Below are 69,979 nucleotides of genomic sequence, written 5' to 3'. Positions count from 1 at the left end.
AGCTGGGCACCAACCACTGAGTATACTGTGTCCCATACAGTGTGCAAGCCCCAGTCCTGGAAACCGTAGCCTGCTTCTGGGACGTCCACCCTGCACCAAGCTGTATTGTCTGGTCAACAAAACCCTGTGGAAGCACTGTGCAGAGGAAGGCGGGAAGCTCCAGTTAGCGGGCAAAGGGACCAAGAGGAGGGAGACTTCTTGCCCCTCACTTGTGTGGCTGCATGTCATACCAAAGTCACAAGGCACACGACATTAGGTTGGGAACAGAACAGGGGTTCCTCCTGGTCTGATGCTCTGTCCTCCCATGTGGGCCCAGCCCCAGAGCAAGGACAGGCTCCCAGGACTCCAGAGCTCCCAGGACTGATGGTCACTGAGCTCTCTTCTCCAGCTGGGCTGGATCTGTGTGGAGCCTGTGTCTGCCTCCAGTACAGCAGGACCTCAGGGTTACCAGTCAGCAGAGGGTGGCTCCTGGAGGGCCTGGCCAGGGAAGGGGTCCTGCCTGGCCTGGAGACATATGGCCCCAGTCCTCCACTGCAGGCATGGCCGAGAGCATGGGTCAACCTTCCTTGGCCTTGGCTGGCTTGTTGTGTTGACGCAGCCTGAAGCAGCTTGGCGTAGGTGTAACCCTGCTTCTCTCATGTCCCAGCTGGGCATGGGCTGGTCAAGGGCTCCCCAAAGCCACAGTGACACACAAGGAGGCCAGCGGGGCCAGGCTTAAGGGAGCCGAAGAAGGTCAAGCCTGGTCCTGCCTCCACCGAGCACAGGGGACACCAGGTACACACAGCCCTGTCCTGGCTTTTTCCAGACCCTGGCTGGGCTCAGGTCGGGGTGACTGAGGAAAAGCCTGGACTCAGGTCCAGTAGAATCAGATCTGTGCCCAGGCCAGGGGCCCTGGAGCCCAGTGTCCTGAGGTGGGAGGAACAGCACCTGCCCTCCCCACCCACATGGTTGGCACAGCCTTGTTTCCCTCCCTGAAGGATGGCAGCATGAAGCCAAGCGATCAGGTCTTGGGTGGCTTAGAGTCATGGGGTGGCGGTTTAGATGCAGCTTCCTGGGCTCTGAGTGGGGCAGCACAGGGGGTGGCCAGCAGACTCCCTGTACCCATGAAGGTGGGGGCAGCAAGGACCCCTGTGGTCCTGATTCTTTTCACAGCCAGGCATGGGGGAATGCTGTTAGGGAAGTGACAGTCTCAAGACCCCACCTTGGGAAGGATACTGCCACCCTGGAAAGGAAGGGGCAATCCCCAACTTCTTCCATCTGAGGACCCTTCATTAGGGTCAATGTACCCCCTCTCACTCCCGTCTGTGTGTATCTCTCCTGGCCTCTTCCCTCTCTCCCTGTCTATCCAGTTTGTTTGTTTGTTTGTTTTTGTTTTGTTTTTCAATTTTTTGCGGTAGGGTTTCACTCTAGCCCAGTATATTAGTCAGGGTTCTCTAGAGAAACTGAACCGATAGAATGAATTGTATTAAAAGGGAACTTATTGGATTAGTTTACGGCAGTCCAACAGTAGTAGAGTATAGGCCTGAGTGTCAAGGAGCCCCGTAGCTGCTCAGTCCACCAGGCTGGACGCCTCAGCCATCCCAATGGAGCTCTGAAGGCCTGGAGGCATCCTGGGGAGTCACTGCTCTTCAATCCACACTGGAAAACAGCACTGCAGGCCGGTGGGAGGAGGGGGCCTTTCCTTCCCAGAGCTTCTTTAGATAAGGCCCCCCCACCCCAAGAAGGGCTGCCCACTCTGGGAGAAGGATTCCTCCTTTAGTTAATCCTTCCTGGAAGCAACCTCAGAGACCCACTTATGAGGAATGTCTGTGGATTCCTAAACAGATCAAGTTGACACAAACTTAACCATCACACCCAGGCTGACCTGGAATTCACTCTCAAACTCATGGTGATCCTTCTACCTCTGCCTCCCAAGTGCTGGGATTAAAGGTGTGTGCCACCATGTCCTGCCACATCCAGATTTAATAGGCTAACTAACATTTTCAGAGAATGTCTTTGCCAACTCTTTTGGGAAATCCTCCCCGTGGTCTACCCCAAACCTGTCCTCCAAGGGGAGAGTGTATCCCTTGACCCCTCCTTCTGAGGCAAGGAAGAGGGTCATAAGCATCTTCTGCGTTACCAGCTCGTCCTGGCGCCCACCAACTTTCCTCTCTCCTTTCCTGTTTTCCTCTCTCCCACTACCAGGTTAATATATATATTATATTTTACTCCATATATATATGTATGTATGTATATATATATGTGTGTGTGTGTGTGTGTGTGTGTGTGTGTGTAAAGAGGGGGGAGGGAGAGTATGGGAACACACCAGGGTCTTTTGCTGCTGTAGGTTCATGCAACTCTGAGCATCTGGCTTTATGTGGGTACTGGGGAGTTGAACTCAGGCCACCAGGCCTTGTAAAGTAAGCACCGCCTTTAGCCATTGAGCCATCTCCCCAGCCCTACTGCCAGTATCCCTCCTCCTTTCTCTTCAGGGTTTTGGAATTGTGTCTTTATAACAGGTCAGAAGCCAGAATGATCCCAACATTGGAAACCCTCAATTCCAACAGGAAGAACTGAGCTCGTATGCCTGGAAAATCTTCCACATAGCCCAGGAGAGCAGTGTGGGTCTAGAGGAGATGTCTCTCTCCAGGTTTAGGGCCCTTTCCTCTCTTGAGTCCTCCTTGCCCCACACCCCAATCTGCCACAGGCCTGCTTCTTAATCCCATGGCCTACCCACAAGGGGACAGAGCTCCCAGGCTCTCAGGGCCCCACTGATACTGCATTCTACCTTCCCCTACCCCCTGCCCCTGCTTCAGGTCCCACACCCTCTCCATCTGCTCAGACCCACTCAGGATGGGCCCATGGGAGACCCAGGGCAGTGGTGTACGTGGGGAGCTGCGAGCGAGCATGGGTCATCCCTGGGTGCTGGCATCCACCCTCCAACTGAGACGCTAAGCTGGCCTTTGCTGGAGGGAGGGTCACCAGAACCCCTCTGCTTTCCCTTCTAAGGGCTTCTAGGGTCCCAGGAGATTCCAGCCTCAGGTGGGAAACACCTGCCACCTTCCTGCAGCCCATGCCAACTGCTGAAATCTTAAAACCTGTTCACAGTGAGGAGAGTGTGGTGGTGCACACGTGGAATGCTGCACTGAGGAGGCGAGGAGGGTGCGAGCAAGCTCCTGTGAGGCGAGCCCGGCTTCCAGGGTGAGTGAGATCCCAGCAGCATTGTTCACAGTCACCCTTGTCACTGGTAGGCCATGCTAGCCTTGAACTCCAACCCTCCTGCTTCATCCCCCAGTGCTCAGATCACAGACTTCAGAACAGCATTGCCTCTGGCTCCCCCTATCCTACGAAGGGCAGGCAAGGAGATGGTGCTTGTTTTGAGATAGGTATTACCCTGAATCCTTGGCAGGCTTGGAACTTGCTTTGTTGAAATTCTCCTGCTTCAGTTTCCCAGGGGTAGGGTCACACATGTGCTCCAATGAGCATGAGTAAGGAGTAGGTTTGTTTGTTTTGAGAATAGGGTCTTATAGAGCCAGGCTGTCCCGCTACTGGCTTTGTAGCAGAGGACAACCTTGAACTAAGTCAGGAGCAGTTGTGATCTTTGTTTATTATTACTATTTTTTTTTTTTTTTTGTTTTTGAGGTAGGGTTTCACTCTAGTCTAGGCTGACCTGGAATTCACTATGCAGTCTCAGGGTGGCCTCAAACTCATGGCAATCCTCCTACCTCTGCCTCTCAAGTGCTGGGATTAAAGGCATGTGCCACCACACCCAGCTCTATTACTATTTTTTAAAATGATTTATTTATTAAGTTATTAGAGAGAGAGAGAGGGATGGAGATAGAGGCAGAGAGAATAGCCAAGTATGGTGGCACATGCCTTTAATTCCAGCACTTGTGAGGCAGAGATAGGAGGATCAACATGAGTTCGAGGCCATCCTGAGAATACACAGTGAATTCCGGGTTATCCTGAGCTAGAGTGAGACTCTGCCTTGAAAAACTAGACAGAGAAAGTGAGTGAGAAAGAGATAGACAGACAATAGGCACGCCAGGGCCTCTAGCCACTGCAAATGAACTCCAGACACATGTACCACCTTATGCACCTGGCTTTACATGGATACTGGGGAATTGAACCTGGATTCTTTGACTTTGCCAGTAAGCACCTTAACTGCTAAGCCATCTCTCCAGCTTTATTATATTTTTATTTGCACTGTGTGTGTGTGTGTGTGTGTGTGTGTGCGCGCGCGTGCGCGGGGCACGCATGTGCATGCCAGGGTCCCTTGTCCCTGCTAATGAATGCCAGATGCTTGCACCACTTTTTTAAAAAACAAAATATGCTTTCCTTCTGTTTTAAATATATATCTTTATTTGCAAGGGGTGGGGGAGAGAGAGAGAGAGAGAGAGAGAGAGAGAGAGAGAGAGAGAGAGCGAGCGCACCAGGGCACACCAGGGCCTCTACTTGCTACAGATGAGCTCTAGGCTGTAGATTCATGTGCCACTTTGTGCTCTGACTTTTCGTGGGTACTGGGGACTTGAACCCACACCATTAGGCCTTCCAAGCAAGTGCCTTTGACCGCTGCCTCATCTTTCTAGCCCCACTCTTCCCCCTTTTTGTTTCGAAGTAAGGTTTTGCTCTAGCCTAGGCTGACCTGGAATTCACTCTAGTCTCAGGGTGGTCTCACCCATGTCCATCTTCCTACCTTGGCCTCTCAAGGGCTGGAATTAAAGGTGTTCGCCACCACGTCAGGTTCCTTGATCCCTTTTTAACAATGAGGAAACTGAGGCCAGGCGGGAGTGGAGGGCCCCCTGGCTGCTCCTGAGCAGCCCGCAGGCAGGGCTACAGTGCCCACTAGGACTCAGCCTGTGGTGGGCTGGGCGGGTGCAGGCAGCGCAGCGTGTGCTGCCCCTGCGTGGCCACAAGAGGGCTCTGGGCTCAGGTTTTTCTCTTTTCAGTTGGATTCCCAGTGCAGCACACAGAGCTTTTTTTCTTTTTTGGTTTTTCGAGGTAGGGTCTCATGCTAGCTCAGGTTGACCTGGAATTCACTATGTTGTCTCAGGGTGGCCTCGAATTCTCCGCGATTCTCCTACCTCTGCCTCCCGAGTGCTGTACACTGAGCTTTTTTCTGGAAGCACAGGTCACCCTCCCGCGGAAGATGCCTGATGGGGGGCAGACTCTCACGTAATCTTCCTCCCTTCTCAGTCAGGAAGTCCTTCCAGTTGTCTATCATCCGTTTCCACTACCGCTGTGGGGGGCCATGGAGGACTTTCTCCCTTCACCCCCTTCTTCCCTCCCGCCCCCTCCTTCTCTCCTTCCCATCACCATTCCCCCACGCACGGCTTGAAGTAAAGCGTTTGTTCTCTTCCCCATCCTCAGATCACAAGATCTCAGACTGCTATTAGCTCTGCAGAGCCCTAGAGTAGCATGAAAGATGAAAGCTAGACACTAGGAAGGACTTCCTCAGAGAGGGCCATGAGCTGCTACTAAAACTGGGTTTGGGTAACTGAAGGAGCCTAAGTACAGGCCAGCTGTCGCTTGGGAGGAGACTGTCTCCTGTGGGTTTGGATCTACAGGTCCACTATATATCCCCTGAGGCCGGGGGAGGGCCATGGCGCATCCCTGAGCCTCGGAGAAGTATGAATATTGGGCCTACTGGGGTTTGGGGCTTCCAGGGAGATCCACGTAGGGTGGAGGGAAGAGCCTGAGCCAGATGCCAGGGCTGGAGGAAGAGCCCGGAGGGAAGAGCCTCTTCAATGGCGCTGAGGCGCCGCCGGCACGGGAGGGTACAGGCCACCGCTCCACGCGGGCATCGAGGCGCCCGTGGCCGCCTGTAGCGATCTGGGGCGGGGGAGCCCGGAGCCCCTCGGGTGGGAAGGGGACCAGCTCCGCTCTGTCGTGCGGGAAGCAGCTGCGGCCAACCAAGTTCCACCCGGAAAAGCAGGGGAAGAGCATCATCGCCAGCTCCAGGCCAGCCCAAGTCACAAGGGAGTTCGAGGACAGCCAGGGCCACACCCGAAGGTCCAGCTTTAAAAAAATGCAAAGGAGCCAGACGTGGTGGCGCGCGCCTTTAATTCCAGCACTTGGGAGGCAGAGGTGGGAGGATCGCTGTGATTTCGAGGCCACCCTGAGACTACATAGTGAATTCCAGGTCAGCCTGAGCCAGAGAAAGACCCTACCTCGAAGCACCCCTCACCAAAGAAAAATCCAAAGGACAAAAAGAGCAGGAGTGATGTTGAGGCCAAGAGGCCTGGGTCCCTGACGGATCAGCGCTGCCTGGGGTCCCAGCGCCCTCCCCACTCAGGACCCCGCCCCGCTTACGTCCCCTCTTTTCTTCTCCCCGCCCTTACCCAGGACCCCTCAGCGACCCCGCCACTCTCTGACCACGCCCCATCCTTCCAGGGGCCCTCCTGCAGCCAGGCCCCATCCCTCTCCTTGACCACGCCCCTTCTGCCCGCGGCCGCACCCCTACCAGCCCCGCCCTCCCCGCCCGGATGGGCACTTGTCCCTCATAGCCGGATTTCCTATTTCCGGTCTCCTTTCCTCTCGTCATCCTTCATTTCCTTCGGGCAAAGTCATCCTTAGACGTAGGAAGCCTAGCTGGGTGTGGGTACGCCTGTAATTCATGGGTTCGAGGCTGGCCTGGATTACAGTGTGACTTCGAGGCCAGCCTGCTTCGAACACCGCCCTCCCACCGCGCCCTCACCCAGCCTGGGTCCTGCTCCCTCCTCGGCCACCCAGGTCTCTTGGGGTGCTCTGGCTGGGGCCTGGGAGGGAGGGAAGCCGCCGCTCCTCGTGCTGGTTCTGAGACCGCTGAGCAAGGCGTGGGGACCTTCCTGCGAGAGGTGCTGGGAGGTGGACGGGGCGTGAGTTGTCCTCGCGTGACAGGTCGGGAGGGCCACGTCTTCTCATGGAGAGGGGCAGTGCGGTCACTTGGGAACGGCTGCGCGGAAGAGGCGGGCTTGGCGCCCTGCTTCTCCAGGGTGGTGATGACCGAGCTAAACAGAGGGCTACGGACCGAAGTCCGAGGAGACCGCGAGGCCACGGCCAGGCTCCTGGCCCGCGGATTCAAGACTTGAGCGTCATGACCCCACCGCGGCACAGCGGGGCGTCCTCCCACCCCAGGCTTGGGCCGACGCGCGGGGGTCCCAGGAAAGGGTCAGAACCCCGGACATGCAAATCAGATGCAAACGAGGCAATGACCACGCCCTGATACAAACAGACAAGTACATCGGATGCAAATAAGGCACCGGCCACGCCCACCCGCCGCAAGCTGGGCCCGCTGAGCCCCGTGGGTCGTTTCTCGCCACCCGCCCGGCGGGGATGGGGACCGGAGGGTGGGGACAGGGACAGGGACGGCGTCGCAGGGCCCAAAGGGAGGGAGAGGTGCGTGGCCGCGGGCCGCAACCCCCGGGATCGCCGCATTCCCACGCAGCCCGAGGGACACGGGCGGGCGGGGACTCGCTCCGGGCCCCTCCGGATGAGCCGCCGCTCCGGCAGGCTCTTGGTCCGCCTGTCCTCGGCCACCGTCCCTTTGTCTGTCTGCTTGCTTTGTTTCTCTTTGTCTGCAGGCCTCCCTTCCCACCCCTTTCTTCGGTCTCGGCAGTGGGTCTGTGGGTCCCGACCCGGCCATCAGTCCCCGCTTTCCACCTACGGGCTCCTGGGGCCCCAGGGTTCTGCCTTCCGGCCTTGGATGGGCCCAGGCCTGTTTGTATTTTCTTCTTGCGCCCGTATCTACCGTTCCAGGGTGGATCCCCACTCCCCCCGCCTTCTATCATGTTCGTAAAGCTCCAGAGTGTGGGCAGGTGGCGGGCAGTGTAACAACAAAGGGGTTCATGCATTCGAGGGCCAGCCACTGCTCGTTCATCTTCTAAGGACAGAGCCAGAAGAAAATAATGGTTGCAGCAGTGGTCAGACGGACAGAAGGACTTCCCACGAGGGAGCCGAAAGAAGTGTTAAGAGCAGGCCCACTGAAAGAGGTTAACGAGCCACTGTCAGTCTCCTCGGCAGGAGGACGGACAACGTGACCTTTCCTTAGTCTCCACCAGGCCTGTGGATGAGAGAACACAGACACTTGCCCAGAGTACCGCCCTTGTCGTCGCCAGTGCTGGGCTGCCACCTGCACCTAGGCTTTCAGGTGGGGAAGGGATGTGCAGGGAGCGCGGTCCACCCCACCCCAATCCCCATCATCTTCCCGAGCTCAGGACCACCCCGCCCAGCCGCTCCCCCATCCCTGAGAGATGGCTGCTGGGGACGGAGTGATGTATGTCATGCAGATAAAATGTCAGCAATTCTAAATGGGTCCGGAGACGCCGCCGTGGGGTGGGGGCGGGGCGGGGTGGGGGCGGCGCGGAGGCCGGGGGCGGGGGCCAAATGAGGTTTTGAAGAGGAGCGGGCGGCCGGGCGGCGGCTGATGTATGGCGGTTTCATAACTTCCTCGGTATTAGAGGCGGGTTCACGCGGAGGGCAGCGCCATCAATCAGCGGCCTCAATGGGCTGCGATCCGCCGCGAGGCGCGCGGGCTGCCGGCTCGGCGCGAGGGCCGGCGGGGTCCCCCTGGGCCGGGGCCTGGGGTCTGGGGTGTCCTGGACCGGACCCCGGCCGCGGGAGCGGAGGAGGGTGAGGAGACCGGGAGGAGGGCGCAGGCCCGGGCAGCGCCGCGCTGCCGGCTTCGGAGGAGGATAGCGCATTTGAACGTGAAATTGATCACATGGAAATAGCATGCAAATGACATGCAAACGAGCCGTCCTGGTCCACAGCTAGTCGTTCTCGCTCCAGGGCTCAGAACTGAATTGGGGACGGTTTGCATCCCGCCTGGGGCCTGGGTTCTCCATCACTCCAGCCTTCCATGGGGGGGGGGGCGTCCCGGGGTTCGCTGGTTGGTGTGGGGGTGTTAGTCCGTGAGGCTCCCTGGGAAAGGACCACTCTTCAGGTGACATCAGAAAACAAGCCACAGCCACAGGGGCTACAAGCCTGAATTGCTGGGGGCTAGAGAGGCGACGGAGACCCTGGTTTGAACACCTGAGCAGGGAGGGCAGAAGGAGCCCTGGGCCTGTCTCCAGATGAGAAGAGAAGCAGATGATCAGCCCAAGATTCAGACAGCAGGCTGCTCTGCAGGGGAGGGTCCTCTAAAGATATAAACAAAATAGATCTGCTTTCATGCCTTCTGCAGGTCTAATCTCATTCATCTTATTTAAAAAAAATCTTTTATATATTTGCTTGTTTGTTTACCTATTTATTTATTTATTATTGAGAGAGAGAGAATGGGCACCTTAGGGCCTCCAGCCACTGCATATGAACTCTAGACTCATGCACCCCCTTGTGCATCTGGCTTAAGTGGCTCCTGGGGAATCGAACCTGGGTCCTTTGGCTTTTCAGGCAAAGGCATTAACCACTAAGCTTCTCTAGTCCCCTTGTTTTGGTTTTGAGAAAGGGTCTCCTGTAGCCCAGGCTGGCCTCAAACTTACTATGTAGCTAAAGATAACCTTGAACTTCTGTTGCTCTGGCCTCTACCTCCTGAGTGCTGTGTTACAGGGTGCACCTCTATGCCAGTTTTTCTCCTCTGCTCCCCATCCTCCTGTTTTCTATCTCTAATTTTTTATTTTTATATATAAAGAGAGTGAGAGAGAATGGACTTCTTGCCACTGCAACAAACTCCAGACACACGTACCACCTTGGGCATCTGACTTTAGGTGGGTACTGGGGAATTGAACCTAGGCTGTCAAGCTTGCAAGTAAGGCCTTTTACTGTTGAGCTCTTTCTCCAGCCCCATCTCGCTCTCTCTTCATGGTAGTGCTGGGGGTGGGACTCTGGGCCTCATACTGGCACAGCCAACACTCCCTAGCTGAGTGCCACCCTAACCCTATTTACTGAGCACATACTAGGTCCAAGCCGGGGGTGGGGGTCGGGCTCTGGAGAGACAAGCACAGGCCTACCAGAGCCAGGAGGCATCTCAACAATAAAGGAAGCACGGAACCTGGAACCTTTGCACAGCAAGGGAATGGCCAGGGACTGCTTCCAAGGAGCTGGTGTGGGCCTTGAGGAGTAGTCAAGCATGTTCAGTGGTAGTGAGAGAAGGAAGAATGTTCCAGGCCAGGGAGAAAGGCAGGCTTTCCCCTTCCCATGCTGCATGGGGAGAGGTGTTGGGGAGTGCTGAGGTGGGGACTAGGGCAGGACTTGGGGGGGTGGCTAGGAAGTCAAGCCTGGGGAGTGGAAGCTACTGGAGGCCAGCTGGGAGCAGACTGCAGAAGCACTGTAAATTAAGTCAGCCATTCATGGCGTCCTAACCAGAGCTGGGCTGGTCTGTCCTGGGATTTTGGGATACAACTGTGGGAGTGTGCTCCCTTCTCTTTAGGAAGTCCATTCAGCCTTGGTGGATGTCCCTGATAGTAAAATGGGAATAAAGAGTAGGTCTTGGGAGTGGAGAGATTGCTCAGTGGTTGAAGCTCTTGCCTGCAGATCCAAATGACTTGGGTTTGATTCCCCAGTACCCACATAAAGCCAGATGTACAAAGTGACACATGTGTCTGAAGTTTGTTTGCAGCTGCTGTTGGCCCTGGTACATCCACACTCTCTTTCTCCCTCTCTGTCTCTCTGCTTGAAAATAAATAGTTACATACATAGATACATATGTACATACATTCATGCAGGTCTTCCTAGTCAGGCTTTGTGACTCCTGCCTGTAATCCCAGCTACTCAGCAAGCTGGGCAGGAAGATGGTTGCAAGTCTAAGGTTTGTCTGGGCTTCAGACTAAGTTCAAGTCCAGCCTGGAAAACTTAGTGAGACCCTGTCTCAAAAGAAAGTCAAAAAGCTGGGCGTGGTGGTGCACACCTTTAGTCCCAGCACTCGGGAGGCAGAGGTAGAAGGATCGCCATGAGTCTGAGGCCATCCTGAGACTACATAGTTAATTCCAGGTCAGCCTGACCTAGAGTGAGACCCTACCTCAAAAAACCAATAACTAAATAAAGTCGAAAGAAGGATGTCACTGAGCGACAGAGTGCTTGTTAGCATGTGCCAGGCCCTGGGTTCCATCCCCAGCACCATGAGAGAAAATGTCTGGAGGCATGAGTGAGGGCTGGATGGCCGATGATCTGTCCACAGCATTTTATGGGGGATCTGGTATGAGGAGACTCAGCAGAGGTTAGTCGCAGGTGTGCTCATCCTTGTCACCTTCTGCAAGGTGTGAAGCAGAGGACCATGGTGGGGAAAGGGTTAGAAGTGTGGGGGAAGGGAAGTGCAGGCCCATAAGGGTTGTAAGAGGAGACAGGTGACCGGCCCACAGGCCTGCTGAGTGGCCTGTGAGTACCACAGGGGGAGGAGTGGGGCTCAGGAGCCCCAACGGGGCCCAAGTCTCCTGCCACGGGAGGCTTGCTGGTATTATGAAGGCAGGCAGGGCAGGGTACTGGCTAGGCGTGTGCAGGATGCTTGGGTCCCTTTCGTACTGGGCTCATTGGCTTGTCTCCTGCACAGTTTGCTTTCGCATCCTAGCTGCAAACCCGTGGGAGACGGGCCTCTCACTGCTGAGATGTACCTCCCATCTTTCTTGCTGCAAGACCTGGGGATCATCAGTCCAGTCTCTCTGGCTGTCTGTGTGTCTGTCTGATGTCTATGTGGTTCCTCGGGATAATTGCTCTGGCCAACTCTAACACCCTGCAGACAGATTGTCCAGCCTCCTAGCCCAACATCTTCTACCACTGCATCAAACCAAAATACTCAGCTCTCCCCCACCCCGCCAGCCTGGGGCTCTGCTGCAATCCGATTAGTGAGGAGGGCGCCTTGCAGAGCTGACAGCTCCTCCAATAATTGCTTCCCAAGTAAGCAATGCAAATCAGCTGGTCCAGCCTGCCGCATCTCTCCTGGGGACCCAGGTGTCCAGTCCCGGGAGATGTAGGACTCCTGAGCTGGGGCCACTGGAAGACCAGCACCTACCTCCAGTTAAGCTTCAGTCCAGAAAGCTGGACTCTGCAGGGGTGGGGGAGGAGGGTTAGAGGTTGAGCCTCAGACTCCAGTCTGCACTGTATGCCTTGAAGCATCCTACATACCCATTTCCCTGCAGGGTAGATGAAGGCAGGTAGAGACAAGATATCAGGGACATGCCGGGTGTGGTAGTTGCAGGCCTTTAATCCCAGCACTTGGGAGGCAGAGGTAGGAGGATCACCACGAGTTCAAGGCCACCCTGAGACTACATAGTGAATTCCAGGTCAGTCTGAGCTAGAGTGAGACCCTACCATGAAAAAAATAAAATAAAATCAGGGACATGACAAATGGATGAACTCAGCCCAGCTCCAGAGTCTGGTCTCTGGTTCTGGGATCCATGTGGGGATGGGGCCTGGGGACATGCCAACAGCTTCCTCCACTTGTGACTGTCCTCCCTACTGGGAAGGACACAGAGGCTTATGTTCCCACAGGGCTGGAGTGGCCTGTGACACGCATGCCTTGGAAGATTTGAGGAGGCTGATCACCCTTGAGGCTTCCAAGCCTGAGCCAGGGACAGGCCCTTGGGATGCAGTGGTCTCACACACAAAAAGCCTCTCCTTCCTAAAGCAGGATTCATTGGTTTTTAAACAGGGGCTCAAGTATATTAGTGTGGCATCAAACTATGTAGCTGAACTCCTGATCCTTCTGCTTTTGACCTCTCAGACGCTGGGGTTATAGGTGTGTATTACTGTGCTCTGTTTATTACTTTTTAATTAAATTAAATTATTTATTTGCGAGAGAAAACAAGGCAGACAGAGAGAGAATGGGTGCGCCAGATCCTCTAGCCTTTGCAAACGAACTCCGGATGCATACACCACCTTGTGTATCTGGCTTTATGTGGGTACTGGGGAATCAGACTCAGGTATTTAGGCTTTGAAGGCACATGGCTTAACCACTGAGGCATCTCCCTGGCCCTGTTTATTACTTTTTTGAGGGAGATTTTGTTTATTTATTGTTTTGTTGAGGTAGGGTCTCACTCTAGCCCAGGCTGACCTGCAATTCACTATGTAGTCTCAGGCTGGCCTCAAACTCACAGTGATCCTCCTACCTCTGCCTCCTGGGTGCTGGGGTTAAAGGTGTGTTCCACCATGCCTGGCTTTTTTTTTTTTTTTTTTTTTTTTTTTTGAGAAAGCTTTATATCCCAGGCTGGTGTTGAACTTGTTATCTTTCTCCTGATTTGGCCTCCAAAATACTGGGACTACAGGTGTGTACACCTGGCATAAAGGGTGCTTTGATGGGCTTGTGAATGCCTCTTCCCTAATTTGTGTGTGTGCCTGGCTGGCTGTCTCATGGATATGGAACCAGGGCTTTCATTCATGCTAACACTCCACCACTGAGCTAAGCTCCAGCTCTCTTACTACACCTTTACCGCAAACCCTTCCTTCATCGGACTCATCACATCTCCTGATGACCTTGGAGATTTTCTTGTAATCCTGAACTACCCACTGCGCCCATGCCCTGCCCAGCCCAGGCAGGCTGCAGTCTCTGCTGAACTCTGGGCCTGTATTGTCCTCGCGCCTGTGTGTCTGCCTGGCTCCCTCCCAGATGAGAGTGCTCTGCTCCGCACTGGCCAGAGAGCCTGCCTGTGGTCATAGCAACAGCCAGGAATGGTCCAGGAGCAGGTTGTTTGAGGCACGGCATTCAACACCTTTCACTTAATTTCCACGACAGGGACGGACTACAAGGGTTGTCCCACTGTACAGCGGCACCAAGAAATGAAGTCACTTGCCAAAGGTCTCCTCTGGTAAGAGGCAGAGCCGGACCCAGAGCCAGGGCTGCTTGCAGAGCCCGCCGGCTTTCCTCCACACCAGCTCTCTGCCAGGGCTCTTCTCACGTTTGCTGGCCTGGCTGCGAGTGAGGTCCAGTGCCCTGCAGAAAGACCCAAAGGCTGACTCGGTGACACCTGGTACCCAGGAAGGGGAAGCAGGCCCTCGTTTCTTCAGTACCTAACCTTTGCTTTCTGCAGCTGGGGTCCCTTGTTAGGGGAAGGCAGGCTGCGGGGCCTAGAAGTCCTAACGGCCAGCCAGAGCTAGCACCGCCATCGGCCGATAGATGGCGCTCGTTGCCCAACACAGCCCCGACAGCCCCAGGAAACTGAAGGAAAACAAGGAGGTTAACCCCTTCTCCACTGGCTCAGGCCTAGGAGCAGGCTGCCTGGCTGCAGAGGGCTCCTCCCCAGCCCAGGCGGCCCACTTTCTAGCTTCTTCCTAGGCCACATCCTGGGTCTGCTGCTGCTCTTGGCCCACAAGGTACTAATCGTGTGGCGTCATCAAGCTGTCCCTTGATTTTCCCCAGAGGTCCAGGAGGCCTAGAACCAGACAAGGGGCTCATGTCTGGGAAGTCTCTGGGTCTCATTTCTAAGGACCTTCACTTCTGGAAGGCGCTTCACTCTCATTCCCAGGGAGAGAGACCAATGGGGGGACTGGGTAGCTGGGTTGGCGGTAGAGGGCATGGCCATGGGCAGCAGCCATAGCTGTTCACTGTGGCTGCGGGCACGTTGAGTCTAGGTTTCTCTTTATACGGGGATGATCTCTGAGCTCACAGGCACAGAAAGAAGTTGAAATTAGGAGGTGGGTGCTTTATGGGATCTTTACTTGTTTTCACTCATTTTATTATTTTTCTGGAGTATGGATGGGCTGCTAAGATGATCAATCAGAACGGGGCAAGGGCAACAGTGTCAAAAGGATGGCACACATTCTGGAATTCTCTCTTTTTGAGCCAGAACTCACTGTGTAGCCCAGAATATCCTTAAACTGATAGCAATTCTCCTACCTCAAGCTCACTAATGCTGGGATTAAAGCATGCACCAGTGTATCCAGCCAAATTCTGTTTTTTTTTTTTTTTAGGGCAGGATCTCATGTAGCCCAGGCTAGCCTCAGATTTTCTGTATACCTGAGGCTGGCTTTGAACACCTGATCCTCTTGCCTGCACTGCCTAAGTGCTAGGATTATAGGAGTACACTCACACACCTGGCTCACATCCGGGGGGGGGGGGGAGGGCAGAGTTGCCAGAGACTTTCACAGGCACAGGGAGGCCAGACATGGAGGGGGATTTGGTAAACATTAAAGCTCAGGAAATGGGGCTGGAGAAATTTCCCAGTGGTTAAGGTGCTTAAGCCTAAGGACCAGAGTTTGATTCCCTAGTACCCATGTAAAGCCAGATGCAGAAAGTGGTGCAAGCATTTGGAGTTCATTTGCAGAGGTTGGAGGCCCTGGTGCACCTATTCTCTCTCTGCTTGCAAAATAAAATATATATATATAAAGCTCATAAAATAATGGGCTGCACAAGTCCATTGAATTCAGTTCTGAAGCACTGCAAAGAGTGGGGCCTAGGGGCTGGGAATATGGTCCAGCAGTTAAAAGCACTAGCTTGCAAAACCTTCAGCATGGGTTCAGTTCCCCTGAATCCACATAAAAGCCAGCTGCAAAGTGTTGATCTCAATGCACCTACACCAGTGCGAGGTGGAGCCAGGAGAATCTGAAATTTGCAGGCTTGCTAGTCGGACCTTCATTTGCAGTCTGCCAGCTCCTCTGTAGCAGCAAGAGACCTTGCCTTAAAGAAGGTTGAGCACAGACACCTTGAAGTTGCCCTCTGACCACATGCATGCCATGGCACACAATCAATAAATATTTTTAAAAAGAGTAGGGGGCCAGTTTCTCACCTTAAAGTCAGAGGGCCACTGCTCATGACTCCCTGAAGCTCCTGCTGTACCCACTGATGTTATTCGTGGACAGGAGACCAGAAGGGGCTTTGCAAGGGGTGGTGTCATTCTTTTCTCACTTGCTCCGGTTCTGGATTCACTGGTCTCCTTCCCAACCACCCAGGAAGGAACCTGGCTTCAATGGTCAGAGTCCTGGTGAGCTTGGGCATGGGTACATGGGGATGGGAGGGATCCGGACGATAAGCAGCCTGGGGTTTTTAGTTGAAGGAAAGCCTCCCAGCACACAGAAACATATCCAGAGAGAGGGTAGCCACAAAGCTAGGAATTGAACAGTTTTGGAGGTTGGTTGGTGCTGGGAGAGAAATGATGGCTACCAGCAGCATATGAAGAGGATTTACTGGGGGAAGGTTTTCTGGGCAGACTGAGGGAGGATTTGGAAGGATGTGAGGTATGATGGTTACTTTTGTATGTTCACTGACTTGGACTAAGGAAATTGTAGAGTTGGTAAAACATCATTTCTGGAATTGTCTGTGAGGGTGTTTCTGGAAGGGATAAACATTTGAATTGGTAGACTGCATCAAGGCCATCCTCACCAATGTGGTTGGTGGTCACCCTCCAACTCCTTCAGAGCCTGCTAGAACAAAAGGGTTGAGGAAGGGCTCCATTACCTCCTCTCAGTAACCTCCCCCCCACCCCCAGTCTCAACATGGTTTTACTATGTTAGTACAGGCTGTTCTCAAACTGGTGATCTTCCTGCTCCTAAGTGCTGGGGTTACAGATGTGTGCCACCACATCAAGCATGCCAACCTCAGATTCTGTCTTTTCATAAGCTGGGGCAGCCATCTTCTCTTACCCTCAGACATTTGTGGAGACCTGTCCAGGATCCAAGAGCCTTGGTTCCCAGGTCTTTCCCGCTCTGGGACTTATATCAAAGGCTGCCCAGTAATCCGGGTACAGGCTCAGACTGAATCACACCTTTCCTAGTTTGCCAGTTTACACATAGTAAATCAGTAGATTGTGGCACTTCTTGGCTTCCCAAAATTTCCATAACATATCTCCTCATACAGATATAGGAGTCTGCTTTTGGTTTTGTTTCTCAGAAGAACCCCAAACCAGGAGGCTATCGGTCTGGGCAATGATCAGGCAGAAGAGGGGGGTAAGTCAAAATGGTGAGGCTTGGCTGGGAGTGGTGAAGCACCCCTTTAATCCCAAGCACTCAAGAAGATTGCCATGAGTTCCAGGCCACCCTGAGACTACATAACATAATGAATTCCAGGTCAGCCTGGGCTAGAGTGAGACCCCTATCTCAAAAAACAACAACAACAAAAAACCCCAACCAACCAAACAAAAAATACCCAACAATGGTGAGGCTTGTGAAGGACTTGTACGGTAATGAGGGTTGCTCATTGCCGAAGAGTCTCCTCTGCGGATCTTCTACACAAAGTAAATGACCCTTGAAAGGCTGGAAAGGAGAAGCCTCACACTTGGGACCGCAGGAGGGACAGGAAGAGTCCCTGGCCATTGTCATCACCCTCCACTGTATGACAGATTGGGGATGTTGGAGCTTCCTGATGGCTGTCGATGAACTGGCCTCTCCCTTCTCAAGATCTCTTGATTTGGCTGTGATGGTTAGGAAGAAACTACAACCCCCAGTGACGCTTGGCGCTGATTTAGCGCGTCTTCCGGTGACTTGGGCATTTCCCGAGGAAGTGGTCTCGGCTAGCCAATCTGCTCGTGTGAACGGTGTAGACTACGATTCCCAGGGTCCTTAGCGCCGGGCCCAGGGCCAGCACCGGAAGCCGATGTGGAGCTGGACCAGGTGAGGGAGTGGGAGGCTGCCCGGGCCCGCGGAGGCGGGCGCGGCGGCGTCGGTGCTTGGGCACCTGCCTGGGACTGCAGCCGGCCCCGGGCAGGGCGCCGAGCCGGCCCGACCGCCGGAAGCCCGAGGGACCGCCCCGGAGGCCTGCGGGGTCCCGGTTGGGCGGAGCCCGCGGGTGCAGGCGAGGTTTCCACCGTGCCTGGGTCTGCAGCTTCCTCCGAACCGGAACCTGGACCCGGAGGCGTGAAGTGGCCCTTCTGAGTCCGTGCTCTATTATTTGTGGTTAAGAGTTCGCTTCCTCTCCCTGTGGATTCCCTGAGTGCCTCCAGGGGGGACAAGGGGACCGACCGTGTCTTGGATTTCTAATAAACTTTGTCGAGTTGAGTCAGAAAGGCCTGATGGGAGGCTGAAGTCTAGCCTCCGCCACACTTACCGCTGGGTGGCCCTTAGCACTTAATGCAGTTTGGCGATGTAATTTATAAAGTGTCTACATTTCTTAAGCTTTTGGCTCTTGGTGACGAGGTAGGATTTCCAGGGTTCCTCTTTGGGCTCCTGTAGTGTTTTATCCAGGGTATTAAAGCCCAGATTATAGTCTGTTACAGCTACTTGTTTATCCGTCCTCTTACAGTAGTTTATGGCTTACTGAAAGCCTGACTTACATTTTATTCATTTTGGAATTCTTCCCTAGCAAGAGGCTGCAATAATGCCTGTCATGTAAGAGACTCATAAATACTGAAAAAATAAACAAGTTAACAGCTGGTGGTAGGTTGATGGACTATGTGATCTTCATAGAAAGGAAACTTAACAATCCTTGCTCAAGAGAACTTTCTAGAGATGAAACTAGGACTGGGATTCAAATCACTTCTTTCTTTAAAACAATTTTTATGCTATTTTCATTTTTTAAACTTTTTATTGAAAGCGTCCATAAAAAATACTTATTTGCAGGGGGCTGGAGAGATGGCTTAGTGGTTAAGCGCTTGCCTATGAAGCCTAAGGACCCTGGTTCGAGGCTCAATTCCCCAGGACCCACGTTAGCCAGATGCACAAGGGGGCGCACACGTCTGGAGTTCGTTTGCAGTGGCTGGAGGCCCTGGCACACCCATTCTCTCTCTGTGTCTGCCTCTTTCTCTGTCACTCTCAAATAAAAAATAAAAATAAACAACAAAAAATATATTTATTTGCAGAGAGAGAGAGAGACTGAGAAAGCTAGGGCTTTCTGACACTGAAAATGAACTCCAGATGCATGTGCCACTTTGTACACCTGGCTTTATATGGGCAATGGGGAATTGAACCCAGGCAGTCGGGCTTTGCAAGTGAGCACCTTTAACCACTGAGCCATCTCTCTAACCCCTCAAGTCAGTTCTTTCAGCCTGTATTAGATCAGGCTTTGAAATGGGAACAGTGAAAATAAGGTCTTGACACTTTTGTGTATATCTGTCCTTGCAGTCTCCAACCCATTGCAGACCTGAGAGATCCCAGAGTGGGGGCTGAGATGTGATGTTGGTGCTCCACAGCAAACACAAGCCAGGTCCCTGGAAATGTTCGAGTTATCACCACTTCTCATCTTTCCAGTTGCCCCTGGATACCTGTCTGGACAAATCTGCTAAATATTTCTTGTCCAGTGTGGTGGGACATGCCTTAATCCCATCTATCTGGAGGAATGCTTTAAGTTCAAGGCCAGCCTGGTCTGCGTAGTGAGCTCTAAGCCAGCTAGGGCTACATAGTGAGATCCTGTCAAAAACCAAAACCAAAAAATTTAAACTGGAAAGACCTCTTCATTTCATCTGGGGAAAGACTTCCCAAGTCTGGCCTCTGATATTTTCCCTCCCTTCAAAGATCAGAGGATAGATTAGTAGGCTAAGCTTTTGGGTCAATCTTTTTTTAAAAGAATTTATTGATTTATTTAAGAGAGAAAGTATGGGCATACCAATGCCTTTTGCCACTGCAAACGAACTCCAGATGCATGCATCATTTTTTGTTTGGCTTTATGTAGGTACTGGGGAATTGACCCAGGCCACTTTGCAAGTGGCTTTGCAAGCAAGTGCCTTTACCACTGAACCATCTCTCCAGCCCCTATTGTGTCAATCTTGACACATCAACCTCATCTGGGGGTAGATGTTAACAAGCAAAATGCCAAGTAAGCAGCTGAGACTGAAGTGAATTTAGGATATAGATGTTGAAAGTAAGCTGGTATGGTGGTGCATGCCTATAATCCCAGTTACTCAAGAAGCTGAGGCAGGAGGAGTGCCACAAATTTAAGGCCTGCCAAGTTTACATAGTCAGTTTGAGGCCTACCTGGGCTGCAGAGAGAGACCTTGTCTCAAAACAAGAAGTGCAAGTACCAGCAAGGGCATAGCAAGCCCTGTCAAAAATAAAGGCAAGCTGGGCATGTTGGTGCACACCTTTGATCCCAGTGCTCAGGAGGTTGAGGTTGGAGGATTGCTGTGAGTTCAAGGCCAGTGTGAGACTACAAAATGAACTCCAGGTCAGCCTGGGCTAGAGTGAAACCCTATTTGGGAAAAAAGGAAAACAACAACAACAACAACAAAAGAAAGTGTGTTTATAATCCCAGTGCTGGGGAGGTGGAGACAGTGGATTCCTGGGGCTCACTGACCACCAGCATGGCCTGCTTGATGAGTTCCAGGCCAGTGAGAGACCATCTCAGAAAGTATGTGGTGAGGCTGGGCATCGTAGCACACATCTTTAATCCCAGCACTTGGGAGGCAGAGGTAAGAGGATCGCCATGCGTTCAAGGCCACCCTGAAGCTACATAGTGAATTCCAGGTCAGCCTGAGCTAGAGTGAGATCCTACCTAGAAAAAAAAAAAAAGTGCAGTGGTTGGGGAGGGGAGTATGGTGGAAGAGATAGCTTAATGGTTAAGGCACTTGCCTGCAAACCCTAAGGACACCGGTTTGGTTCCCAAGTACCCATGTAAGTCAGATGCACAAGATGGTGCATGTATCTGGGGTTTGTTTGCAGTGGCTAGAGGCCCTGGCACGCCCATTCTCTATCTGCTGCTTTCTCTCCCTTTAAAAAAAAAGTATACAGAGGGTTGAGGAGATGGCTCAGCAATCAAAGGCACTTGCTTGCAAAGCCTGATGACCCAGGTTTGATTCCCCAGTACCTACATAAAGCCAGAAGTATAACATAGTGAATGCATTTGGAGTTCATTTGCAGCAGCAAGAGGTCTTGGTGCACCCATTCTCTCTCTTTCTGAAATAAATCAATATATTTAAAAAACCTCTGGGGATTGCGTCTAGAGGGTGGCTAGTATTCTGCCAGCTTTTGAAACAGGAGGGAAAGCCAGCCCTGCACAGGTCCCCATTCCAGTCCTAGCTTCCTGAGTAGCTCGTGATTGGGAGACACTCTGCAGCATCACTTGAGAAAGAGAATAAATAAATAAATAAATAAATAAATAAATAAATAAATAAATAAACTGGGCGTGGTGGTGCACACCTTTAGTCCCAGCACTTGGGAGGCAGAGGTAGGAGGATTGCTGTGAGTTCAAGGCCATCCTGAGACTACATAGTGAATTCCAGGTTAGCCTGAGCTGCAGTGAGACCCTCCCTACCTTCAAAAATGAAAAAAAAAAAAAAAAAAAAGCAACAACCCACAAACCATATCTATTTATCTATCATCAATCCATATATATATATATATATATATATATATATATATATATATATATGGCCTGAGGACTGACATCTGAAGTTTGTCTTCTGGCCTCCATTTGCCATGCTCCACACTTACGTTCACATGTACCTCACCCCTCAAGAGCACTTAAAATAGCTCTAAAATATAGCTACTTATTTGAGACACACACAGAGAATGGGCATGCCAGGGCTTCCTGCCATGTACATGAACTTCAGATACATCATGCACTACTTTGTGTATCTGGCTTTACATGGGTACTGGGGAGTCAAATCTGGGCTGTCAGGCTTTGCAGACAAGTGCCTTTAACCGCTGACCCATCTCTCCAGCCTTAAAATATCTTTTTTTTTTTTTTTAATCTCAGCTGGACATGGTGGTGCATGTCTTTAATCCCAGCACATGGGAGGCACAGGTAGGAGGATCGCTGTGAGTTCAAGACCACCCTGAGACTACATAGTGAATTCCAGGTCAGCCTGGGCTAGAGCGAGACCCTACCTTGAAAAATCAAACAGAAATCTTTGTGTGTGTGTGTGGTGTGTGCTTTATGGGTGTACCCATGTCATGACGTGTGTGGAGGTCAGGGGACAACCTCAGGTGTCAGTCCTCACATGCTGCCTTGTTTGAGGCAGGCTCTTATTTGTTGCTGCCTGTGCCTGGCTGCTGGCCTGTGAGCTGGAGACTCATCTCTGCTCATCTGCCCATCTGGCTGTAGGAGTGCTGGGATTAGAGATGCCCATGAGCAGTCCTGGTGTATGTGGGTTCTGGGGATCCAAGCTCAGGTCCTCATTGAGCCATCTCCCCAGCCCTTACAAAGTCGTTTTCTTTGTGGCACATGATTGTGGTGTGTGTGGTTTGAGTGTGTGCTGTGGTGTGTGCACATACTTGAGGAAGCAAGGGGAGAACACCCAGGATCTCCTTGAGACGCAGTCTCCTCACTGAATCCAGAGCTGTTGGTCCCAGTGGCTTTCTGGTCCCCACTCCTCATAGTGCTGGGGTTACAAGTGTGTGTGTGGCCATGCCTAATGTTTATTATATAGGTACTGGGGAGTTGAACTCGGCAAATCAGGCCCTTTTGGGCCCTCATGCTTTTGCAACAAGCACTTTTCCTTGCTGAGCTATCTTCCTAGACCCACAAAATGGTTTTAAACACGTTTGACAAAACAAATTGATAGCGCTGGATAAGGGTTTATTGTGAGCCTAATATGCTCTGGGTCCTTGCAGGTATGCAGGAAGATTGAATAGGGCCTGACCCCAGTTTCCTTCCCTGTAGTAGGGGAGGCCAAGAGGGATTCATGAAGACACCACTAACCCTGGTTGCATCCCATGGAGCTCAGCCTTTGCCAACCAACTAAATCACTTTTTTCAAGCTATGTATACCAAGGCTTCTCAGCCAGCCTACTCATGTGATGTACTAGTCGCTTTTTGTTGCTGAGACAAGTACCTGTGGGAGGAAATAGTAATCTCTGCTCACTGTTTCAGAGCTTTCAGGCCATAACTATTTGACCCCATGCCTGCAGGCTTATGTGGGGAGAGAAGTGGTGGGGAGGGTGTGGGGGCAAAGCTCATGGCATGGTAGTCAGGAAACAGAGGAAGAGAGAGAGAGAGGTGGGGGGAGGGAGGGAGGAAAAGGGAAGGAAGAAGGGGCCAGGGACAAGATAAATCCTTCAAAAACAAGTCCAAAAGGACCTGTCACTAGATTAGCATCATTATCAAGTTGTCTCAGGAGCGCCACTAACTGGAGACCACACTTTCAGCACCTTTGGCCATTTTAGAGTGAACTTGTGGGCTGTAGTGTTCTGAGGAGAGAAGGCTATGTCAGGACCTTTTGAGCTGCATCTTGAAGAATAAGTATGATTTGGAAGTTTCAAGAGGTGGGGTCATCACCCTCTTGGTTGGGTACTGGATGATGTCCTGGTTAACTTAATGCATATATTTAGCTGGGTTTGCCATGTCTTGGCATGTGCAGTGTTGGGAGTTTCAGTAGGAAAGGCATTTTGAAAGTGTCAGTGAAGGACTGGAGAGGTGGCCCAGTGGTTAAGTCATTTGCAGTGGCTAGAGGCTGTAGTGTTCCCATTCCCCCTCTTCTTGGAAATGAATAATTTTATTTTTTTTAAAGAAAGTGTGAGTGAAGGCTGGGCTTGGTGGTACACACCTTTAATCCCAGCACTTGGGAGGCAGAGGTAAGAGAAATGCCGTGAGTTCAAGGTGAGTTCAAGGCCACCCTGAGACTAATTCCAGGTCAGCCTGGACTAGAGTGAAACCCTACCTAAAAAAAAAATAAAAATAAAAGACAGTGTGAGTGGAATAGTGATATCAGGTAGGAGCACTGGGTTTGCATGGAGTGTGAGGAGGAGTGTCGGCTGCTGTTACAAGGTTTGGTGTTAAGCTCCTTGCTGTCCTCTTCCCATTCTTTCCTCCTCCCTCTCCTTTCCCTTTCTTTCCTTCCTCCTCTCCTGAGCATCCAGTGTCTCATCCCATTCTTAGGCATTATGAAGTATTATTATCCTTGGTGTTTGGATGCAGAAGCCTGAGGCTCTGGCCACAGTTGCATAGCTTGCAAGAGTCTATTCAGAGTCCAGTAATCATTCTTGTCACCACAGAGGAATCTTGAATGTGGGAGAGAAGCTGGGCTGGGGTTAGGGGGTTGTAGAATTAGTGAGGTGGCTGATCAGGCCATCTAAGGCAAGATGGTGTGGGTGGTTAAGGACATAGCTTTGAGTCACACAGTGTAGGTTCAAATCCCAGCTTCATTACTTGCTAACTGCACGACCCTGGGCAACTTGCTTGATCTTGTTAGGCCTCAGTCTCCTCACTTGTAACATGGGAGCAATAATACCCACCTCATGGGGTTGTTATGAAGATCAATGAGGTGTACCTGGCATAGAGCAATTGCTTGCCACCTGGAAGCTATTGTAATTAGCCCTCCCAGATCTCTGGGCTGTGGCTGCGCACCTGCATCTCATTCGTCAGCACAGTGGTTTCCAGGACACAGCTCATCCTGGCCGGACTTATTTTATTAAGTCTGACATTATGCAGAAAGTGCCACCAGTAGATGAGTACTGAAAATGTAGCCAGGTGTGGTGGCGCAGGCCACAATCCCAGCACTCAGAAGGCAGGTGAAGCAGAATCAGGCTGTCCAAGGCTGTGCTTGGCTGCATGTCAAGTTTGTGGCCAGCTTCAGCTACATGAGACCTATCTTAAAAAAGAACGAAGAAAGAACATGTATCGGTAGGTAGAAATGTTGATTCAGGCTGTGGGCCTACTCTGGCGGCTGAAGCAGGAAGATCCTGAGTTCAGTGCCACCTTAGGCTACAGAGGGAGTTCAGGGCCAGCTGGAATAGTTTAATGAGACCCTGTCTCAAAACACAAAAACGCTTGGAGATATAGCCCAGTGATACAGTACTTGCCTATTATGAGTGAGGACTCAGGTTCTATCCCCAGCACTGGGGTGGGAAAGAGGGGAAAAGAAAATGTCCTGTGCATGGCCTAGAAACACAGACCTGGATAGCAGCTAAGTGGTAATCACCATTCTTCTCACGAGGATATGCATGGAGGAAGGATACTGAGGTGGAGAGGAGAGGGCCCTTCGTTACCAAGGACTGGGGTGAGCTTGTTCTACTTGATGGTTTGTGGATGACTGACAATTTTTCTAGAATTTTTTTTAGCCCAGCAAATAGTAGTAGGGGCCCTAGCTCCATTCTGGGTCAAGGATTGATGGGAACTCTGCTCACCTCTTTTCCAGGTGACCCCAACATGGCGGTACCCCAAACTTTCCCACTGGGGCCCATCCATGAGAACGCAGGGGCCCTGGAGGAGCCCAGGACCTGCTCTCGAAGCTTGGCTGAGGACTTCCTGGAGGAGGAGCTTCGGCTCAATGCTGAGCTAAACCAACTGCAGTTTCCAGAGCCTGTGAGCGTCATCTACAACCCTGTGGATTACGCGAGGGAGCCGCATCGCAGCTACGTGACTCAATACTGCCAGGGCCCCAAGGAGGTGCTCTTCCTGGGCATGAACCCAGGACCTTTTGGCATGGCCCAGACTGGGGTAAAAGGCCTGTCTTCTCCCGAGTGGTTGAGTGGGAGGCGGCGGGGTGGACGCTGGGCTGGGTGTGCAGTGGAGGAAGAGTATGTGATTTACTGGGGTTGTGTGTAGCTTCCCTCCCCAACCCCTCCCAGGAAACATACTGGCTCCTGTGGTCGCAGACACTCTCTAGGTCTCTCTGCTCATAGTTAGCCAAGCATATTAATGGTAGTTCCACTTCCCCTGTGAGCTGTCCACTAATTGCCTCTGAGAGCCCTTCCTTCCGCCAGCCCCCTCCTTACCTTACCTGGCCGGATCTCCTCTGTCCCCGGTGTGTGGCTGGGGTCAGGGCAGGGCCTAGGAATGCTGGGTCCTCCGGGAAGACTGGTTGGTGAGGGTGGCATATAAGAGCTGCAGCGCATTCTGGCAGCCAGCCTGGTTCTGTCTCTGGCCCGAGAGAGGTTCAGAATGGAGCCAGGCTCTGGGGCCTTCTAGCTTTATCCCCTCGGAGCCGAGCTCAGGCTGAGGGACTGTCCCACGGTGGGGGAGGAGAGGAGGCCTCAGGGCAGAAGGCACAATCGTTTTTATTGACCCCACCTGGATGATGGAAGGCAATCGATGATGAAATGACGGTGGAAGCACTGGCTGAGGCTTGGGCTGGGAGGGCACCCAGAGAATGGTGGCAGCCCTGTCCGCCTGCCTCCTGTTACTCTGGCCATCTGTCTGTCCCCTGGATGAACATCCTGCCCTCTACAGAGCCACATGTCCCAATGTTCTCTCCCTGTACTTGGTCCCAAAGCCTAGCTGGGTAGGGCACACAGTCTGCTGCGTCCCAGCCCACAGTGAAACAAGGAGGAAAAGAGGCAAGATGGAACCACAGGGTCGGGGATCCTTTGGGTGCGGGTGTGCCCCCGTGGAAGATGGGAAGAGTCAGGTATCCAATCAAGCCCTGTATTGTTGCTCTCCTTCCCCCGCAGGTTCCCTTTGGGGAAGTGAACATTGTCCGGGACTGGTTGCGCATTGGGGGCCCTGTGCTGACCCCTCCCCAAGAGCACCCTAAGCGACCAGTGCTGGGTCTGGAGTGCCCACAGTCAGAGGTGAGCGGTGCCCGGTTCTGGGGCTTTTTCCGGAACCTCTGTGGACAGCCTCAGGTCTTCTTCCGCCACTGCTTCGTCCACAATCTCTGTCCTCTTCTCTTCCTGGCCTCCAGCGGGCGCAACCTCACCCCCACCGACCTGCCTGCGAAGCCCAGAGAGCAGCTCCTGGCGATCTGCGACGCTGCCCTCCGCCGGCAGGTGCAGCTGCTGAAAGTGCGGCTGGTGGTAGGGGTGGGGCGCCTGGCGGAGCAGCGGGCACGCCGGGCCCTGGCAGGCCTCACACCGGAAGTTCGCGTGGAGGGGCTCCTGCATCCCTCTCCCCGGAGCCCACAGGCCAACAAAGGCTGGGAGGCAGCAGCCAGGGAAAGACTCAGCGAGTTGGGGCTGCTGCCTCTGCTGACAGAATGAGTGCCCAGGCCTGGCATTCCTTACCTAGGAGGCCCCGGTCAGCGTTGCACAGTGGCTGGCAGCGCACAGTAACTAGTTTTCCTGGGCTCCCTGCTGCCAGGAGACTTGTTCTCAGGTCTGTTGGGCTGTTCTCTAATGGGCCAGGACATCTTCCATTTCCAGGTGGGCTGCTCTCCGCTGCTCCTGTCTGCTCCCTGCTTCCTCAACCTTCCCTGGCCACTGCCCTTTGTCTGATGCCAGGGTCTAGTTGCGCATGGCGTCAGCAGAGGTGGCTTGTGCAGACTGCCCTGCTCCTTAGGAGCCTCTGTGTATGGAGAGGTGTCTGAATACATATTTATTGCTTCAGAGGAAGATTTTTTTAAAAAATCTTTTTAAAAAGATTTAAAGTGGAGTCTCACCCTAGCCTAGGCTGACCTGAAATTCACTATTTAGTCTCAGGCTGGCCTCGAACTCCCAGTGATCATCCTCCCTCAGCCTCCCCTCCTGTGGGGATTAGAGGCATGCACCACCTTATCTGGCTAAATCTTTTATTTTTATTTTACTGATTTTTATTTTGAGAGAGAGAATGGGTGCCAGGGCCTTCAGCCGCTGGGAATGAACTCCAAACTTGTGCGCCCCCTTGTGTGCAGGTACCACGTGGTGCGCTTGCATCACCCTGCATCTGGCTTAAATGGGACCTGGAGATTTAAACGTGAGTTCTTAGGCTTCACGGGCAAGTGCTTTAACTGCTAAGCTATCTCTCCAGCCCTGGCTAAATCTTTATAATTTTTAAGTTGTTTTTTATTTACAGTTTGCTTTTGGCTGTGCCAGGGTTTGAATCCACAGCCTATGCACACTAGGTGAGCTTTCTGCCACTGAACTGCTTGACACTAATTGTGCTTCTGTTTGATGTTTCTGTACATATATATAGTAAATACTGATGGGATCCAACCTCCCTAACCCACTTTGCCCCACGCCTCCCCTTCCAGAGGGAAGGTCTTCGCAGCATCCCTACTTATCCTTACAGAACAGCTTCTGCCCATGGACCTCTTTCTTCACAGGGACTAGGGCAGAACAATGGGCGTGATAGTAAGAATGAACTTCTTAGCCCAGTGTATAAGGTGTGCCTTCCCCCTCCCCCCACAGGAGGTGGAGGCAGAAAGATCTGAAGTTTGAAGCCACCTTTGGCTCCGTATTGAGTTCGAGGCCAGCCTGGTCTACCTGAGACTGTTTCACATAAAACAACAAAAGTGAACTGCAAGGAAAGTGATCAATGACTGTAGCAGAGTAGGAAAGTCAGAAGATCTAGATTTTCATCTTTGCTTGGAAACTTCATTTAAAAAAGTTTTTTTTTGTTTATTTATTTGAGAGAGACAGACAAAGAGAGGAAGACGGGGGTGGGGAGGGAGAGAGCGAGAGAGAATGGGCGCACCAGGGCTTCCAGCCACTGCAAACGAACTCCAGATGCATGCACCCCTTTTGCATCTGGCTAATATGGGTCCTGAGGAATCGAGCCTCAAACCGGGATCCTTAGGCTTCACAGGCAAGCACTTAACCACCAAGCCATCTCTCCAGCCCGGATTTCATTTTTAAAAATATTTTGTTTTTGCCTTTCCTCTCTCCCTCTCCCTCCCCTGCCTCATTTTTTTTTTTTTTTTCAAAATAGAATCTCACTCTAGCCCAGGCTGACCTGAAATTTATTATGTAGTCTCAAATTCACAGTGATCCTTCTACCCCAGCCTCCTGAGTGCTGGGATTAAAGACATGTGCCACCACGCCTGGTTTCTTCTGGATTTTTTGTTTTTTTCCAGGTAAGATCTCGCTGTAGCCCAGGCTGATCTGGAATTCACTATGTAGTCTCAGGGTGGTCTTGAACTCATGGAGATCCTGCTACCTCTGCCTCCCGAGTGCTAGGATTAAAGCGTGAACCACCATGTTTGGCTTTTTGCTTTTTTTATAAAAACTTTTTATGAGAGAGAGCAAGATAGAATTGACACTCCAGGGCCTCCAGCCACTGCAGTCGAATTCCAGACATGTGTGCCATCTTATATGCGTGTGTGACCTTGCATTCCTGTGTCACCTTGTGTGTCTGGCTTATGCAGGATCTGGAGAGTCAAACATGGGTCCTTGGGCTTCACAGGCAAGTGCCTTAACCACTAAACCACCTCTCTAGCATTCTTCTTTTTTTTTTTTTTTTTTTTAGGTAGGGTCTCACTCTAGCCCAGGCTGACCTGGAACTCACTCTGTAGTCTCAGGCTGGCCTCGAACTCATGGCAATCCATTTACCTTTGCCTCCCAAGTGCTGGGATTAAAGGCTTGTACCACCATGTCCGTCCCTCTTCTGGTTTTTGAGATAGGTTCTCCCTGTATAGCCCAGGCTGGCCTGGAACTCTATGTAGAACAAGCTGGCATCAAGCTTGTGGTGATGTCCCTGCCTCTTTGCCTCCTGAATGCTGGGATTACAGGTGTTTGCTGCCATGCTCAGCCTACTTGTGAACTCTGAGGGGTAAGTGGGTTCATCTCTCTTAAGGCTCAGGATTCTTTGCAAAACAGATGCCACCTCTGGGGACTGGCATGAGGATTAACTGGAAGGTGCCTCACAGAAGCCTGGCACATGGTTCTCACTACGTACTCTTCCTGCTTGCTTGCACTGGCTGGGGAGTCACTTCACTACAAGGAAAGCCCCTGTCCTCTCTGAAGACCTTGTTGGGGTCAAGTCTGGGCCTCCATCTGTGGCCTTCCTAGAGATGGACCAAGGACTTGATGAAAAACAATCCGTGGTCGTTCAGACTAAGCATTAAACACTCCTAAATTCACATGTGGGTTCTTTCTTTGTTTCCCCCTGGGCAAGAAAGGAGAAAATTGTTTAAAGTTTTCCCTTCTTACCTGTACTTCCTGTGACCAGCTTTCTTGGGTAGCTGGGGGAGGGAGGTGGAAGCAATCTAATCACCCTAGCCAAGCTGCAGGCTCTTTGATGGGGACCTGGCAGCAGCTCTTTGTTCTTGGGGTATTGTGGGGGTGGATGGGAGTCTGGTGAGTGACTGCAGGAATGTCCTAAGCAGCTGGAGTGGCCTTGTTATTCATGGTGGGCCCCTCATAGCATACCCGAACATATATTGAGATTCGAGCTCAAACTGCCCCAGCATTTGTTAAGATTCGACTTGGGGTGAAGGCTTAACCAGAAAAGTTAGGTTGGGATGGGCTCCCAAGATGGAGTCACCAAGGTCAGCAGAATGGTGACAGAGAAATAGGAAAGTGAATTTTCCACATTCTTCAAGAAACCACCTGGTCATTATCCCTGCCTTGCCTACCAGTGCCCCAGGTCATGGTTTCCCACCCCCTCATCTCCTGAGTCACATGGTCACTGTTCTGGTGCCTTACCATAGTGATTTTTATTTTATTTATTTTTGTTTTCTGAGGTAGGGTCTCACTCTAGCTCAGGCTGACCTGGAATTCACTCTCTAGTCTCAGGGTGGCCTTGAACTCTCAGTGATACTCCTACCTCTGCCTTCCAAGTGCTGAGATTAAAGGCGTGAGCCACCATGCCTGGCCCTAGCTATTTTTAAATGGTTAATGTAATGATCTCCCCTAAAGAAACTTTTCTATTCAACTTGACAAATGAGTTCTTTTCCCTTCCTACCTTTCCCCTAACTGAAGAAGCCCTATAAAGCCCACTACCTGAAAATTCAGGATGGCTGTGCTCCTCTCTTGAGAGTCAGCCCTGGCAGCTCATGCTTTTCACAAATAAAAGCTTTCATCTTTGCCTCAGAGTGGTTTGTGTGGTCTTGGTCACTCCTGAACCTTACAGCTGCCATGTGCTAAGAAGCTTGGGCTGTAAGTAGCGATCCTAGCCTGAGCGCTGGGGCTGGGTGGGCTAGAGACGGAGCTCAGCCCCCTGGCCCAGGATTTCATCCAGTCACCCCTGCGGAGCGAGACCCTCACCAGAGCTCCAGACACCAGCTGAGCTTTCTGGTTGGTGAACACATGGACAGGCTGGAGAGGTGATATGTTCGGATTCTATAGGCAGAGGACACAGATCTGTGTTTGAGAGCTCCCAGACTTTGCATTATGTTTCTTCTTTCTCTCTTTCCCTCTTTTTTTTTTTGGTGTGGCTAGTTCTGATTTATATTCATATTCTGTTCCTTTCCTCCCTCCCTTCCTCCCTCTCTTCCTGTCTTTCTTTCTCTCCCTGCTTCTGGGGATTGAACCAAGGGCCTTGTACATGCTAAGCACACTAAGCTATGTCCTCAGCCCTTGATTTGTATTCTTTGTAATAAAACTGGAATCCTAAGTACAGTGTTTCCCTGACTTAATTATGTTTAACAAATTACTGAACCTGAAGGGTTTGTAGGAACTCTTGGGTTTTGATCTAATTGGACAGAAGTGCAGCTGGCCCCTGAGGGGATGGCTGCCGTGTTGGGGTCTCTGCCCTTGTATCAGTGGAGACTACAGGTAGTTTGCATCAAAACTGCCTCACAGCGTTGTGCTGTGCCTTAATCTCTTGTCCTCTGCTGTCCGTGCTGAGAAGCGAGCATTGTGTTGGGTATTGTACAGTAACTGCAGGGACGAAGCTGTTGTTGCCTTAATATATTTAGCTGAAGCCGGGCGTGGTGGCGCAGAACATGCCCATCGAAACACCCAATAATAGGTGAGACTTAGATGAAGGGGTGACGGCTAGTCAAACATTACTTTGAAGCTACATAGTCGCTAATCTGGAAAAGGTTTATTTTTAGCTGGGTGTGGTGGGGGCATGCCTTTCATCCCAGCACTAGGGAGGCAGAGGAAGGAGGATCCCTGAGTTCAAGGCCAGCCGGGGACTACATAGCAAAGGTTTATTCTGGCTCATGATTTCAGAGGTGTCAGTCCATACTCACTGGTCCGGTTGCTTTGGTGTTGCCGTCACAGTGCATCAAGGTAGGCGTGTGGAAGAGGAGGCATCTGGGAAGCCCAGAGGAAGGAGCTGGAGCCCCCGTGTTCTAACTACCTTCCACTAGGTGCTACTCCTTAAAGATCCCGTCACCTCCCAGTAGCAGCTCAAGTGGGTGCCTTCAACACATAGACCTTTGGGGGGGCATTGAAGATCAAAACCATAGCAAATACTAAGCCGTATTGGAGTCGTCGTTGTACAGTAGGGAATGAATGGGGCGTGGGGGGAGTGGTGTGGACCTAGGACATGGGGGCCCCAGCAGGCTCCAGGGGAAAGCCTCGAGTTAGAATGGTGTGGGAAGCACTTGGACTGTGGAGACCAGAATGACAGCAGAGTCACTGCACTGTCTGGCTTAACGGGTTTGTGTTCTATTCCAAGGATGTGGCTTGCTGGATGTTGGTTAGGGTCCTGGGCATGTCTTTTCCAAAGGGCATTATTGGATACTGGTAGGACTGGCATAACAAAAATACCACACGGTTAGTGGTTTAAACAACAGAATTCATTTTCTCACAGTTCTGGCCACAGAAGTCCAAAATGAAGGTTGTTGGTTCATCTGCTTGGCTGGCAGATGCTGGCTTCTCCCGTGTCCTCAGATAGCCTCTTCTCCTTGGGTCTGCCCCCTCTTAGGAGGCTGCCAGTCATATGGGTGAAGTCCCCACCCTTAGGCCTTCATTTAACATTTTTTCAAGGGATCTTCATTTTGGGGGAATGAATGAGGGGATGGCTCAGTGGATAGGCACTTGCTGCCCAATCACGTGGACCTGAGTTCAATCCCCAGCACTCACATAAAAAACTAGGGATAGCTGCACATGCATAGCCCAGTGCTGGTGGCAGCCAGGCTAGGAGACGAGAATTGCTGAGGCTTTCTCTCTCATATATACATACACACACACACACACACACACACACACACATATATATATATATGAGAGAGAGAGTGAGGATGGGTGTGCTAGTACCTCCAGCCACTGCAAATGAACTCCAAACACATGTGTGTCACCTTGTGCATCTGGCTTACGTGGGTTCTGAGCAGTCAAACCTGGGTCCTTAGGCTTTGCAGGTAAGCGGCTTAACTGCTAAATGGCAAGCTCCAGGTTCAGTGAGACTCCATCTCAAGAAAATATAGAAGAGGACACCTGATATCCTCTGGCCTCCCCACTTAGCATGCATGTGCTGCTCACATCTGTACACGCATGTGCATGTACCCATTGCAGAAAATTCAAAAAGAACAAATAAAAGTTCTGTATATTTTTTAAATGCCCTGTCTACAGATATTAGTGCTTCAACATTTAAATTTTGTGGGGTGTATCTCACTCCATACAGCATTCAAAGTCACATCACTGTTTTTTTTTTTTTTTTTTTTGTCCTTCACCAAGGTTAACCTCAAATAAGATCGTGCACTTGGGAGCACCTTTCCAGTCCGCAGGCTTGGAAGCTGGACTGCTTGTTTAGCTAGCTGGCCAGACTCAGTCCCACCAGACTGGCTCTTACCATTTCATTCTGGAGCTGAATCCTCAATGCAGATCAGAATGTCCTAGAAGAAGGCGGTTCATTGCTCTTCTCAGAGCCCAGAGCCAACTGGAATGATAACAGTCATTATTACAAGGAGTATTTTGAGAAGTGGAGTGTAACGTCAAATTGATATAATGTGGGGTCATCCAGAGCTTTGTAGCCCAGTCGGGGCTCAAGTTTGCTGTGTAGTCAAGTATGAACTTGAACTGAGTCTCCTGCCTTCACCTCTGAGTGACAGGTGTGTACCACCACACCCAGTTGATCATGGTGCTGGGGGCTGGAACCCAGGGCCTCCTGCCTGCTAGGTAAGCACTAATCCCACTGAGCTAGATCCTTAGCCTCACATGTGTAGCTGTTTTAAGTCAATTAGAAATAAATAAAATTCCCAATGTTCAGTTCACTAGCTATATTTCAGGTGCTCAGCCACATGTGGCTGGTGGCTGCTGGCAGAACGGCACAGATGAGGAACCTTTCTGTTACTGTGGAAGTTCTGCAGAACAGTCCTGTGTAGAGGTCACTGACTTGCAACCCTGCCTGTGAATCAGAATTAACCTGTGGAGGCTGGAAAAATGCAAGTTCCTCTGCTTCCTGTCAGGAGACTGGCTTCAACAGAATCTCTTTGTGTTATACAACCAAGGCCAATCCTTCACGGTATTCACAAGGGTACTCACTGAGGCTAATCCTTCAAGGTACTCATGAGGGTACTCACCGAGGGCAATCCTTCAAGGTACTCACAAGGATATGCTTATTTTCCTTTCCTCTCTAACCTGGTACAGTGTAGGTGTTCACAAGGAATGTGCCTATAATGCATGGCTTTCATTTGGTACAGCTGTCCTACTTGTCCATGAGTTTCTCTAGGGCTGTTGCTTTTGCCCCAGGATGGCAATTAAGGTTCTGGTTTAGACAGTGATGAGGGTTTAAAAGTCCTACCCTAGGGCTGGAGAGATGGCTTAGCGGTTAAGCGCTTGCCTATGAAGCCTAAGGACCCCGGTTCGAGGCTTGATTCCTCAGGACCCATGTTAGCCAGATGCACAAGGGGGCACACGCGTCTGGAGTTCGTTTGCAGTGGCTGGAGGCCCTGGTGCACCCATTCTCTCTCACTCTCTCTCTCTGCCTCTTTCTCTCTCTGTCACTTTCAAATAAATAAATAAACATAAAAAAACAAAAATTTAAAAAAAGTCCTATCCTAGGGGTAGCCCAGTGAGTAAAGTGCTTGCTGCACAAGCATGAGGACCTGAGTTCAGATCCCCAGCACCTACATAAAAATGCCAGGTACGAGCTTGTAATCCCAGTGCTGGGGAGGCAGGGGTTTAGCTGAATGGATGCGTTCTAGGTTCAGTGAGAGACAATGTCTCAAAGAGGAAAGTGGAGAGTGATTGAGGAAAATACCTCTGGCCTCCACAGGCATCAGCTCCCCCCACATGTGTACAAACTTACATATGTGCAAACAGTCCCACCCTAACATTCACACACTCCAAGGCTGTGCCTGGTTGGAATGGTGATATGTCTGAGGCTGAGGGGTAGGTTGTGTGAGGAAGAAAGAGTCTTCTGACCTTTTCCCTCCTGTCATAGTCAACTTTACATTGCTGGGATGAACCTCCAGACCAGACACAGTTTATGAGAGGAACAGGATTTACTGAAGCTTATAGATCCAGGGGAAGTTCCATAATGGCTGAAGCAGCTGGGCCCCTTTCACAGGTCCACACAGAGAGAAAGACCACCACCAGCACCATAAGCAAGCACACTCAAGCACTCTGCATAGGCTGGAATTCCGATCTGCCCCCAGTAACACCTTAGGGATAGACCACAGATCCACCCACAGTGACACCTCTTCCATCCAGGTGGCTGGAAATCCAAGTTACAGCTTAATAAAACATTTGAGGGCTGGAGAGATTGCTTAGTGGTTAAGACACTTGTCTACAAAGCCTAAGGACCTAGGTTTGATTCCCCAGTCCCTCATAAGCCAGATGCATAAGGTGGTGCAGCATCTGGAGCTTGTTTGCAGGATAGAGGCCCTGGCACACCCATTCTCTCTCTCTCTTTCTCTCTCTCTCTGCCTTTTCCTCTTGTTCTCTCTCTCTCTCTCTCTCAAATAAATTTTAAAAAATTTAAATGAGTTTATTGGCGGACATAAATCCAAACTACCACACCTCGTTATCCAAACAGGATGGCTTAAAGGGAGATTGGTGGCCTTTGACCATTGTGTGGGCCCTCACTTTCCTTTTCTAATGCAGCAGACCATTATCATTTTTTTAAACCTGGAGGGCTGGAGAGTTGGCTCAGTGGTTGGGGTGCTTGCTTGCAGGGCCTGGCAACCAGGGTTCGATTCCCCAGTGCCCACTTGATGCACAGAGTGGTACATGTGTCTGGAGTTCATTTGTGGTGGCTGGGGGCTCTGGCAGGCCCATTCTCTCTCTCTCTCCCCTTGCAAGTAATTAAATAACTAAATATTAAGCCGGGCATGGTGGCGCACGCCTTTAATCCCAGCACTTGGGAGGCAGAGGTAGGAGGATAGCCATGAGTTCAAGGCCACCCTGAAACTACAGAGTTAATTCCAGGTCAGCCTGGACCAGAGTGAGACCCTACCTCGAAAAACAAACAAACAAAAAAAAAATTAAAAAAAATAACTAAATATTAAACACACACATACATACACACACACACCTAGAAACATAAGGTCTAGTCACAGCTGGGGCCAAGAACCTAGTGGTAGGATGGAAGGAGAGAAAGGAGATTGTAGCCTATTCTAGACCAACTCTTGGCTCTAAATAGTCTTCTGTAGGATATAGGTCAATTATTTCCTACTTTTCCCTAAAGAAGTAAGTAACTTCAACGAGAGCATGAGACATTGAGGTTAGACCCATGAATAAACTGCCCCGCTATAACCACCCGATGATGCAGAAATAATTGTTTGGGGCAAAGCTGAATCGCTTTCCTCTTCAGTAGCCTTAATGCCAGCCTGGTTCAGGCCCAAAGTTCACCAGTCACGGTTGCATTATCCTGTCTTCAGGGAAACTTTCTTTCCCTCCTTGTTTTGGCTTTCACATTCTCAACAACAGAGCAAACAAAACAGAATTTCCTTGCCCATTCTCTGTCCCCAAACCCTGACGTCAGCCTCTGGACTCTGCTTGCACAGGGTGGCCCAGAGCCCAGAGCAGTCCTCATTCATTGGTGGCTTGTGCCAAGACAGGTTGCCATTTCCATTTTCATTAATTGAAGTAGTTTGACCCCCCATCATCTCGGGCCAGCAATTTCCTGCTGCTGGTTGGGAGGACATCCCTCTGCAGGTCGCTTTGTCCCTTTTTTTTTTTTTTTTTTTTGAGGTAGGGTCTCACTCTGGCCCAGGCTGACCTGGAATTCACTATGTAGTCTCAGGGTGGTCTTGAACTCACGGAGGTTGCCCTGTCCTATCTACTGGTAAGGTTCTGACTCCTCATCCAGACTGCAGAAATGAGCCTGGATAGCGCAGAAAGGCAACCTTCACAACAAATGACCAGCCTTCATTCCTGGATTTCAAACTGTTTCCTAAGAAAGGCTTTCATGGTATCTACCTTTAGGCCCACCCTTTGAATTTTGGCTTTTTTTTTTTTTTCTTTGTTCAGGTTTTAGGATTTACTTGCAGATGCAGTTGCCTCTCAGAACCTGGAGGATTCTTTCTACTGTGGCCTGAGAGAAGGCACTGTCATTGAACCAAGGGCTTTTTCCTTCCAATATTAGAGAGCTGCTGCAGAGGGTGTGGTGGCTTTGCTGAGTGCAACAGTGAATATGTGCTTTGCTCCTTACCTGGATTTGAGGAAGGTCTCCGTGTACCCTATGAAACTGCCCATTTCTGGCACTTTCACTTCGTGAGTGTCATTTTAAGGGTTGGGGAGCCGGGCTTGGTGGTGCCAGCCATTAATCCCAGGACTGAGGAGGCAGAGATAGGATCTCTGAGTTGGAGGCTGGCCTGGCCTAGAGTGAGATCCTACCTAGAGCCATTTCCCCTCCCCAAACGGTGTCACCTCGCAGAGTCAGCCTCCACTGCATTGTGTGCTTCTGCCCTTCTGGGGAGGATCTGTCCAAATTTTTAATCTTCCAGATGGACACTTTCGTAATTGGGTGTAACCCGTTTATTTATTTACATATATATTTTTTTCTGCTGCTACGTCTTTGTGTATTGTGGGATTTTTGTGTCGCCTCTGAGTTTTCAAGCATTTTCAGTGTCTTCTGTCCGGGGTTGGGGAGGGAAGGCAGGAGGGCGAGGACGAGGCGTCCCGCCTGGGAGGGGAGCCGTCGGCGCGGGGGACGGGGGACGGGGGACGGGGGACCGGGGACGACGTCGGGAGGGGGTGGCTGCAATCTGTGACTTGGAAAACAGACGTGCGGCGCGTGCGGGGCGGGGGCGCGGGCCGCTCTGGCCCCCAGCTCCTCCGCAATCCAATTAAATAACATTTAAATGCATAACCAGCCCGCGCGGCGATGAGGCTGGAGATTGGAGCGGGCGCGGCGGCGGGCCGCGCGGGCGGCGTTTTGTGGAGCTCAGCGATTCTGGCGGCAATTTCCCCGCTCGGCGCGGCTTTTACGAGCCCGCTCCCGCCCGGCGCCCGCCCGCCCGCCCGCCCCCGCCGCCCCCGCCGCCCGCCGCCCCGGAGCCTCCCTCCCTCCCAACCTCCGCAGGGCCTGCGCGCTCCTCCGCCCGCCCCCGTCCGTCCGCCCGTCCGTCCGCCCGTCCGTCTCTCTCGCGGCGGGTCTCCGGCTCCAGCCCCGAGCTGCTCGCGCCCGCGTCTTCCAGGGACTCGGCCCGCTTGCATGCATCCATCCAGCTTCCCTCTGGATCCCCGTCTCCCCCGGGCTTTCTTCTCCCCCGGCTACACTTTCCATATCCTGGCCTTCTGGGTCCTCCACGCCCAAGCTCTTCTTCCCCTTCCCTCGCCCGCCGGCAGCCTGGCCTGGCCTTCCCGGGGACCCCCGGGTGGAGGTGGTAAGGAGCAAGCCAGAGATCCCTTCTGCCCGCCATCCTTGGGGGCAGAGCAGGGAGGGCTGGCCTGTTCACGGTGAAGGCTGCTGTCCGGAGGGCCCTGCTAGGGCTTGAGGCTCCCCTGAGGTTGGCATGGAGAAGGGGGAGCTCCCTGAAGAATCAAGGTCAAGCCCCCCCCCCCCCCACCCCAGGAGAACCCTGAGCTTCCCAAGCCAGTGACGCAGGTCTCACAGTTCACGTCTGGGTTTCAAGACTGTTCTCTCCTCTTCCTTTCTTATCACCGAGCAGGCCCCCCAACATATGGAGTGTGCCATTTACCAGATGCCGCAGGCCCGTGCGGATTTAGGGAAGCGCTTCCCTGGCAGAAAAGCAGCAAGGGCAAAGCCCTCTTGTGAGCATGCCCGGAACACTGGAGGAACGTGGCCGAAACGGGGAATGAGTGTGGCATCGGAGAGGTCATGGGGAAGGGGGCATCATGTAGGGACTAATAAGGCACAGCAAAGCTTCCCCTTACACGCTAGGTAAAATGGGGAGTCCTTGGAGGGGTAGAACGAGGGAGTGACTTGATCTGCATTTCCTCAGAAGAGTCTTACTGCTGTGTTGAGAATGGAAGGAAGGAAAGAGGAAAAAGGAGGACTGAAGCAGAGGGACCAGGGGGGCCTTCAGAGCAGGTGGAGGTGGGGCCTGGGCCAAGGAGAGAAGGGAAGCAGATCTTGGATGCATTTTTCAGTGACAGCCCGCGGGACCTAGCACCGGGTCAGATGGCAGATGTGAAGAGGAGTCAAGCAGAAGGTTAAGGGGGCTTGCTGTAAACCAGCACACTAGGGTCACCGTTACCTGGCACGGGAGAACGCCTTAGGAGGAGCTGTTTGGGGGACATGCTGTGGACATAAGGCTTGGAATAACTGCTAAGCATCCAAGCAAAGCTGAGTTGTAGGCAGACAGATACTCTGGTCTTCGCTTCATGGGAAGGCCAGGCGGGAGGGAAAAGTCTGGGATTGCCAGTGTCTCAGGAGTGAGTGCGGACCAGAAAAGGACAGTCAATAACATATATGTGAACCTCAGTATTTAGAAGGTAAAGAGCAGCTAAATAAATAAAAACAGGATTTGGGGAGGAGAGCTCTTGGCTTGGTTGTTCTTCATTCTCAGCCACCCACATTGCCCTTGATGCAGATGGCTCCACGCTATTTGCTGGGCCTGTCTCTTTCTCCTGGGAACTGCACACAACAGCCAGATTGACTGCCTAGTGCCCTCTGCATTCAAGGACCTGCTTTCTGGCAGTTGAGCCAGGCCAAGTGCATGGAGGAATCAAAGGACCTGAAGATCTTGACTCACCTCTACTGCTTTGCTACTGGGGAAACTGAGGCCCTGAAGCAGTGGGCTGTTCAAGCTTGCCAGCAGGTGACCAGAGTTCCTAGAATAGAATCGAGTGCCCTTCATATGCTGGATCTGACTTGATGCCGCACTTGATGCCATAGGCAGCAGAGGGTTCTCCAGCACCTACTATGTCCACCCATGGAAGGGAAGCCTCTGAGGGGACAGTGCTCATCCTCAGGAAATATCCACTTGGGACTCCTGAGTCATTTTCTCTTTCTTTTCATTTCTGGTGACTTCTCAATCTGTACTCCCTCCTGTCCACTCTGTGTCCTAGGGTCCTTCCTACCCTCCAAACCTTATTCCAATCCATTCTTCAGAACCAACCTCCAGATCCCCTTGGATTGCCAAGTCTGCAGGTGGCTTGAGGTCCTAAATCCAACAGCCAGTCATTGTTCCCTCTCTTCTTTGGCTCTTAATATCCAATCCTTAGGCAAGTTCTGTGGGGCCTGTCATCAAAAAATGAATCCCTGGCCAGCCCTGGTGGCGCACACCTTTAATCCCAGCATTTGGGAGGCAGAGGTAGGAGGATCGCCATGAGTTCAAGGCCATCCTGAGACTACATAGTGAATTCCAGGTCAGCCTGGGCTAGAGTGAGACCCTACCTCAAAAAACAAACAAACAAACAAACAAACAAAAATTAATTCCAACATTGAGCTCTGCACATCAGGTCTCCACTTGAACACTCTCAGCCAGCCCCAGCCTGTTTCTCTCCCCTGTGCTGTTAACCACTGCGGCCCTCAACTGCCTCCTCTGCCTTGTGCTCCCTTTCCCCCCAGACATGACCCATCTTCTTCCTTCAGCCGCTAGGCTCCATTGCTTGAGAGATCTGGGCTGAGTTCTGTTGATAGGAGCTGTCTGAGGACCCTCGTTGTGGGAGGCTATCTCACAGAGCTCCTGGAGGGAGCTCCAGTGAGGAGGAGGTCAAGGAGTAAACTTGAGGGTTAGAGGGTATTAGTTACTTTTTCATTGCTGGGACCAAATACCCAACCAGAAACAGCTTAAGGAAGGACAGGGTTTTATTTTGGCTTGCAGTTTGAGAAGATACAGTCCATGGGGGTGGGAGAGAAACTGCTGGAGCAGCAAGCCAGCATCATTTTAGCAGAGAGGAAGTAGTAACAGAACTGGGCAGTAACTCCCTGTGGGGCTCCACCGCCTAAAGGGCCCACAGCCTTCACCAACAGTGCCATCAACTGGGGATTAAATATTTAAATATATGAGTCTATGGGAGACATTTTGCATTCAAGCTGCCACAGGAACTGGCTAGCAAAAGCAAGGCCCTGGGTTCAATCCCCAGCACTGCTTAAAAAAGCAAGCTCAAGTATGCCTCTGAAATGGCGGGGAGCATTCAAGGAATCTTAAATTTACTCTGTCTCATTTCCATCTTCTTTATCCTTCTGCTCAGCATCCTCTGTTTTTCTCTTGTCTCAGATTACCTTGTCTGCCTTTTGGTCAGCGGTAGAAGGGATTCCTCACCAGCCTCACAGCACTGAGAAGGTATTCACTCACATGAACCAGTTCTGGGAGCTGGGCTTGGGCAGCCAGGTGGGAGCAGACTTGGTTCTCTTCAACCTGGCCGCCTGGCTCCAGTCGTTCACTGCTCATTCCGCACCTGGCACTTTGCACCCAGCAAGTGCCTACTCAGTATTTATGGAATGGATGCTTGGATGAACAAATGTCTTGTACATTCACCCTTCTTCTTGGGCTCCTGGTGGGTCTTTCTGCCTCTTTGGGCTACTACTTTCGGCATGAATGTGTACCTAATCACTTGGGGGGATCTTGTTAAGCTGAAAAGTTGGGCTGACTCAGTCTGGTTCTGGGGTGGGCCTGAGAGCACATTTCTGAGCACACTGCTAGAGAGGCTTGTGCTACTGGTTTTCAGGTTCAAGGTGCCCTTGGTCTAAAATTGAGAGATTACAGAATTAAGAAGACAACACAGAGAGAAGAATAGTCAAAGGAAAAAGGGAGTTCCAAGGCCCCCAGAGTCCCTAGCTCAGTGGCTCCAGAAAGCTCAGAGGCAACTGTAGCATCCCATAGCACTCTCCTTCTCCAAGGCCCAACCTCTGAGGCAGGAACAGGCTCAGGACATGCTGGCCATCTCTGTCCCTAATAGCCTCCTTACTCTGGATACCCTGTAAATCACAGAGAAAGCTTTGGCAAAGCAAAGGTCTGTGGTTTTTATTAATGTCCACAAACTCAGACTGCCTCTTAGCACCAGACACACAGGTGAAGCCCGGGGCCCAGTAGCAGGGAGAAACACAACTTGTGTGAGCAAGAGAAGTGGGGACTGGAGAGGTAGCTCAACTGGTAGAGTGCTGGCCTAGCACTCACAAGGCCCTGGGTTTGAACGCTAGCACTGAATAACCCAGGTATGGTGATGTGCACCTACAATCCCAGCATGTGGGAGGCAGAGCTGGGGGATCAGTAGTTCAAGGTCATCTTTGGCTATATAGCAAGTTTGAGGCCACCCTAGGCTACATGAGACCCCTGCCTCAGGAAAAGAGAGGGAGAGATTCAATTTATTTCATTGCTGTAAAGATTGGCCTTGGAGGAGGATGGGTATGTGGAGCCCTGGGAAGGGTGGTGAAGGCAAAGTAGGTGGGAAGCAAGCGGGCTCAGGATGTTGTTCCTTGAACCATAAAGGGTCCAGCTGATGGGAGAGGGAAGCTGCGGGGAAGGAGAAACCTTACGGCTGGATGTGGGCTGACATGGAGGAGTCAGTAATTTGTGTGAGGGCAGGTTTGTTTTGTGTGTGTTAGGGACAGTTGTTCCACTTGAACATGCGTGTGCTTGTGAGGAAGCTTCTGGGGAGGGCTTTGCACCTGTTGGTTTACCTGCCTACAGGTGAGACCTCTTTTTTTTTTTTTTTTAAAATGGGCTGTCTTGTCAGTCTGTCTACATTGGAAAGGTTTTTTAACTCCTGCCTCAACTGCAGATTGTTTTGCCCAAGAAGCTCGGATGAGCAGCAACTCTGACGTTTTGTTTGTTTGAGTCAGTGTGTCACTCTGTTGCCCAGGCTAACTTTGAACTTGTGGCACATAAGTCACCTTTTTGCATGGTGGATGAGCAGATAACAGCACCATTGATCTGGGCTAGTGAACACTTGAGTCTATTTTCCCAGGACTGAGCCTCCCTCTGGTGTCCCACCAAACACTCAATGTCCTTTCAAGATGGATGCCCCTGCTCATATCTCCAGTGTTGGATGCTCAATACTGCTCCTGCCTAATTCCCTCCTGTGCTGGTCAGCCATGTGCCAGCCTTTCTAAGAGCCAACTTAGCTTCAGCATGTGTGTATTGTGTACACAGGCACATGGGGAGACATGTGAGGTATGCATCTGCGTTAGCTGCCAGGGAAGGCCAGCATCTCTGGCATTTATCTGTGAGAGGGAGCCTGGCTTACAAGTCTGCCTTCACCGTGACAAGGATCCGTTTCCGTCTTCCCCGTATGGCCCTGCACCTGAGGTCGCTCATTTCTGGCATTCGTTCCTCCTGCAGGACTGAAGTTGTGCCAACAGGGAGGGCAAATTTGGTTGATGTGGGAAGGTGTGGGATATTATTTTCATCTGATTTATTTTGGTTGCTACCGATCCCCATACTGATGTGCTGATGAGCAGAAGCGCCCAGGAGCAGCATTCACGGTGCTGCTTAGAGGGTGAATACACTGGCTGGCAGTGGCCTACTCCCAAATAAGCCATTCAGAGTGGTGAAAGAGCTTGGGGACAGGAAGCCCATGGGAGAGCTGTCCCCTCCCTTTTCTGGGCATGTTTTCTCAGTGTTGAGAGAACTCTGTGGCATCCTCATGGCTTTTGTCTGTCACATTCCTCACTGCTCTCAAGCTCTCTCCACCCAGGGGCTTCATTCTGCAGCAGACATGCTCTGTGCAGCTTAGGCAAAATCTTTAACTTCAACCAGGTGTGATGGCGCACGCCTTTAATCCCAGTGCTCAGGAGGCAGAGGTATGAGGATCTCCGTGAGTTTGAGGCCACCCTGAGACTACATAGTAAATTCCAGGTCAGCCTGGGCTAGAGTGAAACCCTACCTCAGGGGGGAAAAATTCTTTAACTTGTAGAGAAAAGAGAACAGTCTATGTCCAATCTCACTTTTTAAAAGAATTTTATTGACAACCTCCATACATAGACCATAAACTATGATCATAATCCCCTTCCTTTTCCAAATCCCAAATCCTCCTCTCTCCACTGAATTCTTCTTCTTTCCAACTAGATCCTTTTTTTTTTTTTTTTCAAGGTAGGTCTTGCTCTGGCCCAGGCTGACCTGAAACTCACTATGTAGTCTCAGGGTGGCCTTGAACTCATGGCGATCCTCCTACCTCTGCCTCCTAAATGCTGTGATTAAAGGCGTGCATCACCATGTCAGCTGATGTCATCAATTTTTCCCTCCCACTATTCAGGTCTTATGTAGGTAGCATCAGCCACTGTGAGGTCATGAATACCATGGCCACTTTATGTCTAGAGGACAGCGTTCCCAAGCATGCCTCCCCTTCATTTGTGATCTCACTTAAAACAAATTCATTGATGGATTTATTTGCAAACATAGAAAGACAGAGTGAGAATGGGCATACCAGGGCCTCCAGCAGCTGCAAACAAACTCCAGATGCTTGCGCCACTTTGTACATCTGGCTTTACGTGGGTCCTGGGGAATTGAGCAAGGGTCATTAGGCTTTGCAGGCAAATGCCTTAATTGTTGAGCCATCTCTCCAGCCTGTGATCTCACTTTTGAAACATGACACAAAGTAGCTAGCTAGATACCTAGAACACAATTAATGAAACTTCTGGTTAAGGAAGCTTTCTTTGTTGTTTTTTCTAGGTAGGATTTCACTCTAGCCCAAGCTGACCTGGAATTCATTATGTAGTCTCAGGGTGGCCTTGAACTCACAGTGGTCTTATCTGCCTCCAGAGTGCTGGAATTAAAGGCATGCACCACCATGCCTGGCTTCTTTTTATTGTTTATTTATTTGAGAAAGAGAGAAAATACCAAGGCCTCTAGCCACTGCAAACAAACTCCAGATGCATGCGTCATGTTGTGCATCTGGCTTATGTGCATTCTGCAATATTGAACCTGGGTCTTTAGGCTTTGCAGGCAAGTGCTTTAACCACTAAGCTATCTCTCCAGCTCCCTTTTTAAATTTTTTAAATATTTTATTTATTGATTCGAGGAGAGAGAGAGAAAGAGAGAAAGAGAGAGAAAACAGCCATGCCTCTAGCCACTGCAAATGAACTTCAGACACATGCATCACCTTGTGCATCTGGCTTACATGGGTACTGGAGAATCAAGCCTGTTTCCTTAGGCTTTGCAGTTAAGTGCCTTCACCACTAAGCTATCTCTCCAGCCCCGATTTATTTATTTTGCTTTTTCAAGGTGGGGTCTTACTGTAGCCCAAGCTGTCCTGGAATTCACTATGAAGTTTCAAATGCACAGTGATCCTCCTACCCCTGCCTCCCAAGTGCTGGGATTAAAGGCATGGACCACTATGCCCAGCTTTTTTAATTTTGTTGAGACAGGGTCTCATGTAGTCCAGGTTGGCCTTGAACTCACTATGTATGCAGGGATGACTTTGAACTCCTGACCCTCCAAGGGCTGACATGACAGGTAAGCACCATCATATCTGGCTGAGGAAGAAGATTTTTAGCTGCTGCCTGGTTACCTTTAATTTTAGTGTTAGGAAACAGAATTTCAGGGTGTGGTGGTACATGCCTTTAATCCCAGTACTGGGGAGGCTGAGGTAGGAGGATTGCTTTGAGTTTGGGGCCAACCTGGGACTACAGAGTGAGTTTCAGGTCAGACTGAGCTAGAGTGAGACCCTACCTTGTAAGAAAAAAAACAAAAAAACAAAAAAACCCGGGAAGAAGAAATTGAGGGCTGAGTTTTTTAAAAATGATTTTTATTTGTAAGCAGAACAAGGGGGAGCACCAGGACCTCTAGCCACTGTAAATGAACTCCAGATGCATGCGCCCTATTGTGCATCTGGATCATGTGGGTCCTGGGGAATTGAACCCTGGTCTTTAAGCTCTGGAGGCAAGTGTCTTAATGGCTGAGCCATATCCCCAGCCCTGAGGGCTGAGGTTGGAATTCCTCTTCAGGAATTATAAAGTCTTTGCTTCCCAAGGACAGTTCTCACCTAACTTTATCTGTTCTGGTTCCTTTTTTTTTTAATTAAGAAATATTTTGTTGGGAGGCGGAGGTAGGAGGATTGCTGTGAGTTCAAGGCCACCCTGAGACTCCATAGTGAATTCCAGGTCAGCCTGGGCTAGAGTGAGACCCTACCTCGAAAAAACAAAAAACAAAAAACAAAAAAAAAGAAAGAAAGAAATATTTTGGGGCTGGAGGGATGGCTTAGCAGTTAAGGCACTTGCCTGCAAAGCCAAAGGACCTTGGTTTGATTCCCCAGGACCCATGTAAGCTAGATGCACAAGGGGGCACATGCACCTGGAGTTCATTTGTAGTGGCTGGAGGCCCTGGTACACCCATCCTCTCTCTGCCTCTTTCTCTCTCAAATAAATAGACAAAAATATTTACTTATTTATTTGCAAGCAAAGAGAGCGAGAAAGAGAAAGAAACAAAAAGAGACAGAATGGGCAAGCCAGGGCCTCCAGAAACTGTGAATGGACTCCAGAGGCATGCAGCATGCTGTGCATCTGGCTTTATGTGGGTACTGGAGAATCAAATTCAGGTCATTGGGCTTTGCAGTCAAGCACCTTAATCACTGAAACATCTCTCCAGCCCTGTTCTGCTTCTTTTCTTTTTTTTTGGGGTGGGGGGCTGGTTTTTTGAGGTAGGAGTAGGGTTTCACTCTAGCCCAGGCTGACCTGGAATTCACTATGTAGTCTCAGGGTGGCCTCGAACTCATGGCGATTCTCCTACCTCTGCATGCGCCACCATGCCCGGCTTGTTCTGGTTCTTTTATGAATGCTTAAATGGTTCTTTTGTGTACACGTGCACACATACGTGTGTGTGTGTTAGATGGTAGGTCATCTCTGAGCATTTAGGGAGGACAGTGGGGGAAGCAACAGTTCTGAAGACACTATGGCATTGGGCTGCATCCTCTATGTGATTTCTTTTGGGTCGCTTCCTTCCAGCTGGAGAGCGAAGGGACTTTGAGTCATGTGCAACCACATCAGAATGCCTGGAGAATGAACAGAAAGCCAGCTTGAGGTTTGCAGAGTCAGGGGAAGAGGTCAGAGAGGGAAGGGCACAGGGTCTGGTGCACTCATCCCTCCAGGCCTGGGCTTGCAGTCTGTGAAGTGAAGGCGACAGGGCTGTTCTCAGGAACCAGTCAATACACATGCAGTGCTCTGGAATGTGTGATGACAACAGTCATGAGCAGGGTGATCTGCCCACTTTGCAAGGGTTGTCTGAGGCTGGGGCTCTTGAAGAACCTTGTAGACTGAAGAGCTCATGTTTTAGCTGTTCCTATGGCTGGTCTACCTCTTGGTCCTCAGGATGATGAAGGGGGAGCTGCCAGGAGGAGATATGGACCCATGGCCTCTGCTCTGCCTTGGGAACTGTTCTTCCTCCCTATCACTCTCTGCTAACTGGAGTCCAGACCACTCACTGTCTTCCCTGCCTCCTGTGCCCTCAGGCAGGTGCAGTGAAGGGAAAGTGGGGGCTGGCAGGAGGGAGGCTGGGGGAAGCCAAGCTGAAAATGAAAGCTGGGGAGGGGGCAGCAGAGATGGGCCTGGAATCACGCTGGTGTGGAATCAGCCAGCTCTGGCCAGCAGCACGCCTTCTTTGTCTCCAGCCTGCTGCTCCTGGGGCTCTAGGCTTCCCTCCTTCACTCAGCAGCACTCCCACAGCCCCTGGGCTCCTTCGCTCCACTCCCCCCGCCCCGCCCCAGTGCTCCGATTTCTGCTGAAGACTCCTCTGTCCTCTCCTCTTGTTGTTTCCCCATCCTACCTCCATTCTTTCCCTTGTCACTCATTTCTGCCCAGCACTGCCCCCATCTTTCTCCCCAGCTCTCCCCCCATATCACCTCTGGACCATTTTCTTTTCTTTCTGCCTGTCATATGTCTCTCATCTTTATCTTCCTGCATGCTTGCATCTTCCTCTTTTTTTTTTTTTCTTCAAGGCATGGTCTCACTCTAGCCCAAGCTGACCTGGAACTCAGTCAGTAGTCCCAGGCTGGTTTTCAACTCATAGAGATCCTCCTGCCTCTGCCTCTAGAGCACCGGGATCAAAGTCATGAGTTACCCCTGGGGGGCAGGGGCAGGGGGGAATGGTCCTTCTTCCATTTTCTTCTTACATCCTCTGGCTCTCAGTTCCTTTACAGACCCTCTCCATGCCGCCTTCTTCTCCCTACGCCCTCTGCTTTGGCAGTGGCACACCAGCGTCGGCAAGACTGCTGATTCAAAGAGCCGTTGCCTACATTCAGAGTCCATGAAGAACTCTCCCTGGCTCACCTAATGAAATCATAGGAACTACACATCTAAATTCAGTGAGCACTTACTGTGGACAAGGTGCTGAACCTTTACCTGTGCAGGGTTTCATGTAATTCTTTTAATAACTCTGTGAAGAGAATATAATTATGCCTACTTACAGATAAGGAGAGTAAGGCTAAAGCATGTTAGAAGGCCCTCAGTGACAGATGCAGACCTGCCTGCCTGTAGGCATATCGTCATTCTGCCATTTCTCCCAGTGAAATGGAGAGCACTCCATCTCTCTCTCTCTCTCTCTTTCTTTCTTTCTTTCTTTCTTTCTTTCTTTCTTTCTTTCTTTCTTTCTTCCTTTCTCTCTCTCTCTCTCTCTTTCTTTCTTTCTTTTTCCAAGGTAGGGTCTCACTCTAGTCCAGGCTAACCTGGAATTCACTATGTGTTCTCAGGGTGGCCTTGAACTCACAGTGACCCTCCTACCTCTGCCTCCCAAATGCTGGGATTAAAGGTGTGCGCCACCACATCCAGCTTCTTTCTTTCTTTCTTTCTTTCTTTCTTTCTTTCTTTCTTCTTCTTCTTTTTTTTTTTTTTCTCGAGGTAGGGACGCATGCTAGCCCAGGCTGACCTGGAATTCACTCTGTATTTTCAGGGTGGCCTTGAACTCACTGCGATCCTCCTACCTCTGCCTCCCAAGTGCTAGAATTAAAGGCGTGCTCCACTACGCCCGGGTCTTTTTAAAATTTTATTGATTTATTTACAAGTAGAGAGAGACTGGGAATGCCAGGGCCCCTAGTCACTGAAATGAACTCCAGGTGCATGCCCTCCTTTGTGCATCTGGCTTTATGTGGATATTGGGGAATCAAACCTGGGTCATTAAGGTTTGCAGGCAAACACTGTAACCATCGAGCTAGCTCTCCAGCCCCTCCATCTTCCTTCCTTCCTTCCTTCCTTCCTTCCCTCCCTCCCTCCCTCCCTCCCTCCCTCCTTTCTTTCTTTCTTTCTTTCTTTCTTTCTTTCTTTCTTTCTTTCTTTCTTTCTTTCTTTCTTTTTCTTCTTCTTCTTCCTCTTCTTCTTCTTCTTTTCTCCCTACCTCTATCTCCCAAGTGCTGGGATTAAAGGCATGTGTCACCATGCCTGGCAATTTATTTGTTTGTTTATTTATTTATTTATTTGAGAGCGACAGACAAAGAGAGAAAGAGGCAAAGAGAGAGAGAGAGAGAGAGAGAGAGAGAGAGAGAGAGAGAGAATGGGCGCGCCAGGGCCTCCAGCCACTGCAAACGAACTCCAGACACATGCGCCCCCTTGTGCATCTGGCTAACGTGGGTCCTGGGGAATCGAGCCTCGAACCGGGGTCCTTAGGCTTCACAGGCAAGAGCTTAACTGCTAAGCCATCTCTCCAGCCCATGTTTGTTTGTTTATTTATGTGAGAGAGGAAGAATGGGTGCATGAGGGCCTCAGCCACTGCAAACGAATTCCAGATGCATGTGCCACTGTGTGCATCTGGGTTATTTGGGTTCTAGGGAGTTGAACCTGGGTCCTTAGGCTTTGTAGGCAAGTGACTTAACTGCTAAGCCATCTCTCCAACCCAGAGAGATAGAAATTTGAAAAAATATATTTTTTGAAATATTTATTGATTTATTTGAGAGAGGGAAAGACAGGGGAGGGAGTGAGAGAGTGAGGAAGAGGGAGAGAGAGAGAGAGAATGGGTGCACCAGGGCCTCCAGCCACTGCAAAGGAACCCCAGATGCATCTCCCCTCCACCTTTCTTCAGCATCAGCTCCTTGGCACCCACCGATTCCTGGGATCACTGGGCTCTTCCTTTCTCTGCTTAGCCTTGAGAGCTTATTCTATGGTGCCAGGAGTGTGCGCAGTTCTCAGTCATCATGGAACTCCGGAAGGCGTCTGCCACTCTCGTCATTTTATAGAGGATGGAACCAAGGCTCAGGGACGTGTAGTAACTGGCCTGTGTTCGCATAGTAAGTGGTGGAGCCAGGATGGGAACCTAGGCATATTGGCTCTCTGGAACTTGCCCCTGCCCATCAGAGCTAGTTTTTCGCATAGCAGCAGGCTTAGAGGTAGCCATTGTGACCAGCCAGATGCCTTGAACGGTCCTTGTGTCCACTCCCAGCCTTTGGCTTCAGCCTGCTGCTGCGGGCACTGCCCGCTGTGGTGTCATCTGTGCCACCAGCCCTGGAATCTGGTGGAACTGCCAGTCCTAATCGGTGCCGGAGGGGATTTATAGCTGGCTGGCTGCCCCCGGGGAGCAGAGACAAGTGTTTTCCTCTTCAGCCCTGCTGTGCAGCCTCCCGGCCAGCAACAGCTCCCTCGTTCTGGTCCATCGCAGCAGCTGATTTAACTCAGTGGCTGGGGGATTTAGCTGCTGTCCTGGCTCCTCCTATAAATCCCTGGGCAAATAACCGGGTCGTGCATTAAAAGCGTGAGCGTGAGCAGATGGCCAGGGCCACAGGGGTGGGGCAACTGGAAATGACACCTATACCTTCCCATTGGTCCCTGGCCACCACACCAAGTTGCACCTTGCTCAGGCCCACAGGGTGCAGTCAATTCTGGAGGACTTACCCACCCTATGGCCCCCATCCCTTAGCACTAAAGGCTCTGGCCAATGGGGTGTCTGATCCCCACTGCCCTGCTTTTTGGAGTGCGCTCTTCCTACTTGCCAGAGGAGAGCTTATTACCACCCTTGGGTTTGGTCTTGAGTCCCAGTTGGGCTCTGCTTGGTCTCTGCACAAAATCGGGCTCTGCCCTCCTGACAAAAGATGGAGGCTCAGATGGAAGCAGGAAGTGCTAAGGGCTTCTCAGTGAGAAGAGATGAGAAGTCTCCAATGTAGGGGTCAGAGTAGGGGCCGAGGCAAACTTGCAGGTCAGAAAAGGGCAGATGAACCCCAAAGGATAGAGGGACTTCCTGACAGTGAAAGAGGAAGGGTTAGATAAGACATGGGGACCCTGAAACTTTCCATGCTGTGGCCCATACTCAGGAAGACAGTGTGGCCCTCCAGGCTGTCTGTATGGATATGAAGGTGGTGGCCCTGAGTGAGGTCACATTCTGTCACTGCACTGCTTTTCTGACTCTCCTGATGCCTCTTTGTCATCACCTACCAGCTCATCCCTGCCACCTGGTCTCCCTCCCCCCCGCCTTGTCCTTTTCCATGGCCATCTCCCTCCGTACCAAAAGGTTCTTTTCCCTCAGCCACCCAGCTAATAGTGGTGTCATTGGGCTGGAGCTTGGGGCTCTGGTTCCGTTTCCCAAAACCCACTTGTTCTGAGCCTATCCCTGGTGTCCATGCCATTTTCCTCCTCATTCATCTTCCCTGTCCCCCTCTCTGCCCCCACCTCCACAGCCTCCGCCTGGGAGATTACAGACACTGAATCAGCAGCCCGCTCGCTCTGGTTCTGCTGACGGGGGACTTTCTGCCTCCGAGGTTCCTCCATGGAATCTGGGCCCCTCCTGGGCCTGGAGATCCGGGGTGGCCAAAGAAGAGCTGGGGCAAGCAGGTGACAGAGAAGGAGAGAGGAGGGCTCAGAAGGTGGAGAGGCAGGGGGAGCTGGGAGAGAAGGGGAGAGGTGGGAGGGAAAATTAGAAGAAAATACAGTAAAGATGAGAGAACACTGAGGGAAGGAGACAGAAAGAAAGAGAGAGAAGAGGGAGGATGGCGCTGGAAATCAGGTGCAGGGTGCTCTGCTCAATAGCCTGCAGGTCCAGGTCCCTCTCTGTACTCAACCTGAGGGCCTAGGCAGTCACCTTGGGGCCTAGGTTCACTGGGTCAGGGTTGAGGGTTGCAGACTGGACCTGTTAGGCCTGGGTGTAGGGCTCTGCCTTGTACCGCCCTCTCCCTCTCTCACGTGGTGTTTTGTACTTCATCTTGTTTGCGGGGCGGCTGGGCCTGCTCTCGGGGTTTAATGATCTGTGCCATTATTTATAGCTTTGCGCGCCGAGAAACACACTGAATTTATCGCTTGCTTCTATAAATAACCCTGGCAAACGGGTGCCCAGGGAGGAGGGCGGGAGGGGGAGGGAGAAGCAAGGAAAGAAGAGGTAGGGGGTAGGGCAGAGGAGGTCTCTGTGGACTCTGTCCCTAAAACGGAGTGACGTTTCTGCAGAAGGACAGGGAAGCTGGCAAGAATGGGGGTGCGTACTTAACAACAAGTTCATGTAAGCGGGCAAGCGCGCTCCCTCAAGGAGCGCGAGGGTTGTCTGGGTTGCTGTTCCTGTTTGTCTCTGGTGTCGAGCTGGTGGTTGTGAGCTTGAAGAGGCACAAGACAGCCCCAAGAGATGGCTGGTCTGCATAGGGCTGTCCAGTGGGGACCAGCGGCAGCTGTGGGGCAGGGGCTTGGTGACGCTCAGGACCCTTTTTTATGGAGCCACAGGACAGGATTGCTGTGGGATTCTTCTAGACGTGTCCCCCATGCCAGAGATGACAAGGGAGAGCAATGAGGCCAGAGGAGGCAAGTGATGCTGCTAAGATGGACCAGATGCTCAGTGCCCCATGGGAGCAGGGACCAGAGTCACCTGCCACGGAACCCTAGCTTTGGGCTTGAAGGACGGAGAGGTAGTGGACGGGACTACAGCATTTCTCCTGAGACTCTCCCTAGGCTCACCTGCCCAGTATTGAAGCCGGCTGGTGGCAGGGTGCCTGCTCAGAGCAGCCCTTTGCCCTTGACACAGGCTCCTCCTCAGCTCCGTCCTGCACAGGCGAGGAGGTCTTGGGAGATGGGAGCCCAGGTCTACGTGAGTGCACGGGGGTGCTGCGCTCCCCCTCCCCCAGCCAGCCGGCTGCTGCTCCGCAGATCCTCACTGAACCACTGCCGCAGCCATTAGCTCGGGAAGTACTCGGCATGGCTAATGAGGACATTTGCATACATAACTAAGACCCTTCACAGGTGTTGGGAACGGGGCCCCTTCTCTTTTCCCTTACTTCTCTCCTGCCAGCTGCTACCCTGACCCACTGTGTCTCCGGGGCCGAGGAGAGGTCTTTGTCACCATCGGGAGAGGTGCCAAGGGGTTACAAAGTGAGCGGGTTGCCGGGGCTCAGCTCTCGGGGTCAGGAGCAGTCAAGGGGGAAAGCTGGGCAGTTTGTGCGCACAGGCCCAGCTATACGTGCGCGAGCGAGAACATGAGCCTGTGTCCCTACACGGAAGGAGACATGAGCACAAGGTCAACTCGCGAATCCTTGCCCTATGCACTGTAGCACATGGTAAGGAGCCTTGTCAATGCCAGTATGCGAAACACGTCCCAGGCTGCGCCCATGCCATGCGCATATGGCTGCCAGCAATTAGGGGAAATGCGCTTCCTCCGTCCAAGCAATCACCCCCTCCTTTCCTCTCTCCCTAATGGGGGACATCAGCCCCTAGTCGGGCCAGAAGACTGTCACCCTCCCGTTCAGACCTGGGAAGCACACAGATGCCATTTTCCTTCTTTCTAAAAGAGCAAGAGGAGCCCTTGTGCCCAGATCAGTGACATGGAAGGGCAGGAGAAAAATGCCAGAGCCAAGGTGGCGGCGGGCCCTCAGGTTAGGGGTGGGAGGGCTGGGGGACAGGTGGAAGGATGTCTGGGAGGAGGGAGTAAAGCCAGGGGCGCTGAAGTCCCCACAAGGTCATTCTCAGGTTATCCCCAACAGCCCTCAACTCTCCTGCTTCAGATCAGCCAATCCCCAGCCCTGAAGCCTCTCCTTGCCCTCCTGTTGGTCCTACTCGGTCACGTGACATTCCTCCTCTCTGGCAGCTGTCCCTGATGATGGATGCCCCTGCTCCGCTGTACCTGTTGGGGGACAGGGACCACACAGCTCCTAATTACCTCCTCCCGGAGCATGGGCTGGGGGCTGGGCTGCGTGAGCCCCCTCCCCTCTGGGGCTAAGGCTGACATCCTGAAGCTTGAGCCAGGCCTGGAGATAGGTGGTCCCCAGTGCCCTGGGTGATGGGGGCGCAAGGGCTGTGGCTTGCTGGGAGCGTCTTTGAAAGGCTGATAGAGGGAATGAAAACACACTGCAACCTGGGACATGGGCACAAGACTAAACAAATGGACTTGCCTCCGTCCTTCCCACAGAGGGCAAGATCAAGGATAAGTGTCACAGAGAAGTGTTTGGTGGTCAGGGAAGAGATAGATTTGAGCAAAAAATGAAAGTATAGGCTGGAGAGATGGCTAAGCCACTAAAGCACTCTCCTGCCAAGCGAAAGGATCCAGGTTCGATTCCCCAGTAGCCATGTAATGCCAGATGCACAAGGAGGCACAAGCGTCTAGAGTGTGTTTGCAGTGGCTGGAGGCCGTGGTGTGCCAATTCTCTGTCTCTCAAGTAAATAAATAAATAAAACATCTTTATTTTATGTATTTGAGAGAGAAAGAGACAGATGTCAAGAATGGAAACTGAGGAAGAACGAGCAGCAAGCTGGTGAATAGCACCAGCCACCCTAGCTGCCAAGCCCAGTTCTGTGGGTGGCAGAGGCTATGATGAGGTGGTTATGATAATTGCCAACCCTATCAATTGATACTGTAGGTTGCAGTGACAACAAGCTCACCAGCATTCATTAGTCACAGTCACCCATCTGGGGGGGGGGTCTCTTCAATGAGAGAAGGGGGCGGTGACTTGAGTCCTTTGGTGCCCAGGAACTCAAAGGAGGACAAAAGAAAAAAAAAAAAAAACTGTCCAGCAAGGGAGCTGAATAGTTAGCTCTGACATCACAGTGACCACAGTACCCGACAGAAACAACTTAAGGCAGATTTATTTGGGGTTCATGGTTTCACAAGGCTTCACTGAATCACAGCAGAGCAGACAGGGTGGACAGATCAGTTCGTGGTGGTGGGAGCGCTTGGCAGAGGTTGTTCATAGCGCAGTGTTCTGAGAAGTAGGAGAGAGCATGGGCCCTGGGTATAACCTCCAAAGGCCTGCCCCTAGTGACCAGCTTCTGCCAACCATGCCCGCCCCTCACTTCTAAAGATCCCAGAACTCCCTAAAGTAGCGCCCCCAACTGGAGAACAAGCATTCAAACCAGAGCCTGTGAGGGACATTTCAGATTCCAAGCATGCTAGTGACTCTCTGACTCCAGTCAGGGCCTCTAGTGAAGAACCAGAAGGGAGGGACAGGTGGCCCCCAGTGCCCTCCGGTGAACCCGCTTTTACATATTTGTCCTAGCAATATTTCTGTTCCTCCAGGACATTTCTTCAGTTCTACCTCCCACCCAAGTTGACATGGATCCTCACTGGTTGTCTGTCCTCATCAGCAATGCCCTTCCATCTCCCACCTGGCTTCTCACTGCCCTTCAGAGTCCACCTTGCTGTGGGATGGTAGCCCCCCCCGGCCCCCCCCCCGTCCTTGGAGTGTGTCATATGGGGAATACTCCCTCCGTTCCAGTGTGTGTGTGTGTGTGTGTGTGTACGTATAAGTGGGCTGGGATGAGGACATGCAGAATGACTGAGGGAGGTGGCCAGAGTCTTGTCCATCCGTGTAGTTAGGAGAAGGAGACAAGAAGGGGTGGGGAACTGGCAATCCATCATTTCTCCACCAGAGCAATCCTGGGCAGTTGGTAAAACCAGGCTTTGCTGTGTGTGTGCGTGTGTGTGTGCATGTGTGTGTGTGTGGTGTACACTCACCTTTAGAGACACAATGACAGGCTTGAATTGTCAGGTTTCTCCCAGGCAGTTTCATTTCTGAGTTGCTTCCAGGGTGAATTTCTCAACCAAACCCTTTGAATGGGTTACTGGAACCAGGTTTTATCCACTCAGATGTCAGGTGCCATGTTAGACACCAGGGAAATGAAGATGAATAAATACAAGTTCTAGGGCTGACAAGGTTGTCCAGTGGTTAAGGCACTTGCCTGCAAAGTCTAACAACTCAGGTTTGATTTCCCAGTACCCACACAAAGCCAGATGCACAAAGTGGCACATGGATCTGGAGTTCGTTTGTAGCACCTGGAGGTCCTGGCACACCCATTCATTCTCATTATCTCTGCTTGCAAATAAAAATATCTTTTTCCTTTTTTTTTTGAGATAGGGTCTCACTCTAGCTCAGGCTGACCTGGAACTCACTATGTAGTCTCAGGCTGGCCTTGAACTCATGGTGATCCTCCTACCTCTGCCTCCCAAGTGTTGGGATTAAAGGCATGCGCCACCACGACTGGCTTTTTTCTTTTAAAGATTTATTTATTTATTTATTAAAGACAGGGAGAAAGAGACAGAGAGGATGGGTGCTCCAGGGCCCCCCGCCACCAGACTCACGGTGCTACCATGTGCATATGGCTTACGTGGTACCTGGGGAATCAAACCTGAGTCCTTAGGCTTTGCAGGCATGTGCCTAAACCGCTAAGCCATCTCTCCAGCCCATCTTTTATTCTTTTTTGAGGTAGTCTCACTCTAGCCCAGGCTGACCTGGAATTCACTATGTAGTCTCAGGTTTGACTTGAATTTATGACAATCCTTTTACCTCTGCCTCCTGAGTGCTGGGATTAAAGGTGTGCACCACCAAACCAGGCTAATACCCATTCTTACTCCACATAAGGCCTTTCCATAGCGTTCCAGTTATGATGGGGACGTCTTCGCCAGGCAGTCAGGGATTTCTCTGATCTAGTCCCAATCTGGCTTATCAACCTTATTTCCTATAAGCCTCTAACATGAATATGTTTTCATTTCCTTATGCTTGTGTGGATAGAGTTATGGGTCTTTGCTGGGCTATGCTCTCCTTATCCAGGAAGCTTTCTTTTTCTTTCTTTCTTTTGTTTTTGTTTTTGTTTTATGAGGTAGGGGCTCACTCTAGCCCAGGTTGACCTGGAATTCACTACGTAGTCTCAGGCCAGCCTCAAATTCACAGTGATCCTCCTACTTATGCCTCTCAAGTGCTGAGATTAAAGGCATGCATCACCATGCCTGGCTTCCTTAAAAAAAAAAAAAAAAACCATCCGGGAGTGGTGACGCACGCCTTTAATCCGAACACTTGGGAGGCAGAGGTAGGAGGATCACCATGAGTTCAAGGCCACCTTGAGACTACATAGTGAATTCCAGGTCAGCCTCGGCAAGGGTGAGACCCTACCTCGAAAAACCAAATAAATAAATTAATTAATTTAAAAATAAAGTAAAATAATGCAAAACAAAACAAGGTCTTTCTGTAATAGCACAGGCTCATTTGGAACTCACAATGTAGCCCAGGCTGGCCTTGAACTACTGATTCTCCTCCCTCCATTTATTTTTCAAAACTTTTTGTTTATTTATTTCAGAGCAACAGACAGAGAGAGAAAGAGAGAGAGAGAGAGAGAGAATGTGTGCACCAGGGCTTCCAGCCACTGTGCCACTGCAACCAAACTTCAGACACATGTGTCACTTTGTGCATGTGGCTTATGTGGGTCCTGGGGAACCGAACCAAGGTCCTTTGGCTTTGCAGGCAAATGCCTTAACTGCTAAGCCATCTCTCCAGCACCCATGTTTTAATTTTAAAAAACTATTTAAGGGGATATGATGGACAGTGAAGTTTCGAAGGGAAAAGCAAGGGGGAGGGAATTATCATGGTTTATTATATATATCATGGTTTATTATTATAATTATGGAAGTTATCAATAATTTTTTTAAAAACATAAAATAATTTATTGGACTGGAGAGATGGCTTAGTGGTTAAGCTGCTTGACTACAAAGCCAAAGGATCCAGGTTTGATTCTCCAGGACCCACATAAGCCAGATGCACAAGGTAGCACATGCATCTGGAGTTCATTTGCAGAGGCTGAAGGCCCTGGCCCACCCATTCTCTATCTGTCCCCCTTCTCATAAATAAATAAATTTGTATTAATCTGGTTCTGGTTGCACATGCCTTTAATGCCCGCAGTTGGGAGGCAAAGGTAGTAGGATCGCAGTGAGTTTGAGGCCACCCTGAGAATACATAGTGAATTTCAGCCTGGGCTAGAGTGAGACTCTACCTTGAAAAACAAAAACAAAAACAAAAAATAAATGTAAATAAAAATATTTATTTGACAGAGACATGAGTGTGTCAGGGCCTCTTACAGCTATAAATGTCTGGCTTTACATGGATGCTGGGGAATTGAATCCTGCCTGGCAGGCTTTGCAAGCAAACATCTTTATTTCCCAGCTTCTGTTTTGAATTTCTTTTTTCTTTTTTGAGGTAGGGTCTCACTCTAGCTCAGGCTGACCTGGAATTCACTATGTAGTCTCAGGGTGGCCTCGAACTTACAGTGATCCTTTGACCTCTGCCTCCGGAGTGCTATGATTAAAGGTGTGCACCACCATGCCCAGCTTTTATTATAATTATTATTATTTATTTTTTTATTTTTTTGGTTTTTCAAGAAAGGGTCTCACTCTGGCCTGGAATTCAGTATGTAGTCTCAGGGTAGCCTTGAACTCACAGCAATCCTCCTACCTCTCCCTCCTGAGTACTGGGATTAAAGGTGTGTGCCACCACACCCAGCTCTGTTTTGAAATTTTGAGACAAGGTCTCCCTGTATAGCCCTGGCTGGCCTTGAAGTTGCTTTGATCCTCTTACCTCTGTTTCCCAAGTGTTGGAATTTCAGGTGCGCTTTTGTACACCTGGCTTTCAGGAGCCTTTTGACTGCTTCTGCTTATAGCAAATTTTTTTTTTTTTTTTTTTGGTAGGGTCTCACTCTACCCCTGGCTGACCTGGAATTTACTATGTAGTCTCAGGGTGGCCTCAAACTCATGGCGATCCTACTATCTCTGCCTCCTGAGTGCTGGGATTAAAGATGTGTGTCACCACGCCTGGCTACAGCGACTTCTTTAGCAGGTGCCCAGGGAGTGAGTCCTTCAGGTTGGGGTGGGAAGCTGTCTCCCCACTGCTGAGCCTCTGGGCCAGGGCTCATATTTATTCATCCTCATTTCCCTGGTGTACCATGGAGCCTAGCATCTTAGTGTGTACATGGGTGAGAACCTGGCTCCAGGGAAGAGCGTGCTGTCCAACTGGCTCAAGTCCTTGCTGTGGCTCTTCCTGACTTGGAGACCCTGAGCACACAGCTTTCCCTCTCTGGTCCCACCCTGAGGAGCTGGGGCCTACCTCCTCTGAGATTCTGTGTCTGTTTGTGTCTGGAGAGGCTAGGAGCAAGGCTTAGCTTCACACAGATGCATGGATAGCCCCTTCCTCCCAAGAGGGAAGGGAGACTGAGTGATAACTTCGTCCATGGCCTTAAAGTTGAATTAGGAGTGCTGGAGAGATGGCTTAGCTGTTAAGGCGCTTGCCTGTGAAGCTTAAGGACCCATGTTCGACTGTGGAGTTTCATTGCAGTGGCTGAGGCCCTGGTGCGCCAGTTCTCTCTCTAAAATAAAATTTGAAAAAAGTTGAGTTTGGAGATTCCCAGACTAGGGGAAAAAGCAGGTGGGTGTCAGGTTAGGCAGATCCATGCGACCTTGTCCACTTCCTTACTTCTGAATCTTTGGGTTATGGATATAAGGAGAGGTTAGGGTTGCAGGCTGTGTTTGGATGTCAGAGAAGGTTAAGTGGGTACACGCCTCCTTCATGAACACAACCCCTGCAAGGACCTCGTACTTTGGGAGTGGCATCTGCTCACCTCCCTCTCATCTCTCCTCTTGTGGGCTCTGCTCTGTTTCTTTTCCTTTGATAACTGTTGGGGAGAACCCATGTTCGCCTCCCCCAGCATCAGCGCAGAGGCTGGGCATCAGGTCTGCTTGACTCCCTGCATGGCAGCAGCCCGCTGGTAGGCTTGGCTGTAGAAGCTCAGGTAGTGCCCAGTGGGTGCCCCTGGCGGGGTGTCTTCTGTTAATGCTACTACCTCTGGGACTGGCATTTTCCATTCCCCTGGCTTCCCATATTCTTGTTTCCCCCACTGGCAGCCAGCCCATCCTGCCTCCATCCCTGACCCTGACCTCTGCTCCCCATCCCCCAGCCTGAGAACTGGCCTCCTTGCCTCATCACCCCTCCCTGGGAAGGCGGAGGCACAAATTCCAAGAGAAATTCTTCCAAAATGTGAGGAGGGCGGAGGGGTTTTGAGTGAGGGGGAGACCCCTATCCTACATTCCGGCTATTGGCTCATTCTCATTTTCCCATGTCATCCATGGGAGAGGGCTAGCTGGAGGTTCCATTGTATACCCCCAAATTCCTGAGCCTCATAGACAGACCTCAGAGGTGGGGAGAGTTACCTTGCAAAGAGCAGAGGGGAACTGGAACATGTTCAGAGAACCTTGGGGTTCAGTTTCCCAGCCTCCATCCCTTTGGTTGCTCTCCAAGGACCTTGGGTGCATACAGACCCCAGGAACTGCCGCCTTTCTGCCCTGCTGGGGGCTGGGGGGAGGACTGTGGGAAAATCCAGAGAGCAAGCCAAGAGGAGCCTTGGGAGGAGATGGGGGCGGCGCTGATGCCCACGAGGCCCAGTAAAATCTACCCTAGAAGACAAGCAATGGAACCCAGAGGGTGAAACTGGGGGCAGAGAAGGGTCTGCTGTCGCTGGGGGCTGAAGTTGCTGTGAGTGACTGCTGGCGACATTCCAAAACGGAAAACCCCAAAGCCAGGACGAAGGGCTGCTTTGGCTGTGATCACGAGTATACAGTATCCGGGTCATCCAGGTCGTCATGAGTAGGTGTGAGTAGGCTGAGGCTGAGTTTCATATATATAGAGGAAGGGAAAGGGGCTGGATAAAGTCCCTTAGCATTTTCCAGGGCCTAGCTGCTGGCCTGACCTGGCTTTTTTTCTCCTGCTCCACCCCCACCCCAGACATTCTTAATCTAACTTGAAAAATACATGTATTCTCCACTGCAAACTCCCATGCTCCTTCCAACTCCTCTTTCCCCTAAATAGTTACATGTGAACTTTGACTCCAGGAATCCGCTTTGGGGGAACACTTTGGGAAAACAAGATTGAGGCTCATCAAGAACTCCCAACAGCTTGCAAACACCCTGCGCAAAATTGCCCCTTCAAGTGAAAATTAAAGCAAATGTCTGTTTTATAGCTATGTTTTCTTGGGCTATGGTGGCGCACCAGGCCTGGGAAGCGGGATCAGTAGAGGCATGCCGGGTGGACACGTGGGCAGGCGCTATCAGCCGCTCTACGCTGAGGCCTTTGGTGCCATTTTCCTGCAGCCCCTCCACCCTTGTCAGGGTCTGAAGAACCTACCCCAGGAAGTCTTTCCTGAGTCTTCATTCCCTTGTCCTTTCTAGGGCATCTACTTCCTTGAGTGTCGGCAGGAATTCTGAGACCCTCTGCCAGAGTCTTCGCCTGGGGTGTGTGATACCCTCGGGGTTCTCTGCCAGGCCTCTAGGGCTGCCCTGGGCAAGGAGTGGTTGTGGCTCAGGCTCCAGACCACTGTGCCACCAGCCCAGCAGTTTCTGTTTTCTCCAGAAGCCTTTGCTGTGGGATTTTCAATGTGGTTTTTTTTCCCTTTTTTTTTTTTATTCTTGTCTTTTTGTTGTTTCTGAGAGATTTATTTAAAAAGAGGATCAAAGGCAGTAATCAGAACGGAATGACCGTGAAGGAGTAAACTGCTTGTTACCATTTGAATATGAAAGGCACTTCACAGGCTCATATGTTGAACACCTGGTCCCCAGTAGGTGGAGCTATTTTGGGAAGTGATAGAAATGTTAGGAGGTGGGGCCTTGCTGGAGGAAGGTCACTGGGGGACTGCCTTTGAAGAGTGCCTTGTCCCTTCTTGTCACTCTTTGCTTCCTGGCCAACAGAAAATTAGCTCTGCCCTATGGCGCTGCCCCATTGTGCTCTGCCTCAGAAACAACCGAGCCACCAAATCATGGTCTGAACCTTGTGGACCGGTAAGCCAAAGCATACGTTGTTACTTACCATCGCATTGCTGTATACAAATAACCTGACCAGAAGCAACTTAGGGAAGGAAAAGGGTTTGATTCTGCTTACAGTTCAAGGGGACATTTCATGGCAGGAGAAGGCATGGCAGGAGCAGGAATCTAGCTTGTGACATTGCATCAGTCAGGAAGCAGAGGGAGAACAGGAAGTAAGCTCAAACTACAAAACCTCCAGGCCAGCCCCCAGTGAAGCAATTTCTCCAGCAAGGCTCCACCACCTAACGGTTCCACAACCTTCCCAAACAAGCCACTAGCTGGAGTCCAGTTGTTCAAATACATGTGTCTGGGCTGGAGAGATGGCTTAGCAGTTAAGGGCCTTGTCTGCAAAGTCTAAGAGTCCAGGTACCTCAGTACCCATGTAAGCCAGCTGCACAAGGTGGCACATGCATCTAGACTTCATTTGCAGTGGCTGGAGGCCCTAATGTGGCCATTCTCTCTCTGTCTTTCTTCTCTGTCACTCTCAAATAAATAAACATTCTTACATCTACAGGCAGTACTTTGCATTCAAACAACCACAGGGCAAACATGCACGTATGTATATTCGTGTTCATAATATATGTATGTGTACATGTGGAGGCCAGAGGTTGATGTTGTGTGTTTTCCTTAGTCATCTTTTTTTTTTTTTTTTTTGAGGTAGGGTTTCACCCTAACCCAGGCTAACCTGGATTCTGGATTTTACTATGTAGTCTCAGGGTGGTCTTGAACTCATAGGGATCCTCCTACTTCTGCCTCCCAAGTGCTGGGATTAAAGGCATGTGCCATGATGCCTGATTTCTTAGTCATCTTTTTAAAAAAATATATTTAATTAATTTATTTATTTGAGAGAGAGAATCGATGTGCCAGCGCCTCTAGCCACTGTAAATGAACTCCAGATGCATGTGCCACCTTGTGCATCTGGCTTACGTGGGTCCTGGGGAATTGTACCAAGGTCCTTTGGCTTTGCAGACAAACACCATAAACTAAGCAATCTCCCCAGTCCCTAGTCATCTTTTTTTTTTTTTTTTTGAAACAGGGTCTCACACTGAGTCTAAAACTCAGTAATTCAGCTAGACTAGCTAGCCACTAGCTAGCCATCCTCGAGATTCTTGTGTCTCTGCCTCCCCAGCACTGGGATTACACGTGTGTGCTGCTATATTTAGCTTTTACATGAGTGTTGGGGTCTGAATTCAGGTCCTCATGCTTATATAGCAAGCACTTTATCCACTTAGCCATCTCTCCAGCCCCAAATCTTTCCTTCTATAAGCTGTTTCTCAGGTATTTGTCTAGCCATAGATAAAACACCGATGGATACACTCATCTGGTCATTGTATGATTGAAGACTCTGAGGACTGAGGGATGTTTTGTGGGGAAGATTCTGGTACTTGGGTAAAAGGAGATTTGGGTTCTGATTCTCATCAAGTCACTTCCTTTCTCTGGCCTTTAGTTTCCTCAAGTGTAAGATACAGAACTCAGTTTTCATGAACTTCAAAGGTCATCTAGAGTTCTGTGAAAGCCTAGATAAATGACCACCTGGCAATAACCATAGCCAAGGGTTTTTGACCCCTGGGATGTGCCAGGTCCTAAGTGCTGTGCATCTCCTGGGTCATCCTGCTCTTGATTCCTATAAAGACACTAACACGGAGCAGTTAAGTAGCTTGTCAGAGATGCTTAAATAGCAGAAGCAGAATTAGGACCCTGACGTCTCTCTCCAGGGCTAGGCCCTCAGTCACTGTCATGCGAGGTCTGGATCCAGACCAGCCAGCCAGGCATCCAGAACACCCCTCTGTGGCCTGGAGGACCAGTGCTCCTTCCCCTGAGCCCAGTCACATGCTGTTGGCCTCCAGCTTTCTGGAGGTTAGTGGGGTCTGCTGAGCTCATGTTGAGGGGCAAAGTGCTCATAGTCAGCATGCAGAAAAGGCTTCTGGGCTGAACAGGACTTCTTTGTTTTTATTTTTTTTTTAAATTTGTTTATTTGAGACGGGGGGCGGGGGAGAGAAAGAGAATTCACCAGGACCTCCAGCCCCTGCAAATGAACTGCAGATACATGCACCATTTTTGTGTGTCTGGCTTTATGTGGGTACTGGGGAATTGAACATGGGCTTTCAGGTTTTGCAAGATATTGGCTTTAATAGCTGAGCTATTGCTCCAGCCTATTGTTTGCTTGCATCCTTCCTTCCTTCTTTCCTCCCTTCCTTCCTTCCTTCCTTCCTTCCTTCCTTCCTTCCTTCCTTCCTTCCTTCCTTCCTTCCTTCCTTCCTTCCTTCCTTCCTTCCTTCCTGAGACAGGGTCTTGGTATACAGCTCACCCCAGCCTTGATCTGGAAGCCTCAGAAGGCTGAGAGAAGCTTTTAGCTCCACTATGAGGAGCTCCAGGAAGCTCTGAGGGTTCATGGTCAGGGTAACAAGTATACAGTATTAATAAAATTTGTTTCCTTGGCCTAGGATGCAGCTCAGTGATAGAGCACTTGCCCATCATGCATAAAATTCTGGGTGACAAGAATCCTAGTTGGGCTGAGGAGGTGGCTCAGCAGTTAAAGGCACTTGCTTGCAAAGTCTCCTGTCAGATATTCAAGTCCCCAGGACCCACGTAAAGCAAGATGCACAAACTGGCACATGCATCTGGAGTTTACTTGCAGTGTCAGGAGGCTCTGGAGTGCCCATACTTTCTCTCTCACAAATAAATAAAGAATCATTAAAAAAAAATCCTTCTCTTTAGCCAGCACACACTTCTAATCCTAGCACTTGAGAGGCTGAGGCAGGAGAATTGCAAATTTGAGGCTCGCCTAGACGACATAGTGAGATCTTATCAAAATAAAATTAAAAAAAAAAAACACATTTCGTGCCCATCATCCCGTGGTGCCTGCCCAGGAGACCCTGTGCCAGGCAGCTGGACTGGCCCAGCCAGCAGAGCATCTCAACGACCACGCCCCCACATCACATGCACACAGTGTCCCTTCCACCCAGGTCATCTCAGCCTCTTCTTGGAGACTATGCTGCTCAAACTTGATGTTGGATCTAGCTTCTTCCTGAGAAGACAATTTATGGCAACATGTCGGAGACTCTGTTTTAATGAAGTTGCAAAAGTAGGTTAATGGGCTGTGGGTATTTTTCATTCCTTCCCCCTGCCCCATCTCCACCCTTGGGCAGATGAGTGATGCCTCTCCCAGCAAGCTGAGGATCCTGGCCTGGACTCACAATTTCATACATCCCTTCCTTGCCTCCCACTCAGTTCCTCAGCCCTGCTCCTCCCCTCTGGGAGGGAGCTCTAAATGTCTATCTCCAGTTCTGCCTGCTGTGGCCAGGGCCAGAAGAGGTTCTGTTGCATCTTCCTCCCCTGACTTGAGGGAGGGGCAAGCCTTATTTGAGTGGCAGCACCTGAGGTGTGGTGTGGGATTCTGGAGAATGGGGATGGAGGATGCATTTCTTTTGGAATACAGGGGCAGGGAGGTTGAGACATAATTAACATGGATCTACAAGGTCTTGAGAGCAAGGCTAGTTGGTTTTTTTTTTTTTTTTTTTTTTTTCTGAGGTAGGGCCTCACTCTAGCCCAGGCTGACTGGAATTCACTATGTAGTCTCAGGGTGGCCTAGAACTTACTGTGATCCTCCTACTTCTGCCTCCCGAGTGCTGGGCAAAGCTAGTTTTTAAAATTTATTTTATTTTATTTGTTTATTTGAGAGCAACAGACAGAGAGAGAGAAAGAGGTAGAGAGAGAGAGAGAATGGGCGCGCCAGGGCTTCCAGCCACTGCAAATGAACTCCAGACACGTGCGTCCCCTTGTGCATCTGGCTAACGTGGGTCCTGGGGAATTGAGCCTCGAACCAGGGTCCTTAGGCTTCACAGGCAAGCGCTTAACCACTAAGCCATCTCTCCAGCACCAAAGCTGGTTTTTTGAAGGAGGAGTTCAACCTCTATTTTTTGTTTGTTTGTTTGTTCTTGAGGTAGGGTCTCATTCCATCCCTGGATGACCTGGAATTCACAAAGTAGACTCAGGCTGGCCTCAAACTCACAGGGATTCTCCTGCCTCTGCTTCCTGAGTGCTGGAGTTAAAGGTGTGCCCCATGCCGGGTGTGGTGGTGTACACCTTTAATCCCAGCACTGGGGAGGCAGAGGTAGGAGGATCACCAAGAGTTTGAGGCCACCCTGAAACTACGTAGTGAATTCCAGGTCAGTCTGAGCTAGCATGAGACCTTACTGCAGTGGGTGGGGGGTGGGGAAGGTGTGCACCACCACACCTGGCAGAGAGAGACTGAATGGGGCACTAGGGCCTTTAACCACTGCAAATGAACTTCAGACACATGCGCCACTTTGTGCATCTGGCTCTACATGGGTACTGGGGAATCAAACTATGGTCATTAGGCTCTGCAGACAAACACCTTAGTTGTTGAGTCATTTCTCCAGCCTGGAACTGAGCTTCTAGAAGCCTCTTCAGGCACTGTTTCTGCCTCTCTAGTTCATCTCTTTACTTCCTGGGATCATGCCTAATAGCTGCTTTGCCATAATAGGGAGTCTCTGGGTCTAGAACTTACTAGAATCTTTGTTTACTTCTGTTTCTACTCAGAGGTCCCCTTTCCTCCCACCTCTGCTCAAATCCTTGCTGCATCCTTCTGTAAGGTTCAGGAGTGACCAAGACCATGCAAACCACTCTGAGGCAAAGACGAAAGCTTTTATTTGGGAAAAACACTAGCTGCCAGGGCTGACTCTCAAGAGCGGAGCACAGCCAACCTGAGATTCCAGATAGTGGGCTTTATAGGGCTTCTTCAGTTGGGGGAAGGTGAGAAAGGGAAAAGAACTCATTTGTTCTTTGCATTAACCATTTCAAATAGCTAGGGTGTGAGACCAGAGCAGTGAGCAGGTGATAAGGGGGCAGGAAATCATGACCTGGGGCATTGTTAGGCAAGGAATGTGGATAACCTATTTCCTTATGTCTCTGTCACCACCCTGCTGTCCTTGGTGACTCTATTCTGGGAGTCTGTCTGACCTAGCACCTCCCATCTCCCAGGAGGCTGTGGAGAGAGCTCCTTATTTGCTTGCTGGTGTTCATACATGTCTGCCATCCTTGAAAGCCTAGGGTCTTCCAGGAACACTCAGAGCTGGGTTCTCAGCAGCTCAGGGCTGGGCTGTCTCTGGGGACACATACCCAGGAGGACTGCACTGCTACCTACGCTCCTCTGCCCGGTGGTTCCATCCTGTACAAAGTCTCTGGTCCAGGCTGGAGAGATGGCTCAGCAATTAAGGCACTTGCCGATAAAGCTTAAGGACCAGGGTTTGATGCCCCAGTACCCATGTAAAGCCAGATCACAAAATGGCATATATATCTAGAATTCATTTGCAGTAGCTAGAGGCCCTGACACATGCATTTCTTGTCTCTCTCTCCCTCTCTCTCAAGTAAGTAAATAAAATCATTAAATTAATTAATTAATTAATTAATATTTTCTAGTTTTCAGAGGTAGGGTCTCACTCTTAGCACATGCTGATCCGGAATTTGCTATGTACACTCAGGGTGGCCTCAAACTCATAGTGATCCTCTTACCTCTGCCTCTGAGTGCTGGGATTAAAGGCGTACGCCACCATGTCCAGCTTAAAAATACTTTAAAAAATTTTTTTTATGTATTTAAGAGAGAGAGAGGAATAGACAGATAGAAAGAGAGAATAGGTGCACCAGGGCCTCCAGCCACTGGAAACAAACTCCAGACACATGTGCCACCTTGTGTATCTGGCTTACATGGGTACTGGGGGATCAGACTTGGGTTCTTAGGCTTCATAGGCAAGTGCCTTAACCGCCGAGCCATCTCTCCAGTCATTAAGGTGTGCCTTTTAAAGAGAAGTCACTGGACTGGAGAGGTGGCTCGGCGGTTAAGGCACTTGCCTGATAAGCCTGAGGACCCAGGTTCGATCCCCTAGTGTCCACATGAGCCAGATGCACAAGGTGGTACATGTGTCTGGAGTTGGTTTGCGGTGGCTAGAGGCCTTGGTGCAACTTCTTCTCTCTATATAGCTGCCTCCCCCCTCAGATAAATAAATACATAATAAAGTCTCTGACCTGTAGTCACTCCCAGAGCAGCAAGGATCTGGTTCCATTCCCAGATCATCATCACCAAGGCTGTTGGCTGGGATTTGGGCTGGAGTATGAAGGCAGATGATGTGGCTTCTTCCCTAGTCCCAGCTGAGGGGCCCTGTGACTTGAGATATTGGACAGAAATCTGGGAGGAAGACAGGTCACATGGCCCCTGTAGGTCATGATGTATTCCCTGCAGTGGGACCCTGGCTCCTCTGTGGAGATTTCCACTGATGAAGAGGGGCCAGGACTCCCATGACATGTATGCACACATGTGCGGAGCTGGTGGAGCCTGGGTCTGTGGGACAGGGAGAAATGGTGAAGACCTGTGTGGCAGGACTAGGAGGTGGCAGGTCAGAGCAGAGGTGGGTGTGATGGGACATATTGCTCCTAGTGTGACGGGACAAAGGATCCTAACACCCACAACCTGACTTAGGAACACCTCCCGAGGCTTGCAAAGTGGAACCAAAGGTTTCAAATAAGGAAGAACTTTATGGAGGAGAAGAGGCCTGCCTTAGTGTTGAAAAGGAAGGGAGGAAAGAGTGGGCAGGTCTGTGCGGTGCCCATGGTACTGGCAGGATTCCCAGCCAGGCTGAGAGGACAACTGTGGAGTCAGCAGTGTGAACTTCTGAGACACAGGCAGGCCGTGCAGCTGGAGTCAATAGCCTTAGAGACCTCAGCTGGTGCGTTCTTTCTCTAATCTGTAAGGAGGGGATAAATGAATAGAGCACTCTTAATGTTTTTAAAAAAGCTGCCCTAGGAAGTGAGAAAACTGCTTGGAAGAGGCTACTTGGGCTTGAGATTTAATAGATATAAAGACCAAGCCGGGCGTGGTGGCACACACCTTTAATCCCAGCACTTGGGAGGCCAAGGTAGGAGGATCGCTGTGAGCGTGAGGCCACCCTGAAGCTATATAATGAATTTCAGGTCAGTCTGGGCTAGAGTGAGACCCTACCTTGCAAAACCAATATATATATACATATCCCAGCCTCTCCCTGTATGTGACAAGGCACATATCAGTGGGCCAGGACAGCATTCCAGTGTCAGCCCGGCCACCAGGATGTCCCTTCAACAGGTCTCACTTTCCTCTTCTGCATAAGAGTTGCACAGGTTGATCTCATCTGATGGGTTTATAGTTTTCCAGAACCTTACAAGTGTGGGAGAGATCTTGGGTACCAAAAGGCTCTGTCAGTATCACAGTGGGCTTTCAGGATGAGGGGTGAGGGCTCTCTGGACAGGGGAAGATGCTTTGACCTGGCCGGGGGTCTCTCTAGGCTGGAACCCCTGGCAGGGAGATGAAGGCCACATCCCACCTCCCATAGCCTCGCCCACCATGGCGATGTTCTCTTTTCCCCTCCCAGCTCAGCCTTGGCTCTGAGGAGCAGGTCCTACTCAGGACGGGGTGGGGCAGAGGTGGGAGCCCCCTCCCAAGCGGCTCTGAGCTGGAGCTCAGCAATTACGCGGGAGGATTTATGTCCCTCTGCCTTTAATCGGAAACTCCGTGTCAAGAAGAAAAATCTGCACTGTCCTCCAGCCCAGCTTCCTGCTTTATCATTATTATTGGAGGAAGGTTGATTTGGAAACTTAAAAGAAAAGTGGGGCTGGGGGTGGGAGCCACTCAGGAAGAGGAGGTGTGGGGCACAATGATGGCCTTCCTATTGTTGATCCTGGCTTGTCACAAGAAGGGGACAAAGGGCAGGGCAGGGGCTGGGCTCCTGGAGGACAGGCGAGAGGGCCACTAGGAAGGGCTAGGGCTGGGGGTTCTTGGAGGAAGGGCCATCAGGAGCTTGGAGGAGGAACCCCAGGAGTGAGGGGCAGGACGGGCTAGCACAGGGGACAGTGAGAACTGGAGGGACTTGGAGAGAGAACTACAGGTCACAGAAGAGGTAAGGGACAGGCAGTGGCTATAGGGACTCCAGGTGGGGAGATAGAGGGTGGGACCACAAGAGGGGCCAGAAAGAGGCCTCACAGAGACGCTGTGGTGAGAGGCAGGGCATGGGGACGTAGGGTGGGTTACTAGAAGTCCAAAGTCAGGGGAGGAAGAGGCGTCCAGGGGCAGAAAGAAGGCGGCAACCAGAAGGGGCAGCAAGGGGCTGGCTTGTGGGGCTTGGATTGGGGACTCTGGAACCACGGCTGTTGTGATCTGCACTGCTTGTCCGTCCCTCTCCCTGTATCCAGGCATCCTGGTCTCCTGGGTGGATTGCTCTGCTTCTCACCAAGTACCTTCCATTTCAGAGCTGCATTTGGGGTGTCCTGGTAAGAGGATGGGAATACTCTGAAGGGAATCTCTTAACTCCAGAGCCCTCAGAGGCTGCAGTAGAAGTCTTAGAGAGGGAGATGGGCCTGGGCTCTGCGAGGGAGGGCCCTGGGAGAGAAGGCCCTCTGAGCCCTTCGCCTCCTAAGATTTCTCTGTGAAGGTAAGGGAGA

The 69,979-nt window shown here is 51.0% G+C and overlaps 1 protein-coding gene and 1 non-coding gene across 7 annotated transcripts; both read left to right on the top strand.

Moving 5' to 3' along the window:
- The first annotated feature begins 17,333 nt into the window (after positions 1 to 17,333).
- Positions 17,334 to 27,060, top strand: Smug1 (single-strand-selective monofunctional uracil-DNA glycosylase 1). 6 transcript variants are annotated; one of them, XM_045153661.1, is made up of 5 exons: positions 17,410 to 17,427; positions 18,874 to 18,955; positions 24,821 to 25,071; positions 26,076 to 26,195; positions 26,309 to 27,060. In XM_045153661.1, the coding sequence occupies exons 2-5, from the start codon at positions 18,925 to 18,927 to the stop codon at positions 26,927 to 26,929; spliced, it is 1,023 nt and encodes a 340-aa protein (XP_045009596.1). In that variant the 5' UTR covers positions 17,410 to 17,427; positions 18,874 to 18,924; the 3' UTR covers positions 26,930 to 27,060. The 6 variants fall into 6 exon arrangements, with proteins under 6 accessions (XP_045009594.1, XP_045009596.1, XP_045009597.1 ...); XM_045153659.1 differs by lacking the exon at positions 18,874 to 18,955 and having other exon boundaries at positions 17,334 to 17,427; positions 24,821 to 25,122; XM_045153662.1 differs by having other exon boundaries at positions 26,076 to 26,739.
- On the top strand, positions 20,666 to 20,805 carry LOC123461934. The gene has a single exon (XR_006637979.1). It is a non-coding gene; the product is annotated as a small nucleolar RNA SNORA7 (small nucleolar RNA).
- Positions 27,061 to 69,979: the final 42,919 nt, after the last annotated feature.

The sequence above is a fragment of the Jaculus jaculus genome, chromosome 6 (genome assembly GCF_020740685.1).
Source record: "Jaculus jaculus isolate mJacJac1 chromosome 6, mJacJac1.mat.Y.cur, whole genome shotgun sequence".
Classification (NCBI taxonomy): Eukaryota; Metazoa; Chordata; class Mammalia; order Rodentia; family Dipodidae; genus Jaculus; species Jaculus jaculus.
This window is presented reverse-complemented; position numbering and strand designations above follow the sequence as displayed.

Bases quoted from the DNA above. Each gene is read 5' to 3' on its own strand.
- Smug1 (XM_045153658.1), top strand. From the start codon at position 18,925: ATGTTGGTGCTCCACAGCAAACACAAGCCAG. The intron at 25,123-26,075 runs GTAAAAGGCCTG...CTTCCCCCGCAG, and splicing joins TTGGCATGGCCCAGACTGGG to GTTCCCTTTGGGGAAGTGAA. The intron at 26,196-26,308 runs GTGAGCGGTGCC...CCTGGCCTCCAG, and splicing joins TGGAGTGCCCACAGTCAGAG to CGGGCGCAACCTCACCCCCA.